We start from the raw sequence: 70,273 nt of genomic DNA, 5'->3' as shown, positions 1-70,273 counted from the left end.
GTGCAGCAAAAAGCAGTTCCTATGGAAAATATAGTAAATAAATCTGGACATCTCCAAGCTGCAAACAATCTTGTGTGTATGGTGATTGGGAGCAGCAGAGCTCACTTTGGTGTATGGTGGTAAGTATGGAGAACTTTCATGTTTATGTAAGAAAAGCTGGCTTTAGGTGATGTCTGTACCAGGAAAATGACTAAAAGTCAGGATACCTGTTTTGCACTCTCGATTCATTGGCTAGCTCCTGTGCTTAGCACTGTCTCTGCAAGATGAGCTGCAATCTTACTTGTGCTGAATATGAATCTGAAAGCACATGCCCCGATTTGGGCTTTTTGCAGCACACTAAAACCACGCAGAGCCAGGGCAGGAGTGCAGTCTGGCTTGAGGGGAGCTTTCTGTGCCATTTGCACTTTGGGATCCATTGCCTCGCCCGGGCACCTCGTCCCTCGCAGCATCCGTGGCTCAGGCTGCCCAGGGCAGGGCTGGCAGGGCAGGGGCAGCTTGTGCTGCCAGGGCTGCTGTGCCCGGGCTGGGGCTGGGGCTGTGGGCAGCAGCACGGTGCTGGCCAGCCCCCGGCCCAGCAGGAGCCCTCCCAGCCCTGTGCCCAGCTCCCCTCCGGAGCACAGCCCCGGGCACACCGGGGCGTGGAGACCAGCCAGGGCAGATTTGCCCTGTGGAAAGGGGATGAATGGTTTTTACCAGGCTCATGCAGTCTCTATGTGTTTTGACCTGTCAGGAGTTGTTTCAGAACAAGTGTACCTTTCCTATTTTTTTTTCTTTCTTTTTTTTTTTTTTTTTTTTCCCCTGCCTAAACAGTGAATTCCATATCAGGTACTAACAAACATGGCTCATCTCAAAAGAATTCATAATTAACTGAAAGAATTCATAATTAACTTCCACTGCAATTTGTTTGGGTCTTTCTTTGCATAACATGTGAGTTGTGGTGGGGGTTTGAAATGCTCTGAAGCATACAGTGTCTCTGTGTGAGTGCTGCTGAGCCTACCAAAAGCTAACCTGCTGTAACTGCACAGTGTGTGTGTTTGTATTTTAGAGTTCTCTGACAGACCTGTTTTTCTTTTTCTCTTTCTCTTCCTTGTCTTCTTTCTGCATTGGCAGAGCATCTTGGATTTGAATTAAAGGGTATGGAACAACCATTCATTTATTAATCAGAAGCCATTAAGAGCTTCCAACATTATATTTATGGCTTTAATGGGATGATTAAAAAATCAGCTGTTCTGTTCTCTTCCCTGGCACCAAGATAGATGTTTGGATTGAAAAAAAAAAAACAAAAAAACCGAACAAAACAACAACCAAAACCAAAACAAAGCAAATCACAAATTCTAAATGCAAACCTATAAAAATGCAGGTGTATTTTTAGCAGCACTTTTTTCTTTGTTCCAAGCAGCAGCGTGGCGTGTGTGGCATGACTGGGATGTTACAATTGCCATACATCTCCATTCAACATGCTTTTGTGTATTTAACTGAAAACCTGGGGTCTTGTGTCCATCCAAAAGGTTGCCAACAGGCACTGCTTGGGGACAGGCAGGCATTCCAGGGATGGGAAGAGAAGTTCTAGAAATATCAGGGCTGTTACAGAAATTGCCATGCCAGGCACACTAACCTCCACCAGATCCTGCAAAGGGTCAGGATGAGCTTTGCCATTCCTCCTCCCAGAATTTGGCAGCTTGTTTTGGTTCTTGAGCAGGATGAAACTGAGCCAGGAAAGATGGCATGAGACCAGTTAGTCTAGAAAAGTATCCCAGGGAAGTCAGTAGTTGCCCATGAGAGTGGAAGGTGTAATGCTGAGCACCCCAGTGGCAAGCTTGGGAAAACACTGCAGTAAGTTAAATGCTTTTAAAAATATCCCCTTTGGGCATTTACCTGCTCCTGCCCAGTTACTCATAATCATATTATTTTCTTTCCATTCTCCTCAGTCTGGTTTTAGATATATATCAAGTTATCCCTTGAATAAGCAGTTGGAAAATCACATCCTTGAGGCAGCTTTTCCCTGGAGCGTGCAAGCCAAGAGCAGGGAGGGCTGGTCAGCAGGGAGCAGAAGGGTTGGGCAGCCTGGGATGGTGGAAGGTGCCCCTGCCTATGGCAGGGGGGCTGGAACAAGATGAGCTTTAAGGTCCCTTCCAACCCAAACCATTCAAGGATTCTGTGATGATTCTATGATTGATTACTTAACCTAAAAGCATCGGCCTGGCAGTGTCAGCCAGAGCAGATCTTCACATGAAGATGCTTCAATTCCCTTTGCTAGAGGTATGAGGACACCAATCTTCCAGTTGTGGATCCTAAATTGCCTTCTGAGGTCCCTGAGGTGGAGGGACATTGACTAACTGAGGCTGGAGAAATGTATCTCCTCTAGTTTTTGCATGCCTGATCCCTCAGGACTGGTAGGCGTTCCCCTGGGGCAGAAAATTGGGAATTTTATAGTCAGGGTGCTTCAGAGAAAGCGGTGCTGCTAATGCTAATACACTTGGACAAACCTTAAAATTGAGGATTTTTGACATCCCTTTTTTGTTGACCTTTTGTCCTGTTCCTCATCCATTCTCAATGTCATCACAGAAGCACACGCATCCTGTCTGCAGCCGTCTCTCCCCCGTCATTCGTCTGTCACTGTCATGCCTTGTTGTGACACCATGGTTGCCCTGTGGCTCTGTTGGCATTGTGTGGCACCACGTGGTTTGTTCTTAGTGTTTGCTGCTGTACAAGTGATGATGCTGCTGATGAAAATGTGTTTGTAGAGCACAGAGACACAAATGGACCTGCTCTGGGATCTTACCTGCTCAAATACAAAGCTGCAGCTTGCACTCTCTCGCTTCCTTTCTATTATTGTTGAGATGGTTTTGCCCCAAGTGATTAGGGGAAATGCTCCTTCAATTTGTCCTCTCCCAGGGTTTCTGATTAAAAATGGAGGATTTTCTTTCAATTTTGCCTGTGTGCTATTTGAAAAGTGCCTTAAAATTGGAGGATTAGGTTCTGCAAATGAGCCATTCAAAAAATTAATAACATACAAAGCTTTGCTCAGCCTCATCTGAGGTGTTGCTTGGGCCACTCCCCCCTTCTGTTGAAGAGGGAAAAATGTCTCAGTACCAGTGTCTCTGGTCACACAACGTGAAAATACTGTTATTGAGCACCAGCTTTAATGCGATGTTGGGAGCCAAGCTAGATTACTATCAGCAGATCATTCAATTTTTAGTTTGCAGCAGTGATGCACAGCCTCACACTTCACTGCTTTGTGTAGCAGAGCTGTCAGCTCAAGACAGAGAGGCCAAATCTGCATTTCTGATTAACTGAAACATTCCCCTGCAATTCAGGTGAAGGTTCAGGACGCACCAGAGTCAGGGTCCCATACTGACATCACCACCAGAACAAAGGCTGGGATTTGAGCCTTGGCCAAAGAGTTTTGTCCTTTTATAGGTAAAAAAAAAACCCCAGCCAAATAAAAAAACAAAAACCCCCCAAACAAACAAACAAACAAAAAAGCAAACACCCCACCCCATAGTTTTAATGTCTTTGCTCTTTCTTCCTGCTCCATGATTCAAAGGGAATTATTTCTGCTTAGGGAAAAAAAGTCTTTGTAGCAAATAGCATTGCTATTGAAGGATTTTTGCTGAAATCTGACCTCCCTCCCAGCCTTTTTTTTTTTTTTTTTTTTTTGGTTAAAGTAGTTTCTGCTGAGAAGTAGCAAAATTCTTGCCCAGTGCTATCCATAACCAGGATGTGATCCCAGCTGGTTTTCCTAATTTGTATAAAATCTCTGAAACTCCTGTCTGAAGGAGAGAGCTGTACAACTGTAATCTAGCTCCCAAAGATGTGTGAGAGCAAGAAATCATGTCTGCCATGGTTGCTGATGCCTGGAATAAGGCGCCCATACCAACGAAACATGTCATTGAAGGAGGAGTTTCACCCCAGAGTGGGCTCTTCCCCCATTCCAGCTCCACCTGGTTCCTTGGAAGGGAAAAAAACCCACAAGAAGGCTTTGTTTATTATATTTTGCATCATCATTCCAGGGTTGTCTTTCTTGCCAGTCCTTGTTTACTAAACCTTTCTGCATTCCCATTTTGAGAGTTAGAAAGAGGTAGCCATTTTTCCTAGCACCATTTTTTTTTTCTCCAAAACTGCTTTTTTCAACCTAGAATGGCAAGCTGAAATTGTTTTAAATATCCAGTTGTCTGGAATGTTTCATTGCTTCCCACTCACTTTTTTTTTTTTTTTTTTTTAATTCAGTCTGCTCCCAGGGGTTTCTGGGACCAGACCTGTTTCTCTTCTGGTTTTGTATTTGAGTGTTTGGTGGCACAGGGAGTACCACATGGTCTGTTAAAGGTATTTTCAGTGGTGTGGGGAAGCACACTGAGCACATCAACCATGGCATGACTTTTATTGCCTAATCTAGATGGGGAAAAAAAAATCAATTAATATTAAAGAAGGCACAAACCCCAAAAGCTTTAACACAGTGTGGGGGCATGAGGACTTTGTTCATAGCTGCTGAGCTGAAACCCTCATGGCAGCTCTGTGCTGAATCCTTCTCTCAGTCATCCAGCTGGAGAACCCAGATTTCCTCTGCTGCTCTCAGCAGGGGTTGCTGGATGTCACATCTGCTCTGGTGTGGCCCAAGAGGAAAAGGTGTCCTTGCCACGGTGTTGCTGCCGAGGAGCAGTGCAAACAGGGTCCGAGCATTTCCTGGGATCTTTGGTGGATGGGAATGAATCACCTCCCTTCCAGCCTGCTCTGGGTTTTGGTGCAAGTGACTGGCTCTTCTGGTTTGACAGGCAGCCTGTGACACTTGGTGGTATTTGAGAGGCAGCAGCAAGCTGCTTACATTTTGTGTGTGCCTCTGAGCTTCCTGATGCAATGGTATGAATCGCCTCCTAGGGTTTCATTAAAAATCCATGATTGGTTCCTGTATTTTAATCACTCCACTCCCTTTTCTTTGCCTGACACGCTATCACTTTTCCATCCTCATGCTGCTTTTTGACTGTTCCAGGATGTCCCTTTCAGCACCTACATGCTTTGGGACCTGTTGCTTGTGGTGCTCTCACACCACCCGGCTCCAGGGCATGCAGCTGCTGGAGGCATCCTGAGCCGGGCAGAGCAGAGCCTGGGTCAGGGATCTCAGGGCGTGTGTGCTCCCGGGGAGTGGGGCGTGCTCCAGGGCTCCCGTGCTAGCTGATCAAGGCACCAGAAAGGGGAGATCTGCTGCAAGGGAGAGGAGAGTCGTGGGGCTTTGTGAGATTAGTCACTGTGGGAAAGGAAGGGAAGGTGAGGAGTGTGAGGGCAGGAGGGGTGAGCTACCGAGCGAGAGAGGGCAAAGGGGCAGGGAGACAAAAAGAGGCTTTTGAGGTGTGAGGAAGGTTGGGCAGCTGGGCTCAGGTTTGGGGCAGCCATTAGGCAGGCAGTGGACTGGTAGGAGGTCTGCCCGAGCCCTGTCCTCCGTGTCACCCCCATGAAGTGCTGGTTCCCGTGCAGCCAGAAGCAGCCCAGGTGCTGGAGCCCATCAGTAACTGGTTCCTTTCTCTCCATTTGCAGAAGCAGAGGAGCTCTACCAGAAGAGGGTTTTAACCATCACGGGAATCTGTGTTGCCTTGCTTGTGGTGGGCATCGTCTGTGTGGTAGCTTACTGTAAAACCAAGTGAGTATGGGGGGCTCACAGGCAAGAACTGGCTACAGGTTAGTGAGTGGCAGTGTTCATGTTCCACACTTCCATGCTTTTCACCCACATGCTAATTTTAGGTGATGATGTGCTGTGGTACTCCCAGGAAGGTCTCATGCAGGAGTCCAGGGAAGCTGTCTACCAGACTGTGTCTGAACAGGATGTTTTCCTGGCACCATTTGCTTGTCCCCTGGAACATCATTTTGCCCAGCCAGGTGATGCTGTGTTACAGGGAAAAGCTAGTCCCCCAAGCCAGCAGCTCAGCTTCTGCCAGCAGAAGCACACTGTGCTGTTGTGCAGGGGCTGTGGGCTTAGCCATGCACATTGCAGGGACTTCCAGAGCGATCCGAATGGAACAGGAGTCCTGGGAACCTTTTTTATGGTCTGCCTTCCCTGCCTGGACAGCACTTTTCTCCCCACTCAGCCTGCACCTCCGTTCACAGTGCCCCTGAAGCTCAGTGGGTCTTGTGGAGCAGATGTCTCACCTTGGGCATGGGCAGGCTTTGTCACTTTGTCCTTCAAGCAGGACGGGTCAAGTGCTTTGTCGCCAAGGGCAAGTCAGGACTCGCTTCCTTTTTTCCTTCTCCCCACTTTTCTTCTCCACTGCCAGCCAGCTCTGCTACATTGTGCTGGGCCTTGCCTTGGAAAGGGGACCCTGGACCCAGCTTCACAAATTATCCATGAGAAAAAAAGTTGACCTTTTGTTTGGAAAAGCAGTAGGAGGTGTTAAGTATTGAATGCCTTGTTTCATGTTGTTTGTAACTTTCTGCAAATACCATTGGAACATTCACGGGTTGAATACTTGCCTTCTCTTTCATCTCTGGGGGTACAGAGCCCCATGAGAGAAGTGTTCCTATAGATTTTTTTCTATTCTAAAGGAAACAAAGAAAACAAATGCATAACCACTTGCGGCAGAACATGTGTCCTGCTCATCAAAACCGGAGCCTTGCGAACGGGCCAAGCCATCCACGTTTGGATCCTGAGGAAATCCAAATGGCTGATGTAAGACCCTTTGCCTCCATCTCCCTGCATGCTCCTGAGGGGCTGTTTTCCACCAGGGGTTTGACGTAGATGTGTATCCTTACACACCTGTGAGCTTGTGTGTGAGGAGCAAAGCGCAAACAAACTTGAGAAAAAAGAAAGATTCTGCATAAAAACATGTCCAAAACCAACATCTGAAGGGGAATGTGATTTTGCTTTGAAGTACAGGATGAGATTCAGGAATTTGGGATAGGTTTGTTTTGATTAATCAAGCATGACCCTGATTTCCACTAGGAGAGATGTTCCCAATGTTTCCTGTTTATTACGCTATCCTGTCAAGTCCCACTTAGTGGGATGACAAATGGGATCAGCACGGCAGTGACCGGAGCCGCTGTGGTGAAACACATCATGGTGATGTGGTCAGCTGTCCACCAGCCCACCTGCCCATGCCAGGGGTTCTGTGCTGGTGGATGCCACTGTCACACCAGTGAGAACAATCTAAGTCTCTCTAGGGCAGGATCCAGAGGGCAGTTCAGTCACTCTTGTGACTTCAGTTGTATGGAATTCCCATCAAACCCCATGAGCTCAAGGGCCATCAATGCGCTGAAGTGCCTTGATTGACCAAGGCCTTGAAAGGGGTCAGAAAAAGGGAAGGGGGAGGCAAAGCTGAACAAGAAGTAGTTAGAAATTAATCCAATGAATCAGCTGCAAGCTCTGTTGGGTCAGCCTTACAGTATTAAAATTTAGCTAGATTGGATCCCAACCATGAAGGAAGAGGAAAGGAAATTCTAGGAACCACAGCCCCTGGCCCCATAGTACTGACTCTCTGAGAGCTCAGTGTCACTGTGAGAAGAAGGGCTGATTGTTAGATGAAGGAATATCTCAGCATAAATATTTGGATCACATCTGGAGTTTCTGTAGGACTCACATCTCTGACAGATTTCACGTTGTTCTCTTGTTGCTGGTACTCGGTCGGGTGTAACCAGCTGTGGGCAGAGATATATCTCTGCTCAGTAGCTACACATGGTACCACAGTCCTCTGGAGAATCCCTTGGCTCTCCAAACCCTTCTGCAATCTCTGTGCCACAGCCCTTTCGCAGTGTTCAAAGTGAAGTGGGAGAGAAAATCTTCCACCCTCCTTGTCCCTTCCTGTGGGGTGCAGAGCATATGGCTTCACTCAGTCCTCACCTGATTTCACCAGAAATAATCAGGCCAGCTAAATTTTTCTTTGGCAGCATTCACAGACTGGTGGCTGATCTGTGTGATTCTTCTTATTTTGCAGTATATTTCTAAGAATGTTTCTGCCACTGAGCACGTGATCCGAAGGGAAACAGAGACAACCTTTTCGGGAAGTCACTCCTGCTCCCCGTCCCATCACTGCTCCACAGCCACTCCAACATCCAGCCAGAGGTGACGTATACCATTTTCTCTGGGACTGTCCTGGCTATTTGCTGTAGGATGCCGTGAGATTCTAAGATTTTCCTTTCACTTCCCTTTCTGTTTTCACTTGATGTTTGGATCTGTAGTGGCATGCAAGCCATGTCTACACTGCAGGACTCTGCAAGCACAGCTGGTTAGTGAGAGGTATGGAAAAGTGTGTTCCTTGACTGCAGGGAGGTGCCAGCAGGATCCTGCAGCACTGACATAGCTGGAAAACAGGAGGAAATGAACCTATGCTTCCATGCTTTGCACAGACCCAAACGGGAGGATGTGTGTAGGAAAGGTTTTGCAGGTTGTATTTGCAGCCACACTGGACATCTGAAATATTTCATTAAGCACACACAGATTATGTGTTTAATATTTACAATGTATTTGCCTTGTGGAAGACAAAGTACACAAAATATCACCAAATGTTTTGATCACTTCCTCAGAGTCAAGGTCTGAATTGGAAGTCACAGGTTTTGACCAGAATCAAAATGCTCCTGTGAAATCTATCAGCCTCCACCTCAGGTGGTGGCTCCTCTTTCACTGGAAGTCATTCTGAAGATTTTTGGAAAACTTGATTTAGCAGGAAAGTACCAACAGTGCTTTGTGACAAAGGATGAGACAATTTTTTTGTTTTCATTTCAAAATAACCACTGGGGGAAGAACACCATGGCTTGGAACCCAAATCTTCTCAAGGTTTCTTAGAACATTTAAATTGCAGATGGACCTCCCTATTTTTATGATGTCCAAAAAAGTCTTTCTTTCAAATGCTCTAAAGAAACTCCTGTGCTGTTTTGAGTTTGGATGTTCCAGTTCCTCCTCTTAGCTCTTGTGCTTCTTCCAGTAGGTGACAGGGGTTTTCCTTGGAGATCACTTGCCTTTGATATGTGAACTGGCTCATGTCCTTCATCAGCTGATGGGGTTGTCTCCATTCATCTGGGAATGCAGGAATTCTTTCAGCTGAGCTCACAGATGGCTCCAGGCAGGTTTCCTTAGGGTCCAGGCATTCCTTAGGGTTGAGCAAGTACTCTCAGTTACAGCGGGCAAGATCAATTTCAGATGTTGAACTTGGATTTTCAGGTGAATTCCTCCCCAGATTCCTCTGGCTATACCTCCAGAGTGGGAGCCAGGAATGACTTGATTGGCTGGGAATGATTCTTTTTTTCCAGGGAAATCCACTCCTCATGAGCTAGTCAATGTATTCTCCAGGTTTTTTTGCATTCATACTTTTCAGCCCATCCCTGGCTAGGTGTGTGCAACCTGAGCCAGGTGCATAGAGGCTCCTGTGCCTGCAGAGCTGCAACTTGCTGGCCTTCCATGCTCACTTAAAAGGCCTGGGCCATCCCTGGGCACCTTCTGAAGACACAAAGGTGTGTCTGGAGGGCAGCATTAGCTCATGACAGCTGTAGGGAGGAACCTGCCTTGGGTAGCCTCTGGTCCTGGCTACCTGCCACCTCATTTTCCTGAGTCAAGTGCAGCAAGCAGGTGCTTCTTGAAGTCATGCCAGAGGCAAACTACTGGCATAATTAGGCTCCATTTTACTCCATCAGTGCCTCTAATGAGGATGCTGTTTGAAGTTATAAATGAGCATGTGCCTGGAGCCATCAATAATTAACAAGTTCTTGGGAAATCTTAATGAGGGCTGCTCTCCTCTGTAAACCCCCACCCAAAATCCTCCACCCACACAGCTCCATCTGGTGCAGTTTGGGCATTCAGAGGGGTTGCTCTCGTGGATCACGTATTTCCGCAATGATGGGGGTCAGCGTGGTGGTCGTGGCACTGGTGGGACCCCAGTGTGCAGGTGGCCCTGTGCATCCCACTGAGTCCTCGTGGGATGTTCTCTTTGCACAAAGACTGGGGCCGGTGGGGCTGCAGCTGCTCAGCACATCATGGTCTTTGTCTAGCACCTTGAAAGTGTTTTCCTGCCAAAATCTTTGGTAGACTTTGCTATGCTAATTTTGAGTGGCTTCTCCTGGCTCCTCTCTGGTAGCAATTCCAAAGGGGCTGTCATTTGGCAGTGCAGGTGGCACATTTGAAGGAACTTGGCTGACTTGCCTTGGCATAGCCAATGTGTTAATCCACACCCAGAACACTTTGCAAGCACAAAGAAGAATTGCCCTGGCCTCCCTCCAAAGGCTGTCCCATCCTGCTCCCAGGCATTTATTCTGTAGTGGGATAAATACCTGCTATTGCACTGATTTACTTCCTTTGTCCACCAATGGCATCTCCAAGAAGGAGCAAAGAATGGCAAATCAAAGGTAGGGCTGGGAATCTGTGCTTCCCTGGCCAGATGTGTCCTAATGAGAGAGACAGAGATGGGGGACAGCAGTGCAGAGGTGCAGAGCTGAGCGTGAGCAGGGCCTGTGTCTTTGGAGAAGAGCGGGGTGGGGGTTCCTTGCTCACTGTCCACATGGGCTTTTCTCCACAGACATGAAAGCCACACCTGGAGCTTGGAGCGAACAGAGAGCCTGACTTCAGATTCCCAGTCTGGGATAATGCTGTCCTCGGTGGGAACCAGTAAATGCAACAGCCCTGCGTGCGTGGAGGCACGGGCTCGCCGCGGGGCCACCTTCTGCATCGAGGACCAGCGGAGGCCCACGACGCAGTACCGCGACTCGGTGGATTCCCTGCGGGACTCGCCCCACAGCGAGAGGTCAGACCCCACTGCTTGGTGCCACCACAGCACACCAGAGGCAAGCCATGCCTCTGTGCCAAGCCCAAAAACTTTTGCCTTTGCCAGCCATAGAGCGGCAGTGCCATGGTAGAATTGGGAAACTCCAGCCCTGCTCCTACCAGAGGAAGCCCGATTCCCCAGGAGGCCGCTCTGGTTGGGCAGCAGCCAGCTCTGCACCCTGGTGGAAATGTAGGTTTGGAGCACAGGGATGATGGGTGTGGAATATGCCTGGCTGCAGTCAGAAACTGTAGAGAAAAACTGGCTGGGAGAACACCCTGGGCAGCTTGTTGGGCTGCCAAGCAGGCTCTGGCTCTCAGGTGCTTGTGGAAAAGGTGTCTGTCTTCAGTGCAGTCCTGGATGGCCAGGTGAGAGGGTGCTACACGTGGGCACAGCCTTGGGACAGGACTCGGTAGGACCCAGCCTTCAAGGAACACAACTACAGAGCTGAGACACCAGCAGCAGCAGCAGCAGTTGTCCTCTTCCCAGTCTGGTTCCTCATGGAGCAGAAGCACATCTCCACCTTTGTTCGAGCCCTTTGCAGGTAGCCATGAGTGACTCTTGGTGGCCACTTGGCTCCTCTTGGGCAATTACCCTCCAAGGCAGTGGAACTTATCCATGGGGCAGAGGAGAAAGGCAGCATCTCCTGCTCTCGTTTCTGTCCCTGGTCCATTCAGGCAGACTGACCCAGCTCGTATGGAGATCTCATACATCACAAAACACATGAGTAAAAAGGCCTGGTTGATTGAGAGAGCCTGGGCTGGTGGATTGGGCAGAGACAGCACTGGCAATATCAAAAAGAAATAAGATTTGCTCCCTAGAAAGAGGTGGTGCTGAAGAAAGGGCTAGAGAGAGGGGCTAGACCAGACCTGAGTGACCGCACTGATGTTTTCATTACAGTAGATGAAAGCGGTAGATGGCTTTTTGAGACAAGATTTTTGCTAAGTCAGAGAAAACAATGCCCAGGGTTTCCCCATCTGCGGCCTGAGCAGGGAGAGGGAATTCCAGGGACCTTCCTCAGAGACAAGCCTGGCACTCCAGAGGGAACAGAAAGCAGCTGTCAGGCAGATGAGAGGCAGTGAAGCCATGACTCAGCCTGCTGGGAGATGCTGCAGGGTTTGCAGCGATGCAGAGTGGGAATTGTGCACCAAGTCCCTCGGGAGAAGCATTTTGGGGGATGCTCAGCACATGCCGCCCATGGAAGCCAGCAGCTCACCCTCCCTTGACACAGCAGTGCAAGGTCTCTCCAGATGATTCCCCAGGAGAACCTCCACGGGCAGGTTCACTGGAGGCCTCGTGGGTCCCTGGGCCAGGTGTTCAGCAAAGCGCGGGCTCAGCTGGTGGTTTTTGGGTTGTTCTGTGTCCAAACAGAGTGTTGCTTTTTCAGGTACGTGTCGGCCCTGACCACACCAGCACGCCTGTCGCCCGTTGACTTCCATTACTCAATGACCACACAGGTGCCCACCTTTGAGATCACGTCCCCCAACTCGGCGCACGCCGTGTCCCTGCCGCCGGCGGCCCCCATCAGCTTCCGCGTGGAGGAGCAGCAGCCCCTCCTGCGGCGGTACCAGCTCCCCTTCCAGGACACGCAGAGGTACGACAGCTACTACCAAAGGAAGACCTACCTAAACGACAGCATGGGGAGCCTGCCCTCCAGCCCCTTCCGCATCACAGAGGACGACGAGTACGAGACGACGCAGGAGTACGTCACAGCGCTAGAGCAGCCAAAGAAAACAGCCAGCAGCAACAGGCGGTGGAAAAAATCCAAACTGAATGGGCACATCCCTCACAGAGCCAGAGCCGTCCGGGACTCCTTCTCCTTGAGCAGCGCCTCTTACAGCGAGTCTGACGAGGAGCTGGTGGCCGAGAGCACCCCGTTCCTAAGCACTCAGAACAATGAGGCGGCGCACACAGAGTCGCCGCCGCTGCACCGGCCGGGCGACAGCCGGACTCACTACTCGTGCCGCGGGCACAGCGCGCACGGCGACGGCGGCCGCGGCAGCCTGGCGCACGTGGCGCCCAAAGCGGACCCCGACCCCCTCTAGGCGCCTCCCGCGCTCCTGCATGGGCGACCCGCATGGAGGAGGCCGAGAGGAGGGAGGCCGAGGGCGAGACAAAACCACACAAACCGCAAAACGAGACAAAACAGAACAAAAAAATAAATATTTTTATTTTATATAAAAGAGGGAAAAACAAAAAATATAACAAATAAAAATGTTTTATTTTCATTTTAGCAAAGTTGTCTTATAATAGCTAACGACAATGACTTTTTTATAGGGAATCTCTATTTATATGTAATGTCTTGATTTACAGCTTCCGAGAAAAAAAAAGTAAAAAAGAAAAAAAAAAAAGAAGAAGAAAAGAAAAGAAAACAAACAATAAAGTTAAAAAAAAGGGGGCCAATTTTTGACTACTTAAAAATAGAAAACAAAACTATCGTGGTGCCTTTTGCTGTATGCTAGTGCTGGGATTCATGCCGAGGATTCTGTTTCAGTAGCATTTTTAAGGTCATAGATTTTTGTTTGGGAGACAACCTGTCACAAGGGCGCTCTTCTGTTGGAAGAAAACAGCCTTGCCACTTTCCCCCGTACCTTGCTATTAATGATCTTATTCTTTAAAGTATTGTTTAAACACACATTAAGGACATGAGTGGGAGCATTTCCATTATCATGTCTAACGAGGATCTGTCTTGCCCTGTAAACTACTTGTATTTTCGCTTAAATCAGGAGAAAAAGAAACCCAACAGCACTGTGCTGAAATGCAGAAATAACGTTTCTTTTGCCACACAGGTAGGAAGAGAAAACGAAATTGCGCAGCAGCAGCAGCCCTTACAATATAGCTCTCAACCTTTGGCCATCTCACCGGTGGGTCTGGAGTGGGGTTGGCACAGGTTTGTAGTGAAGCCAGACAGACACCCTGTGACCACGGTGGATCACACCTGTCACGTACCCTTGAATCCGGGTCGCTGAGCTAGCCCCGTTCGGCCGCGGTGCCCGTGGCCGCGTGGCTGCCCCAGCGCCGTGCTGGCCGCGGCGTCCCCTCGGCTGAGCGGTGCAGCCGTGGCGCTGGCCGTGGCCAGGGCTGTGGTGTCCTGTGTGACACCCTGGCCAGGGTGCCGGGGGACACCCACAGGGTGGTCCCGTGGCGCAGAAGGCCGCGTGTCACCCTGGACACGGAGCCAGGCCGTGTGCCCCAGGGGTCAGCAGCACCCCGAGCGCTCTGGGCTCCGCTGCTTGGCCGGGCAGGACCCTGGTGGGACGGCCCAGCGAGCGGATTCTCCCGTATGGCCATGCCACGTGTTGTAAAGACAGTTGTTGCCGTCACATCATGCCATCGATGACGGACGTCGCGTCCCCAAACCCGGAGCAGCTCTGGCCATCGGCTCTGTGGCGCAAAGAGACAGTCCTGCGTGTCCAGGCGGCAGAGCATCCCCCGTGGAAGTGCCCCCCTCTCCTCAGTTCTCTGCAGCAAACCTGTTTACATTGTAGCCTGACTTTTTTCTTTTTATATTTTTACTTCTGCATGTCCTTTGCATTTCAGATACTGTAGATTGGATGCATGGTGAAGCTGTGACTGAGAAGATAATACAACAATTGACAGTGTATTATTTCATTTAACTTTTAGCAATAAAGTAACTAAACCCTCTATTCCTCACCCATGATGGGGTCAGATAGAAAACTCTGCTAATTTGTCATAAGATGATTGTCAAAGTTTGCTCTGGATTGTCTGAATGTCAGAACTCTTGACTGTTTAACACTTGAACATTTTTTATATTATAAATAAAATAAGAAATAACAAGCTGTGGGCTGCATTAATCTCAGGCCCTTTAGGGGGCAAATGAGGAGCTGTGACAGGCACCATACACAGAGTCACAGACTGGTTGAGGCTGGAAGAGACTTCTTCCACATTTCCTGCTCCACCAGCTCACCCAGAGTCAGCTGCCCAGGCCTGTGTCCAGTCAGGGTTTGAGTATCTTCAGGGATGGCAGTACCACAACTTCTTTGGGTAACCTCTGCCAGTGTTTGGTCCCTCCCAATGCAAAAATTTGTCTTCTTGTATTCAAACTGGCATTTTTAGCTCAAAGTTTGCATACAGATTCATACTGTGTAGGCCTTCTATCAAACCCTGAAAACTCTCTACAAATCCATTTCCCACACAAACTGGATTTGCTAATTTTTAATTTGGGCCCTTTCCCTCATTTACTATTTTAGGCCCATTGCCTCGTGTCCTGAACACGCTGAGAAGAGTGCAATTCCCTCTTTTTCACTCCCATCCATTGGGTATTTATACACATGGATAAGGCCCCCTGAGCTTTCTCCTCTCCAGGCTGGAGTTCCAGCTCCCTCATCCTTTCTTCATATGAGATGCTCTGGTTCAGTAAAGACCTTTATGCCTCTCAAGACCCATAGGTGGGTGTTTTTCTACCTGGCATGGACAATTGACCTTCCCTGCAGGGAAGTGGAGGCTCACTGAGGGCAGCGAATGCTACCCACACATCTCCGGGGGTGCCATTCCTCCTCCAACTGCAGACCAGGAGATCCCCCTTCACTTGAACCATGGAAGTTTCCAGATGTGCCAAGAGAGGTCAGGATGCTTGGCATGTCCTGTGACCTGGCACCTATGTAGTGACTTCAGCAGAGTGGAGATGTGTTGGGTCCATCCCTGGCAGTGCCCTGCTGCCATGCAGCACTGGCCCACCCGCTAAACAGGGCCCTTGTTCAGCTCCTCCACAGGAAATCTGTGTCTCTGGCCATCCCACACAGGGACTCACTGACAACGTGGTGTGGTCACAGGAGCACAGTCCCTGAGGTGGCACCCATGGCTCCACCCAGATCAGAACTCACTCCCCTGTTCCTGCTCAGTGACATGAACAGGTATGCAAAAGCCCCAGCTGAACATCCTTAACAGGAGAGGGATCTGTTACAGTGAGTCGACCCTATTGAAATGGATATGTTGGAACTAACTGATCTGGATGAAACTAGATGATTTTTAGTGCCCCTTCCAATCCAAATCATTCTATAATTCTATGAATGCCCAGAGCTGTGAGAGAGCTCCCCAGTCCTCACAGTGCTGCCCATGCTGGAGGCCAGGCTAAGCACACCCACAGCCTGGGCTTCTCCTGCTCCAACTCCCTCGGGATGCCCATTGCCCTGGAGCTGACCCAGCTGTGTCACAGGCCACCCCAAACATTCACAGTCCCGTGGGGCCTCCAGATAGACCAGAGGGCTCAGCACTCCACCCTGAATGAAGGCATCTCAACACTGGGCTCCCAGCAGGTTAAGGCTGAAGGACCCTGCCCTCCTGCCCATGTCACCCAACAGCAATGTGCAAAGGAGGTGTTAGACCTGGGATAAAGGTGGTGGGCCAAGTCCTGATTTGGGCAACATTTGCCTTCGGACACATCATGCCCCAGTTCTGTGCAGCCCCCAGCCTTGCTGCATGAAGATAGCAGTGCAGCTCTCCACTCTCCTATTCCTCTTGTGATGTGCCCCAGCTCCCCATTGCCTTTGATCCATCTCAGCTCCTCCAGTGGCTCCCAGAGCAAGGTGAGATGGACAGGAATGGGCAGAGAACACCCGACCCCTTAGAAGGGACATGTGAATGATCACCAAGGCTGATCCCTGGGGAAACCAGACATATGGCAGAGAGAGATCGGGTGCCTTTGTCTTCCCAAAGCAGCCCCATCTCCCTGCCTGGCCCTCCTCAGGTTCTGTGAGCTTCCCTCGTGGAGAAGCCCTCCCAAGGCTGGCACAGCAGCATCTGCATTACAAGGTACAGCTCTTGGGTCTCCCTGGCATGTAGAACAACCATGTGGCCACACCTCAGGGTGTGCTCAATGCAGCTGATCCCCACCAGGAATCTCTCTGGGTCCCTTGAGGGAGAGACAACCTGTGGGTTTGCCCTGCACAGGGGGATATTTCCCTGCTCCATAAGGTGCAGGGATCTGTGATATTCTGCGTCTGCTGAGACACTACTAGCTCTGAGCCATGGCAGCCTCAGGATTCTTTGTGGTGATTTTTTTGTTAAACGTGCCCCTTGATTCCCATAATTGTGTTCTATATTTAGAGGCTGTTACGCTGCTTCAATTTTCTCTCCAATTGCCTCTGAAGGAAGCCTGCATCTCTCTCTTTTTCCCTGACTGGTTTATTTTTAGACTCCTCATTTCCAGCCGTGCGTGCTCCTAGGGTTTTGCCGTAAATATTTTACAGCAATTTTCACAGGTGGGGGAGCCACCAGAGCCTCCTGACAGCTCTACTCTGCATGCATGGTGCCTTTAGTGCCCCTCCCAGAGGGGAAGGAGCTGCTTTCCTGACAGAGATGGGTGGCACAAGCAGGAGAGGAGTGTTGGATCCTGGCTTTGGGGTCACAAAGTCTCCCCTACAAAGAAGTCCCTCTAAAATGAATGTGGTCATGTCCAGGACAAGTGGCCTGGCAGGGAGGTCAGGCTGAAGCCCCACTGCCAAGTGAGGTTGTGTGAGACCCAAAGCAGTCTTGGTGCCTGCTGGAGGGGCTGGCACAGGCTGGGGATGTGCAGAAAGTGCATCTGAGTAACTCCAGGAGGAGAAAAGGATGTGGCTGCCTAATTCCTCTGAGGTGCTGCTTTTCTCTCTTAGTGGTGGGCGCCTGAGCCCTTGACCTCGAGGGAAGGAGAAAAAGGATGATAAAACCCATTTTCTTCCAAGTCACAAGCTGAGGCTTTAGATTGGTCAAACAAGGCATTTTTGGCTCTGCCCTCATGTGGGTAAGGTGCTCCTAACACATTTTCATGTGCCTGTGCACCTGGATCAGGACTTGTGCACAAGGCAAACTGCAGGGACTCAGCAAGAACAAGTTTAATACTCTGAGCTGTCTTGCCAAGTATTGTCTGAAATCAGCTGCCACCCCTTCCTACATCCACTGGGTGTTCAGCCTCACGGCTCTGAGTCTCTTTCCTGCTGCCCAGAGGAGACTTTGTAAGATCTTGCTTTTCTCTGCAAGTTACTCCCAGCTGAGGATGGCAGATTGGCACCTTCAGCCAGGGGGCTGAGCTGCTCTTAGTGGCAGCTCAAACACACTGGAGATGTCACTGCCCACTGGAAGGGATGCTCAGAAAGGGAAGACTGAAATACACAATATTACCTGGGATTTTGGAGACAAAGAGTTGGGCCCAGCTTTCCCCTGGACTTCCACTGTGAGAGTCTCAGCACCAGACACTTCATGTGAGTAGGAACATCTTGGAGGTCTTTGGTGCAGGCATGTCTGTACAATACCTGGCACAAAAGCAAGGATGCCTTGGAGGAACAGCCACAGACTCCTCTGGAAACTGTTGTGAGAACATCTCCAGTCACAATGCAGGTCTTGGCACCTTTCTGCTCCCATGAATCTCTAGGCTGTATGTGGACAGACACATCTGGGATGCACCAGGTGGAGGGAAGAGTTACATGAATGTGTTCCCAAAGCAGCCCATCTATCCACACCTGCTCCAGAGCCATCCAAGAGGATGGGTGGGCTGGTACCCACCTGTGGAAAGGAATTGATGCTTTCTGGGGCTGTCTGTCCATAGGATCCTGGCTTTGCTGCATCAGGTGCTGGTGCATATCTGAATCAGCCTGGCCTGCTGGTGCTGTGAAATCTGGGATCAATCCAGCACATGGTGGAACAATGCTTCAGACTAATTCTCTTTACCAACAGATTCAGTTTTATTGTTATTCCTTTTTTACATGATTCTTAGTGCATCATTTCAAATAAACTATCAAACTGTACAAAGAAACAGAGATAAAAGAAGAGGCGATAAAGTTGAGAATAGGTTTTTAGTGTCATGAACCGTCATGGAAAACAGTAGTCCATAGGCTCTCAAACATTGAAGGTCCAAATAAATCTAATTTTGTTTGTTTAAAAAATGCTGCAAAATATAAACAATAAATGACTGTAATTAGCAGCTACAAGATCCTTCAAAACCGGAACTTGATTACTGTGAACACACCTAGGGGAAAGAAAAGCAATCTGAGATAAAGGATCAAACAAAACAGTGAAATAAATAAAGTGTGGGAGGACAGTCGTGGCATTGAAATGCAGAGGAATCACTTCAGCACAACAGTAAATCATTGGACCACAGACAGCAGAAAGGAACAGAAACACAATTCCCACTTAAAAGAGTACAGCATGTGCATCGCAGGATGGAGGAATACAGCAGGGACGGGCAGTGGGATCACTCCTGCACACAAAGGTTCCACTGGAGCTTGCGCACGGCTCCACTTGTGCCTCGAACCCAGAGTGGTGGATCCCCTGGATGCCAAACTAGCAGCCACTTGGGCAGTTTGTCTGAATAAGCAGGAGTGGGAGAGCGATGTTTCACAGCAAAGCCAGGTGGGATTTCCATTCGAGTAAAAAAAGGAGAAAAAGAAACAAAAAAGATACACAGCTATTCCATTTTTTTAGAACATCCTGATGGGCTGGTCAGACCCTCCACGTCCCTAGTGTCTTCCCCAGGCAGCTTGCCTTCACTTGCACACTGAGGTTAAAAACCCAGGTTAAAGTTTCCTTATATATATATATTTATTTATATATATTCATATGTATATATATATATATAAAAAGGGTAAGGTGACAGAGGACCCTTCAGGCTTCTCCTGCCATGGGCAGGTGACATTCCCACGTCGCCGTGCTGAAGGCGCCTCTCGCCCGCTCGGTGACCAGCTCACGACACCGTCCTGTCACGCCGTGCTCCTCGTGGGGCAGGGACGTGCCCCTGCCACCCTGTGCCCTTCTCTGGGAGAGCTGGTGGTGCCACAGACGTCGTCTCGGCTCAGTTTCCTGCATGCCAGGGACTGTGACCATGAACTGCTGGGGACTCCAGGGAGGGAAGGAGAGAGACAGGGCTGGTGGAGGAAAGAGCGACCCAGCCCTTGAAGAACCAGCATATCCCTTTGTTGTGCAGGCTGCAGCAGGAGGGAAAGAAAAGCCACTGGTGCAGTTGGGAATGAAGAAGAGATGATGCTGAAATGCCAGAGCATTGTCAGAGAGTGTCAACTAAAGCTTCTTTGATTTCTTTCACTAGAGCAATCCCCATGTCATACATGTCTACAGTTTTGCTCATATAATTTCCTAAGTAAAATTGTGCTCATCAATCTAAGTCCAGGAGCGCAGAGCATCGACGGTTCGTCCCCCCGTGCACATGTTCCTTGTTAAGTGTTCTGCTCTAAAATGTCCTTTTCTGCCTTACAGCTGAGGGACATGTGCCCTTGGCTCAAGGAAGGGCTGGAATGCGTCTTCCGCAAAGCGATGTCGTCGGCTTCCACCTTGAAGAAACTGGTCTCGATCCTCTCCAGGTCATCTGTCCCCACTTTTATCTTCATGCACAGCAGGTTGATGTACGTCTCATAGCGGCTCTTCTGCAGGGAAAGAGGGAACAGAGAGCCTGGGAACAGGGACAGGCCATGGTGTGTGTGGCACGCAGAAACAATTCCATCAGCTACTGCAGGAAAACCCATCCTATACCATCAGAATCCCACTAATCACACCCCACAAATTTAACCCCAGCACAAGCCTGGTCTGTGCAAAGACTAATTGTTTGAAGGTCTGAGGAGAAATGTGGGTGTGGGTCTGTGTAAAACTCTCCAGTTGCTTTTACAGGTCTCGGCTGCCACTGTGATTGTATAAGGAGGATACTGGGGGCAAGATGAGATCAACAGACCTGCTGCTTCCCGATTTAGGCGCTCAGTGATACGGCACAAAATGATGACACAGACACTGCTGCTCTCGAGGGGAACAAAAAGGAAGAAGAAGAAGCACTTTATTTTCTGACTCTAACATTTATAGTTTTCCAAAGGTGACAGTGGATTGGAGGGTGACAGTGCCACCTCTCCAATGCCACTGGACAGACCAAGGGTCCATCAATTCTCTCCACCTCCATGAAAGAATGCAAAACATAGGTTATTTACAGAACTGTGTGTGAGAAAGTTTGTTGAAAGAATGCAAACATCAGAAGGCTTAACAAAGTCTTATAAAATCGGGGCGACATAGGAGCTCACCTTGATTGGTTAAAATACTGCTGCTTGTCATTTTTCCATCCAGTGGTTCAGTTACTCTGCTGAGTTGTGCCCCCAATGCTCCTCACAGAGTACAGCATAAAGGGAGGCATCCTCTCTGCCTGGATCCTTGCTCCAATGCTAGATGGGATCTTTTTGAGGGCTTGTGTAATACCCATCCTTTCTCTTAAGATCTCAGAGGCACCCTGTGCTGGCTTCTTTGTCAGCACAAAGAAACAAGCATTTCTGGAGCACATCTCGTAAGACAGATGAGAGGAATTATGCCCTGGAAGTGCCAGCGTCTCCTTGAAGACTGAAAAGGCAGCCCAGAGAAAAGCTCAGATAGAGACTTCTCTGCAGGCATCCAAAACCAGATGCAGGAAAAAGGGACGCAGCAACAACTATTTGGAAAGTTAGTACAAAGACAAGGGGACCAGCAGCTGGGAGCTGTGGCTTTGGAGAATCAGGTGTTACACAAAAGGATGGTGCAGCCCTGGCATGAGGGAGGTGGGATATTTCCATCCTTAGTGATTTTTGGGGCTTGGCCACTAAACAGCACACTCAGTCTGGGCTAAGACTAGGAATAATCCAAATTCCTGCTGCAAGCAAGACTAGAGGCCTCCAGCAGTCCCTTCCCACTGACAACTATGTGGCAGGAACCACACCTTCTGCTCAACTCTCACAGGAACAAAATACCCTATTTCTCCCACAATTAAATGCCTCTTAGACTTTACAGGGAGTTAAAACTCATGTACATGCATCCTCGAAGGGTCTGTAACCAGCTGTAGCACTGGGTTTGGCTTTATTTACAAAAATGGTTGCAGCAAAACAGGATTAATTCTCCCAGGGATTCCTTTTGCTTTTTATTGATGTTGCTGAAAAAGACTGAGTCACACTGAGAACTGAACCACTCTCGTACTTGGGACCTGAGGAAATGTCAAAATATGGCACAGCAAAGGAAGACTTTCTCTTGTCAGTTTTCCCCTCCTCTGGTTAGAAATCACAGAGGGAAAGAAATGGCTCTTATTTCTTTTTTCAGCTGCAGTGCAAAACAGTGAGGCTTCCTGCTGCCCCAAGACCCCCATCCAGTTGGGAGCCCTTGTCCTTCTCTCTCCTTTCGTGCTCTCCCAGACTCACAGCACCCACTCTGGAGTTCTGCCCTCCTCAATCAGCCAAGGTACCATTTATCACAGAAAAGATGAAAGTTCCTTTACCTCAAATATTAGGTAATGTTCTTTGAGTCTGTATTCCTCAGCCTCTTTTGACTTGAGGCTCTTCTCTACAGGATGTAATTTATGCTCTGCTAATTCGTCTGCAATCTGCTTCATTTTATTTTCATGAGACCTCAGCTGTTCCTCCTGCCGAGAGAAGCGTGTCAGGTATTAAAACGTGGGAGTGCAGCACCCAAGTGCTCCTCCTGCCTGTGGCTGGGGGAACTCTCTCTGCAAGGGCGCGAGCGCAGCCACTGTGCTGAGCCAAAGGTGTGTTGTGCACTTGCAAATTCATCTGATAAGGAGCAGCTCAAACACAGGTATTGGAGTAAGAGCAAAACTCAGGTATCTCAAGTGCCAAGGGTGGATTTCTTTGGCACCGAGGCATCTTTGGCATCATAAGCACAGAATGCCCCTGTAACAAGCATCCTGTAAGAGCCAGGCAGAAGCAGTGCTGTCCCACGAGCTGCTCATCCTGCTCTTTTCAGAGATAGAAGCACCCTCCCCAGCTGGGCTCTGAAAAAGGTGACCATCTGGCCACATTTGTCTCAGCAGACAGCAGCTGTGTCTCTGCCCTGACATTTCAGGCTGTCCTCCCCTTTGCTGGGGGGCAGTGTGTCCCTAGTTTTTGGTAGTGCTAAGGCATGTTTGGCCTTCCCTGGAAAGGGAAACAAAAGCTACTCTTTGGATGGCAGCTGCTCTTGGTTAGCTGAGCCTGGTGCACTGTGCTCCCTTGTTTCCAAAGCTTTCCCTACTGACTGTAACTCAGACATCCCTTTTGTCTGTGGGTTTTGAGCTCCAGAAACAAGAGGATGCCATGATATAAACCAAACCTGTTGGGCTCTGCAGCATCAACTCTGGAGCTATTCTGCTGTTTCCACTCCAGCAACAGGAAGGTGCTGGGATGTGATGGGCAAAGAGCAATAAACAATCAGAACCAACAGGCAGGTGTGTGCATAGGGCTGCTTATAGCCATTGCCAAAGGAGCACTGGCCACATGCCAGGATTTTCCACATCTGTCCAAGCTGCCCACTCCACTCCCCTGTTCCTGCACGGAGCACCTGAGTGTGTCCATCAGGCAGGAACAGGGGGAGCTGCAGATGGGCTCACCCTGAGCTGAAGGGCTTGCTGAGCACTGGGCACCCCTCCACCACTCCTTCTCTCACACATTACCTGGCACAGCTTTGTCATGGATGAAGGCAGGAGCGGGCGGCAGAACTTCTTCATGGAGCAGATTGCAGCTGGGAAGGCTGGAGCAGAGAAAATGGCAGCAACAAGGTTGATCCTCAGGATCCAGGAGAGCATTTCTTCCTTACTTCTGTTATGGAGGAGGGGAGAAGAGAAGGGAGTCTGTAAGTGCTCTTGAACCAGGACCAGACAACAGCTGACAACAGCCCTGGAGCCACCCACGCTCAGGAAGGCCATCGGTGGCCTTGCTTTGATGCCACTTCTGTGCCAGGTTATGAACAGAGGGAAGCACTGTCTAACTGTGTCCTCTAGAGTGCCCTGATGATTTCAGGGCTGCTGTCTGCCTCTTGAAGCCTGGGCAGTCCTGCCCTTCTCATCAGCTCTGGTTGTATTCCTGAGGAGCTGTGGAGAGGCCAGAGCCAAGGAGGTCCTACTCTTAGGAGAGTGAGAGCCACACAGCAGAGGTTCCACAGAGCAGGATGTCATTTATGGCATTTGTGAGACACTGCCCAGGGTCTCCAGTGTTTCCTTCATCAAATATGTCCAGACACTGCTCCCCCAAACCTTCAAGTGGGTGTTTGCTGCACTAATTCAGATGTCAAGCTTTAGCTTGCCATTAGTACCCCAGCCCCACAGACAATGTCACCTCTCTCAGCAGAAGACATGAAAAACGTGAGACAGAAGATGACTTCATCACACTTGACACTTACCAACACCATAACACTCCTCAGCAATGGACTCAGGTAAAACATCTACCCTGGCTGGGGAAACTGCTTTAAGGAGGTTTAGACAGTTTCCCCATCAAAAGCTGACAAGGGGAATCATCACCAGCACCACACAGATGTTCTCCCCTCCAGAATACACCAACAGAAGTTAGCAAGAGGAGCCCTTTCACTCAGCCCTGCACATCCCAGCCTGTTGCCCTGTTCTTTTGAGTTCTTCTAAGCCTACTGATGTTTACATTCTTGTAAAGAACTTTCTCACATGCTTTTCTGTAAATACTTAGTTTTGCATTCTTTTCTGGAGAAGAAATTTGATGGACTGTTGGTTTGTCCAGTGTCATTGGAGAGGTGGCACTGTCACCCCCCAATCCACTGTCACTTTTGGAAATCTATAAATGTTGAAATCAGAATTAAACTTCCCTCTTTTTCACCTTGGAGTATTCAGTGTCCACATCTTTCTATTTTGTGTCCTAGAGTGACACCAGCCCATCCTGCTGAGATTGCCTTGGTGACAGCTGGGAAGGACCTCAAGGACTGGCACAAAGCTACCAAAAAACTGTGACCTATGAGCAAATGCTTTGCACAGCCCTGCAGAAATGACCCTCAGCCCCTTCCTCCCGCAGGCGTGCCCCCTAACGCGTGTGCTGGTCTGGCCAGGTCAGGCAGTCTGGCAGGGGCTGGAGGTCAGGCTGCCCACCCAGGCACTGCAGGGAGGGCTGGGACTCACGGGGCCTGGAAGAGGAAGACTCTCCAGTCAGCTGTCTTCAGCTTGAGCACGTTGGACTTCTTGCTGTAGTCAGAGGCTTTTGTGGCTAAGGCGTGGTGCACGCGGATGGCGTTTTTCAGATCCACTTCAGAGAGGTCTTTGTCAGGTTTATATTCATCCTGTGAAGAGGAACGTTAATTGGATAATGACAACACTAACATTTGTGGGATGCTTTAATGAACCTACCTTTCTCCCTGTGCTATAATCACAGAGTGCCGAGACCAGGAAAAGCACTGCTTTGTACAGTAAATGCTAGGAGCTGATAATGATAATAATTAACATCTGGCAACTGCTTCCATCATTAAGTTCACTGGGAAGATGTAAAGAAGGAGATGAAAGTTTTAAACATAATTATCAATAGTTATTTCTAACACAGCACACGCCTGAGGCTTTGTGGGGAGGCACAAAGCAGGGCCAGGTTTCTGCAGAGCTTCCCCCCAGTGCAGAGCTCAAACCAGGATGCAATTCCCAATCAGCAGAGGATATCAACAAGCACCTGTCCTGGTGCTGCATCTTCAAAGACTCATAGAAAGGTTTGGGCTGGAGAGGGTTTCAAAGTTCATCCCATTCCAACCCACTGCCATGGGCAGGGACACCTTCCCCTATCCCAGGCTGCTCCAAGCCCCATCCAGCCTGGCCTTGGACACTGCCAGGGATCCAGGGGCAGCCACAGTTTCTCTGGGCAGCCTGTGCCAGGGCCTCAATACTGTCATAGGGAAGAATTTTTTCCTTATATCTACCTAAATTTCCTCTCTTTCAGTTCAAAACCCTCTGCTCCTTGTCCTATCACTACAGCTGTGTGTGGAGGAAGGTAGCCCTGGAGCAGCAGCATCCCTGCAGCCAGTGCCTCTCTGTACAGGTGAGGGGGCCTGTGGGCAGTTGCCAGTCTGAGTGTGGCCCCTCTGAAGCAGGTTTGGTCTCCCTTTAGTACACGTGCTCCTTTGGCATGATCTCCCCTGTAATTCATTAGACTGGCACTTGCAAATTGCAGCAGCATTCCCTGTATTCCTGCTTTACTTTCTCCACTTCACACAAACAGGGAATGTAGCAGTAACTGTATGTGTTTCTATTTTATAAAAAGGTAGAAAACACCAAACATGGGACTCTGAAATTATGATCTTGGCACAGCACCTTTTAGGGAAAAAAGTTCAGTCAATCCTATGTTTACCCTACTACTTTCCCAGTCACTTAATGCAGTATCCTGCCTCTCACTCTGCATCCTTGCCAGCCCAACTAGTTGGATGGTGGGATGGCAGGGATGGACAGATATCCAGATGCTTGGATAGGTGAAAAAAGAGCCTGGTGAAAGAACCTGGCCCTGGCTAAAGCAAACCACCACCCCAGCCACGTTAGAGGCCATGCCAGGACAGGGTGTCCCTGGAAGGCCCTGCCTTGCCCTGATGATTACAGTGCTACAGGATTAATTTGCTCTATATTCTGCTTTCCTTGATTGCCCTGGGCTGTCAGCACCAGGGCAGGTGTGTGTGGTGATGATGGTCTGTATGTCCCAAGCTTTCCTTTGCTTCCAAGCCAGAACTGTTCTGCAGATTTGCAAAAAGATGTTTGTTTTCTATTTCTCATGTCCCAGTGGTAAAAATGCAGCTGTTCAGGGAAAAGCTGTGCTGCAGCCTCCGGGATGGTAACCCTGGGCAGTGGGGCTGTTCTCTGCTGTAGGGGCAGAAAGGTTTCCTCTCTGCTGCTCTTGAGAGCACTGAGGACCAGCACTCCCCAGCCCATGGATGTGGCTGACTCAGCTCTTGCTCCTGATGCTTCTGAAGCCTTTCTTCCCTCATTTTTCAAAGCAATCATCCTGCCCAGGAGAGTGGTTGCCATACTGTGCTCGTCATCATATGAAACTTGGCCTGGTGCAAACAAATGCCATGGGCCCACCCACAAATGTGTGGCACAGCATCCTGGGGATGGTGAATCCCAAAGAAAAGCCCTGGCTTTCCAGCAGAGGAGGGCAGGGTGCTGCAGGCATCCTGTGTTTGGGGAGACACTCAGGTGGGCAGTACAGATGACTTTGCCATCGTGATGATTTCAGTAGCCAGAGGGATGGGCCATCAGCCTTTTTTGCAAAGAAAAACAAATTCTTTGCCTTGTGAAGACCTAATGTGTTACCCCACTGCAAGAGAAATATCTGCTTGAAGAAGACATTGCTGCTCGGGCTTTACATATGATAGAGAGACTTCAATTGGGGATATTTTTCTGAGGCTGAAGCTCTCTGGATTTGAATAAATCTGACTGTGCTGTCCATGATCTCTTATTTCAAAATAAGCTTTCTGAAAATACAGCGCAAAATAGCCCAGCTTAATGGCGTGTGACAAGAGGAAACTGCCACAGCTGCTGAGAGCTTTGACTAATGCAGATCCTCATCTTGAATGGAATCATCAAGTATTGCCTCCGTGGATTTCAGGCTCTCAGGCATCAATGCTGGTGCAAGGAAAAATCCAATCTTCTTTTTCTAATGCTGGGCCCAGTAAATCAAGGTGAGGCTGAAGCAGGAAGCAGGGGAAGCAGGTTCTCTCTTCCTTCTCCTTGCTGTTCACAGGAGTGAGCAGTGCTGGAGGCTCCCTGCTTGGGACGGCTCTTCCAGGAGGCTCATCCCAATGCCAGGTGGTCACAATGGCACATCTGGCTGATAATGCTGGGAGATCCCAGTGCCTTTGGGTCACTGTCCCCTGCTGCCTACCCCTGTGAGCAGACCCACAACTAATCTCAAAGCTTGTTTTGCCAAGAAAAGGCAAAAGCTCTTGTGCCTGCCTTTGTAGGGCACCTGGATGGGGTGGCAGAGCCCAGTGTATGAGTTCTGCTGCCCTCTCCTCTGGCCTCAGAACCAGCCCTGAGCAGTGCTGGGAATATGGACATGGACCGACAGATGTTCCTCATGCTCTGGCTTGTGAGTGGCTTTTCCTCTTCTTTCCTTTCTTCACATCTACCATCCTAAAAAAACCATTTAATTAGGAAAACGAACCCCTGTGTCCTTTTCAGTCTAGGCAAGGTCTTGGCCTTCCCCAGAGCACCTGGCAAGTGTCTGCCTGCATGGGACAGCACCTGTGGCTCAGGGCTGTGCTGAGCCCCTTCCTGGCTGGGGACAGGACCTGTGGGAAGACCTGCACCCTTTCAAGCACTTCTGTATAAAAGCACCTCATGCTTTATGGGTCTCCATCATTTTTCATAACCCCCTCTATGTGTGGTGATTACGGGTTATTATCCCCATTTCACAGAGGTGAAGTAAGTTGCCAAAGGCCATGGAATGAGTCAGTGCCCAGAGCAGATTAGTGCACAGGAGAGGTGTGCCCTGCTCCCAAGCCTGCACTTCTTCCTCCAGACTCTGCTGCATCCCTTTAGGGGATCAAGCAATTGCTTCAGCAGACTGTGCTGGAACATGCTGATCCAGCAATTAACACCAGCGAGTCAATGACATGTGACATCTCCTCATCAGGCTTATGGCTGCTGCCTGAATTGCTTCTGTCAGACTGACTTCCACCTGTCCACCCACCCTTCTGCCTGTGTTATGTCCACCTCTCTCTGTATCTGGCTATTCCTCCTTTTTATACACCCACCTACCCAGCCCCTCCTTCCTCCCACCTTCCCTCTACCTCTCAGTTACTCAGCTTGCCCCTCAAAACCAAATGGAGTTCCCTGTTCAACTTACATGAATTTACTATTAAAGCCTAGATCCTTAATTTGGTCTGAGCAGAAAAGTGGAACAAGCTGAACCTGTGCTCCATGGCATCAGGCGCTTCTGAAAGCAGTTACTTTCTCTGTCTTCCCATCAGAAAATCTTTCCCCAGTGGTTTACGCTCATCCAAGGTTCTACTTTATGTTTTTCTGCAGTTGTCTTCTGCTGAGAGCTTGGGAGGCTGGCACACCACTTCCTTCCTGTATTGTGCAATTCCTTTGTTCTGCAAACCACCCTGCAGGCAAGAAATGACACCAAGGATCCAGAGGGCAGGTGGATGTTTATACACTCTCTGTTGTGGTGCTGGGAATGTTTGCAAGTGACAGGGCAAGGACTCTGTCTTCGTGTTCTCATCCTTCTGTCCTGTCTCTGCAAGCCTGACAGATGCTGTCTATAGGCAAGCCCAAGGAATTCCCTGGAGAGGATTATAATACAGTCTGGCAGCAGCTCACGAGTAAGAAACCCCTCTTTCCCCAAATCCTTTGCCCAAACATTCCTTCGGTTTATTTTTGTTGTTGTTCCAAATGCTACTTCCTTGGGGCATCCTTGGCAATTCTGGTCCCTCCTGCTAATTACACATCAGTCATGGCTCTTATTTATCAGACACTTTCATAACACAGCCAAATCTTGGGTGTTTTGTTCCTGCAGTCCTTGTCCATAAAGAAAGCCCTCAGTCTCTGAACCACTTGATCCTGAAGGTCATTGAGATAAGAGCATTGATCTCCTCACTGCCACGTCAGCCTCATCCTTGCTCTCTTTTTAAATCCTAAACACCTCAGGAAAACATAATGAACTTTGTTAATGAGTAGTCACTGCTGCAAGCCTTGCGCAACAAAGAACCCCCAGCCCCTGTGCCCCAGCAATGACAGTCAGTGTTGGCTTCACGGCTCCTTCTACTGCCAGGGAGGAAAATTCCATCCTGAAAAGGTATTTCATTCTCAATATATACCCTCTCAGCAGACTCATCTCAAGAGAAGTCCTTGGTAGAAAATTCATTTAGATCCAAATGGTTCTGCGATAGTTGAAATGTCTTTTTTTTCCCCCCACAGAAAAAGTGTCATACAGTGAAATGCTGATGGTAACTGTACAAGTTAAATCCTCTTGTGTAAGCCATGGGTCAGCAGGAGGACTCTGGTGGACTCCATGTGAAGATGTGTAATGAGACAAGGACTGAGGGGTGAGAAGAGTGCTGCTGGCTTGAAGAACACCACACTTAGAGGGGGAGGAGATCTGGGCTCCCCTGTATGCTGCAGCTTCCCTAAGCTGCAGGAGAGAGTGGCACAGCTGTAAAAACACCACTGGGCTAAGAGCAACCCACACTGGGAGTGAGGATCCACTGCTGCCAGATTTCTACTGGCTTTTGACGTGTGCCATAGGACCTGGCGAAACACAAGAGGCATTGGGGTGTGCTATGAGCTCTGAGTCACAACTCCCTGCTGCCCCGAGGACCTTTCTGCCTCTCTTATATAATCCACTGTTTGTTTACTCTCATTGCTGTGGAGATAATGCTGCAATAGGCAGGAGCATCTACCCACGGGGAGTGCTGCTCCAGCAAGGTGAGTTCAATGGGTTACTGCACAGCATGTGCTGCTCAGGTAGTTCAGACTAGTTCAGTGGGTTATGTTGATGATGAACAGACATTTGGCATCCTAGGCTGCTCACACTGACATTGAAGTGAGCCCCTGTCCAGTCTCCTCAGAAAAGACTTTCTAGCAAATCCTCCAAGCATCCAAGTGCCAGAGAGCTGAATGTTAGAGTAGTCAGGGAAACTATTCCATGGTGACTTTGTGTCCCCCAAGGACCTGGGAATTACACTTGTGTTGACTGAAGGAGGCTACACAAGGAACAGAGATGGAGAGAGGCACAGAGTGTCACTTGACAGCCCATGGAAGGACCCAGGTCATCAAGGTTCTGAAGAATATAAATTTTCAGCATAGAACCATGGAATCACAGAATCTTCTGAGCTGGAAGGGACCCAAAAAGACCACCAACTCTAACTCCTGGCCCTGCACAGGACACCCCAACAATCCCAGCCTGTGTCTGACAGCCTTATCCAAATGCTGGGCCTGATGTCCCCAGGGCACAGATGTGCCTCCTGGCTGCCAGGGCACTGCTGATTCATATTCAACTGGCCATCAACCAGGACTCCCAGGTCCCCTTTCACAGCTGCTCTCCAGCCTCTCATTCCCCAGTCTGTCTGTGCATCCAGGATTACCCTGTCCCAGGTGCAGAATCCAGCACTGCCTTTGTTAAACTTCATACATTCAATGATTGCCCAGGCCTCACATTTGTCAGGGTCTCTATGCAGGGCCTTTCCTTTGAGGGAGTCAATAGCCCCTCTCAGTTTAGTATTGCCTGCAAACTTACTCAGTATTCCCTTGAGTCCTGTGTCCAAGTCATTTATGAAGATGTTGAAGAGCACAGGGCTGAGGATGGAGCCCTGTGGAACCCCACCAGTGACAGGTCACCAATCTGATGTCACCTCAGTCACTGTCACCCTTTGTGCCCAGCCTGTGAGCCAAGTGCTCACCCACCACAGGATGTGTTTATCCAGCTGTGTGCTGGACATTCTGTCCAGAAGGATCCTGTGAGAGACAGTATCAAAAGCTTTAGTGAAACCTAGAGATATTACATCAGCTGGCTTCCTATGCCAGACTCAATAAAGCTGTGCTTAATCAGATCTATGCCAGCAAATAGAACTATAGGCAGGATAGGACTGCTCAGATGCTCCATCTCTTCACCTTCCTGTTTCATTTCTCCCCAACATCCTATTCCACCTATCCATATCATCTGTTCATTCATCCTCCCCTCCAGCTCCTACTTGCTGGGATCTTTCTGCAGAAATCTGTGTTTCCTCTTTCATGCTTCTTCCTCCAGGGTTCACTTTGAGGCTGTGAAGAGTGCCCTGAGCACGAACACCACCACCAAAGATGTGAGCACCCTCCAGTTCTGGTCTCTGGAGGAGCTCTGTCGATGCCCATGCATGAGTTAAAACATGGATTCACCTCTGCCTGGGTGTGTGGCTGCATGATTGCTTTGGAGACAGCAAAAAGGAGAGTCCCCCGTGGTTACCTTTTGTAAATAAAGGACGGTCCCCTTAAGCACAGCATAAAATTTCTTCCAACCTCTTCTTCCTCTGGGAGCTAAAAAAGAAAGAACATTTCATTGTACATGTCTACCAGTGCTGCTTGACCTTCCAGGCACACCCAGTCCTTCTCCTGACTCACCAGAGGCTCTCACTGATGCCCAGAGCTCCCACACCTCCAGGCTATTGCTCACCCTGTGAGCAGGGACAGGTGTCTGAGGGACAGTGGCTGGGCTCTGCAGCCTCCCAGCAGGAACACAAGCAGATCAGAGCCAGACATGAGCTGGTACAGGGCTACCAGTGGACACCTGGAAATCTCTGCTCCTCCAAACCCAGGTTCATGTTTCTTGGACCTAATACTTGGAGAGCAGAGACATTCCTTGAGCTCTTCAGCTTGGAATTGAGCAGCTGGATAAGGCAGCTTCTGCTCCCCTGAGGAGGGAGCATTACCATCTCAATGGGTTTGGGGACAGGGAGCTTGGCAGAAGCTGGAGAGGGGTGGGAGGTGAGGGCCATCCACATCACCGCCAGACAGCTGATCCTCCCAGCACGGGCTATTAAGAAGGTGCTGGAAGCAAGGAAGGCCTTTGGTGGTAATCTCTACTCAAGACTTTTTAATCAGCTGCAGTGACTGGGCCAATCATATCAATTAGCAAAAGGAATTACCCAAGGTTTAATTAATCTCTGCTCATTAACAGCTCCCAAATACCTTTACCTTTCCTGTAATGCCATGTGCTGGTAGCAGAGCTATGGGTGTTCTGTTGCCCAGCCAGCACATGGCAGGACATGGACAGGAGCAAAGCTTGGCAGGCCAGATTGTCCCCAGAGTCAGGGCTGGAGTGGACAGCTGCTGAGGAACCAGCCTTCCCCCATTGCTCAGAGACTGGGATTTGGGGGATGGAAGACCAGGTCTGTCTGGGTTAGATTCCTTGGCAGTGAGAAGGGAACACTGAGGCTTCCTGAAAACACTCCTACCTACAAATGCCTCAAAACTCCCTCCTTTTCCTCTGTCCTAGCACTTATGGGGATCTTTCCTGTGATGCCTGGGATGTGGTGAGGAAATGCCTTCACCAGGAGAGTCAGGGCAAGGCTCTGGGACTGCCTGGGGCACCTCTCCTGTCCCTGTCCCTGTCCCTGGTCACGTACTTCTCTTCCCATCCATGTCTGCGTGGGTTTTCCGGGTGAGGACGCCGTGCTTGTAGGTGACGGCGTTCAGCGCCTGGGGGATGTCCAGGAAGGGGTTGCTGCTGTCAACAATCCTCGTCACCTTCTTCGCACTGGCTCCGAATTTGTCATCTACCAGCTCCGAGAGGGATTTCCTCAACTCGTCCTCGTCACTTGGAAACAGAATCAGAGAAGAGACTCAGCGGAGGAGATGCGGGTTTGGTCACAATGCAAAGCAGCCCTACTTGCTTTGGGTTTAGAGTTTTTATTTACAGGACTGGTCAGAGAAGTAACAAGGAAGGAGATGTCAGGACCATAACACAGAGAGTGCCAATAGTGGGGTCTGAGCTGGTAGGAGTATGGGTGGCAGGTAACTGTCCCAGTGGTCCCACTGTGAGGTCCCTCAGAACAGGTAAGGGACTCTGTGCTTGTCTGAACACCAAGAACCTGCAGACATCCCATGCTGACACTGCACATATTTCACAGGAAAAGCCTTGAATGCTGTGTCCTAAAGCCAGAGCTTAAGGAGGACTTTTGCTGAAGACCAAGGTATTACCAGCATTCCTCAGCTGCTCAGAGGCAATGCCAGGGGCTCCTAGACAATGAAGTACCTTTAGGAATGTCCTCTGCATCTTTAAGGAACAGAATATCTGCAGACATTTGGGAGATGAACCTACTCTGGCACAAGGAAAGCAGAACTTGTATGGGAAATGGTAGTTCCCAGTGTTCCTGGGACATGAAGAAGAAAGAGCAAACAGGGCTTTTCCGCCCTGCCTGACACATGTCAGTGTCTAAATGGGATGAGTGGTCACCTCAGGTTGCAGATCAGTTGGGACCTCAGCTGAGGACTGACCCTCAGTGAATCCACTGGCTGGGATGTGAGCAGTAAAACACAGTTCCTCCATCTTGCTTGCAGCAAGCAGATGGCCAAAGCATCTGACACCTCTTAGAAGAGAAGGATGATTTCTCAGCCCTCAGCTCCCTCAGGAGTCCTGGGGCTCAGGCAGAGCCCAGATACTGTTCCTGGGTGGGGAGATACTGGGGCTCAGGCGTTTGGACTGCACCCCTCTGTGCTCCTTGATGTTGGTCACATACCTCCCTGTCTGGTGGGATCTGTGGGCAAGGGCATCTCCTTCCCTGGGATGGACAAGGACACAAGGCAGAGGCCAGCAGAGACAAGAGGATCCTGGCTGTGCAAGGTTATGACTCAATGCAGGTCTCTGACAGAAAACCAGGTTCCCTGTGCCAGGGAGTCCCTGACCCAGGTCCACCATGTCAGGGGGCATCTGTTCCCCTGCAGAGGAGCTGAGGGCTCTGAGCGTGCAGCCCAGCAGGACACCCTACAGGAAGGCAGGCCCCAGGCCAGCTGGGATGAGTGAAGGGATATGGGGATACAGCGGGGTGTGGGGGTGAAGAAAGGCAGGAGGGAGCTGGATGCCACTGACTGGAGATGCCCTGCGGCAGCGGGACCCCAGCAGAGTGACATTCCAGGCAAGGTGACACCCCTGGGACTCTGGCAGAGTGACATCCCCAGGACCCCAGCAGGGTGACATCCCTGGCAGGGTGACATCCCCGGGATGTGCCCGAGCAGGGTGATATCCCCAGCAGGGTGACATCCCCAGGATGTGGCCGGGCAGGGGCCGTGCTGGCAGGCGTTGTGTAAGCACAGATGCGCTCCTGCTGAGCTGCCCAAGCACAAAGCAGCCCGCAGCTCCCTCTCGCGACAGAGCCCACGCGTGACCGGCACCGCCGCGTCACGCAGGGAGTCACCGGGAGGATCCAACCCGCTCCTGATGCTTTGTTTGGTCGGGGCAATACGAGGAAGAGAGCAGGTGATGGCACAGAAGGTCCTGCTCTCTCCGGAGACAAGAGGTCCAAGATTGAGCAGAGAGGAGAGGAATGTCCCCTGTGCCAGTTTAAGAGCTCCGGCCTGCCACGGGCTTGCCCTGGAGAGACACTGGATCGGGGATCTCGCTGATGATCCTGGCCTGTGCTCTGAGTGAGGAGCAGGGCAAGAAGGACTGAGGAAGCTGCTGTGTCACCCTGTGATGCAGCCCACCCTGCTAGCTGCTTCCAGGCTCGTTTCAGGGTAACAAATGATGATCTCATCGAACTTTGGATGGCATAATAAAGAGGGGCACGAGGCCGCCGCTGAGGGCCGGGAGCAGCCGGGTGCTGCGCTGGGCTCCGGGCGGTGAGCAGGAGCTGCAGGAGCAGCCGGCGGGTCCTGGCAGGAGCAGAGGGCAGCAGCAGCCTGGGCTGTGAAACAGCGGCACGGTGAGGAGGCCAGGAGAAGTGATCGCCTGCTCTGCACTCCCTGCGTCCTATCGTGATACAGCAAACAGTGCCGGGCCCCGGCACAGCACACGGCATCAGCGAGGGGAGAGGCTGCAGCTGAGGCCAAGAAACCTAGGGGCTTACATTTGCAATGTAAGACAGCTGAGAGAATTGGACTTGTTCAATCTGCAGAAGAGATGGATTTGGGGGACCTCGTGGCAGCCTTGTGTGAGGGGTTATGGAGAGGACAAAGCTGGGCTCTTCACTGTGGTGCATGGCACAAGGACAAGAGACAGTGGGCAGAAGTCAAAACATCACAGATGAGAAAATGCCACTCTCATAATAATAAAGTATTGGTTTGTGGATCCAGAGCGGCTGTGGGTTCCCCATCCTTGGAGGGTTTCAGGATCAAACTGAACAAAGCCCTGAGCACCCTGGTCTGAACCCAGTGATGACCATAATTTGAGGAGGAAGCTGAACTAGAGATATCCCAAGCACTCTTCCTTTTTAATTGATTCTCTGATACTATTTCCAGAAAAAAAAAAAAATCCATGTGGGAGAGATGGAAAGTCTCAATGACCAAAATAACCCCAGATCTTTGCTTGTGCAAAGACATGTGAAGCACCTGGAGAGGAACCAGCATTTTACAAGTGTAATAGTAAACAAAGAGGGCATTCCCTTCCTTTAGGTCATGGATCCACAGACTGTCACCAACCTTCCCAACTGCCTTTGTGCCTAAGCCATAAATAAACTCCATTTGTCTGTCTGCAGAGAGACTTTAGGACTTAAGGGCTTGGCAGGAAATGTTCTGGGATTGTAAACATGACTTAGGACCTGCCAGCTCCTTGGAAAGACACACAATCCCTTTAATGCTCAGCATATACTTACATGGCCCACTCCAGCTTCTCATTCTTGATGGAGTTATACAGTGTCTGAAAAAAGAACATGGAATTAGCTGTGTCTGCTTGTGGAGACAGCTCCTCCTCCACACCCTGTGTTCTTGGAGATCCTTTCCCTGCTGAAGTGTCCTGGACAAGCATTTCCCAGTGAGCAGGATGGCTGCTGTCCTGCTGGACCCCTTCTTTCTGTGTGCCACGCTGGGAATTGGACTGGACACAGCTGCAGCAGAGGGCTCTGGCAGCCAGCCCTGCTTAGGAGCCTCAATATGAAATTTTTGACTCATTCTGGGTGCTGTACCTAGTTGAGTGAATTCTGGCCTACACACAGTGGTAGAAGACTCTGGGATATGCCATGATGCCTTCAATGTCATAACTAGGCAAAATGACAGGGGAGGCTTGAACTGAGTAGCAGAGGAGGGATGAAGGACCTTGGAATCAGCTTTTCCAGTTCCTTCTGTGCACAATTGCAGTGGCTTCCCTGGGGCACTGGAAAAGAAGCAGGAATGGGCTAGCAGAGCAGAATGTGGAGGTGGTCCTGACCATACAGAGGGATAGGACAGGGTAAGGTCTGCTGGGAGATGGGGATGTCACCCACACATGATGTGACAGCCCTGATGTGGCACCTCTCATTCCAGCCTCCTTCCAGACAGTGAAATTCAGGGCAGGCTGCTGGACCTGCAGCAGGTGCAGAGAGCAGTGGTGCTGCTAAACCATGTGGCAGGAAAAATACTCCCTTTGGGACATTTAACCAGATCCCATGGCACTGCACTGGTTGTGTTGGAATACTGCATTTCATCACTTGGTAGGCGAGGCTAAGAAAAGTTTTGGTGCTGGATGATCATGTTTTGGGGTGGGGAGTACCTTGCTTTGGGCATTATCTGAAATGCTGGGGGAAAAGGGGCCCCAGGTAGGATCTGAGGGCAGGCCACAAATGCCACAAATCTGGACAAAACACCACCAGGGAACAGATTTATTTTGGCTCACTGTAAGTTAGCAGAGACATTCATGGGGGTTACAATTCTTCCCCTGAAACAAGTGGAAAATGCTGATTGAAGGGCTCAGGGTGTCCCAGCAGGACCAGGTGGCACTGCAATAATAATGACAGTGTCCCACTGTCTATTTATATCACATTACCTTCAGCAAATCCTTGGCAAAGTCCTTCCCATCGTTCAGCCCGTCCAGGTTTGCTATGAACTGTTGGCAAGACATCTTTTTGCCAATGTTCTGTAAGGCAAAGAAGCAGCTCATTAAACTTGTGGAGAGTTTTGACTTTAATCAGTGTCTTCCAAAGAACAATTTTGTATGTAGTGCTGAAGCCTGGGCTTGTCCCAAGAGCTCAAAGGGCTTCTGATCTGATTTGCTGTTGGGCTCTCTGCTGTATTTGCTCATGCCAGCATCCAAATATTTCAAATGGCCTCTTTGTTAATGGTGGAAATAAGATACCTGAAAATAGCCTCTCCAGCTCTTGCTGGAGTGGTCCTGGGTACAGGCTCTGTGTCTCAAAACTCAAGACAAGCACTCCACCTGGTGAAATGACAATGTTTGGATGGGGCTCCAAGCTCCAAGCCCGCTGTGAGAGAAATTGTGTGAGCTTGCAGTGCCAGCACCTGGAACAGCCAGCATTGGGCAGGGGAGTGCTGGGCCTTGATGGAAGCTGTTATTTTTGATTGCCAGTACAAAAATAAATGGTCCAGCTACTGGTACTGTGGAGAGGGCAACACAAGTACACTGGGAGAATCTCACAGCCTGGAGCACACTCAGCACCAGCTAATGCCAACAATGTTTGGTACTGATGATTCCAGGCCTCCTGGCATCCCTGGTATCATGGCTTCATCATCTGTGGCATCTGTCTTCCCAAAGCCTTCATCCTTCACTTCCTCAGCCTGCAAGGGTCGAGGCAGGCAGCCTCTTCCCTAGCCCCCCCTGCAATCCTACCTCTCCAAAGGGATGGAGCAGAGGTGCGGAGGAGTCAGTGGCAATTATAGGGTTCAGAAAAATGAGTTTGATGTCACAAAGGAAAGATGGGGGTCTCCAGTGCCATGTTATATCCTTCACAGCCTCGGTGTGTGAGGTAGGCCCCGGTGGCATCGCTTGGAGGGGGCAGTGGAGCCAGGTGGCACAGCATGAGCTACCACTGATGGTCCTGAGGGTCCCAACAGCTTCCTGACATTGTTGTACTTCACATCAAGGTGAGCATCCAGGAGGATGAGGGAGGATGGCCCAGAACAGCAGAGTCAGAGCCCTGCTCAGGGCTCAGTGAGGAAGAGGAAGGGCCTCAGTATGTCTGGCAGGGGATGAAGGTGCAGCAGGTGATACAAGAGATGCCCTGCAGGGTGTGATGTGTCCTCTGTGCAAGGAAATAACCTCCTGAAAGAGATGACACCAGAAACCTCTGCCCACAAATGTGCACTGCAGATCACCTGGTGGCTTCTCTCCAGATGAAAGCATGAGAAAGAAATGAGGCCTTGGGATTAGCTCAGCGTGCCCCCCTCACCCCCGGCCTTCTGTGTGCAAACTGGGCTGCACAGCGAGCCAGGCACTGCCTTTGAGCAGCTCTGTCTGATACTCCTAATTATGCCTCCTGCTGGTGCCAGCTCCAGATGAGCCGGCTCCCTTGAGAGATCAAGAAAAAGAGGAGTAAAGCACTGTTACAAATCTGCAGTGCCTGGGGACGTGGTGTGGCACAACACAGCTCAGCCCTCGTGGCTTCCTCCCGGTCAGCTCCATTAGCCAGAGCTGCCAGCCAGGGTTCAGTGGGTGCAGGGATGCAGAAGGGCTCAGGAAAGGAGCAGACATGCAGGGATTTCAGCAGAGAGGAGAGATTTGTGTGCTTGCTGGCCAGCAGTGAATTTTGGACAGAAAAGATAAAGGAAAAATCCAGCAGCACAAGAGAGTGTGGGTGGAGAAGGGGAGGAGGGCAAGGAGACTCCAGAAGGCAGGGAGCTGGGAGGTGAGGCAGGTGTTGTCTGGGACTGAGGCACGGAATTGCTTTGCAGGGAGAAGGTGCCTGTTCCCAGCCCTGCCCTGAGGCAGGGGAGCAGAGCACACAGCACTGGCCTCCGAGCCCAAAGAGTGATTCAGCACTGCATGCAGAGGCCAAGGCATCTTTGGAAGTGAGTGAATACAGTGAGATAACACAAATTATGTCTCATAAGCTCTTTTTGGGGTATCTCATGTGTGTGTCTGGGGCTCATGTTAATCCCAAGGGACGCTTTCCTTTTTGCTGTGTGATCTGTCCCTTTCTCTGGTGCAAGAGACCTCTGAGCTCACCTGGGGCAGCAGCCACACTGTGGAAAAGCAGAAAATTGCTGAGTAACTGATCTGGTCCGGGATGTGTTCTAGGCTGCAGGAACAAAATCACGCCCCTGCAAGGAACCAACCTGCAAATTCTTGGTACCAGTGAGCCCTGGGCCACACAAACCTGCTGTGGGCAGCCTGGTGTCACTCTGCTCACACCTCAGAGCTCCCCAGCCCTCCCAGTGCTGCAAACACAGCACTGCTGCTGACACTGAGCCCTGAGCTCAGCTTAAGGACACAACCACAGGGTTTGTAAGATTAATAGCAATGGACAAATGGAGTTAGGACCTGCCCAGGATCCCATCTCAGGCTTTGTTTGGTGCTCTGCTTTTTGAACAAATCCCATTATTACTCCAGAAGGTGGCCTTCCCTAACGGGGCAAAATGCACCCATGAGTGCTGGTGATGCAAAGGTGTTGATCTGTCACTGCCCTCCCATGGGCAGGAGGGCCAACAGTGACAGTGGGAAAGGTCTCCCACTTTCCCCTCAGCTTTGTCTTCCTGGGGCAGATGGAGCAGGACAGTGCTTTCCTTGCCATAAGAACTCCTGGAGTTCAAACAGCACCAGCAGGGCAAGGCAGAAAGTTGCAACAACTTGGCTTATCCTGCATGTATAGTCTTGATGATTTAGGATTTAGCTTTTCTATTTTTCAGATCCTGCACTGCTTTAGTGTATAGCTCTAAAACTCCATGGCCTGTCAGCTGCTGACATTCATTGAGATAAAACAATTCCTCTCTAGGCCTGGAACTCAAGGACACCTGATTGTCTCAGGCCCAGAGAGGTGTAAACAACAGTGAACTGGGGGGATTGGAGTAAATGACTTCATTACCTGAAGCTGTAATTGGAGGATTAACCCATGATATTAACCCATGAACTAAACTTCAAATTGCCTGAAAATCTCGTCACCATTGTCCATCCTGGGTGTAGCCCCTTGGGGGCTTTTGACTGCCCAAGGTGTATCTGTTGAAATCCTTCCATAAATACCTGCTTTTACTCTCCTAATCTTGCCTAGCCTCTGTTCTAGGTGGCCTCTCCAAGGCATCAGCCCTGGGATGCTTGTTGTACTTGGAATGTTGTTGGTGACCGCTGGCTTTTAACACCAACCCCAGGTGCTTCCATGAATAGGGAATGTCTCATTTTAAAGTTTTCTGGGTGGTTTGGAAACGGGGTCTGAGTGCACCTGAGCAGAAAATCAACAGTGCTAAGGCCAAAATCTCCTGCTCTAAAGCTCTGTGTCAGGGCTTTGCTGGAATGGTGAACTAGACCATGCCAGGACACTGCTGTGACACTGCCCCTTCACAGACACACATCCACCCCCTCTCCTCACCAAGGGCATCTCCCACTCCAACAATGTACAGTAAAACACTTCAACACACACACACAACATTAAAAAGGAAAATTACATCGGATGTGGCATGGAATATCATGGCAGCATCTCTAACAAGGAGGGGTGGGAGATCAAGTCACACATTCCCAGGTACACCACAGTTCATGGAGGTTTCTTTACACCAGGAACATTTCATGTGATGATATCAGCTGCTAATGGCTCGCTAAGAAGGGAAGAACACTGCACAATCACTAAGGATTCCAGACAAACAAAATTCCTTACTGTTTTTAACACAATCAAAACAAGTCAAATGCCAGTGCTTTAAAGCAAAACACTAGAAGGACTGCACTTACCACCTGGTAAAGGGTTAAAGAGCAGAAAGAGAGGTTCCAGGAGCAGAAGGAAATTTAAAAAAAAAAATTTAAAAAAAAAAAAAGGAGGAAAAGGAGAAGAATAAATTAATGTTACACATGCAGAAAAATAAAGAGAAGATTTTTCAAAGAAAAGCTCAGGCATCTGTACACCTGGTCAAAAGAAAGCTATTTTTTCTGTGCCTAGATATCATGAGAACATTTCTTCTTACCCAGGCCTCTGAGCCAGCTTGTCAATGAAGAATAAAAATGGTAAGGTTTTTGAGGTTTGGGTTGGTTTTTTTGTCCCTTCAATTATGTCTATCTTCCCAGGGCATATTGTGGATTTTTTTTTAAACTTAAAAAAACTAGACAAAGTAAGATTATTTTGGATTGAAGTCACATAGTTTGCCTTTTGCCACAATGCTGCTTTTGATGCTGCAGGAAGTGATTTGATGGAAATAATTCCTTGGCTCCAACCATTTTGGCTGGAGGATGAATCCTGTATGAGACTGATCCCACCACTATCCCACTGTGTGCAGAGACAGGTTACTGGGAGCCTCTAGAAGGTGCTGAAAGATCTTCTCACAGCTTTTACCATTTTCCAGCCACTTTTCTGGGCACTGTATTCTGTTCTTTCTGCTCTTTTTTTTTTCGATGAAACTCTCCAGTGGCTGCCTGTTACACCCTGGGGAAAAGGAACAGCTGGAGCTCACTTCATGTTTTGGGAAGGAAAGGTCGAATGTAGACCTGTGTAAACCCACTGGCTCCCTTGCAGCTGTTTTTGGGGAGAGGTGTCTGCACCACAAGAAGGAGCAGCCCCCAGGGACCCAGGGAAAAGCTCACTGAGAGCTCCTGGGCCAGGGCTGAGCTGGGCAGCAGGAGAGGAGGCAGCACTGCCTGGCCCTGGCCCTCTGCTGTGAGTGTGCAGTGACACTCAGGTGTGGACTGTCCCCAGGTACAGTCCAGATACCCAAAATTCCACCTAGACCAGGTCAGAGAACTCTCTGCCATCCCATCTCAATTGTCCAGCAACACTCTCAGCACCAGGGAACAGAGATCTACCCTGGGAATTCCTTCCTGGGAAGGAATAAAGGATGGATGCTCCTCCAGGGGCTACTTACATGGCCATGGAGGTCTGTGTTCAGCAGCATCAGGGCACAGGTGAGTGTATGAATCCCATCTGAAACACACAACAGTCACACAGCTGTGGCTGCTTGCTCCCCTTCTCAGGCAGTTCTGGTGTTTGCTGTCTTGGCAGCCCAGCCATTGCTAAAGCAAGGCCAGTTGCTGTGTGTGGGAACCTTAAAGAATATCTGCTCCCTTCAGCTGTGTAGGATTTAACAAAAAAAAAAAAAAAAAAAAAAAAAAACCCAAACAACACAAAACAAAAAAAAAAAAAAAAAAAAAAAAAAAAAAAAAAAGCACAAAACCCCCCCCCAAAAAATCCCAAAAAAACCCACAACAACAAAGCAAAAACAAAAAGCCCCAAAGATATCCTCTTTTCCCTCAGACTTCACCTTTTCCTAAAACAACCATCATAAAATTGACTTCAAAGCAGTTTTCCTTTAACAGACCAAACTTCCCACTTCTAAACCCAAAGCAGCTGCTTGTGAAAGTAATATTCCAATCCCTGCCCCCTCCCTGGTGCTCTCTAGCCCTTTTGTGAGATCCTTCAAGGACCAGTCCATATGCCAGAATGAGTTTGCCTCTCAGTGCTGTGAGCTGGCACGTGGAGACTGGTCTGGCTCTCTTTGGGGGGGTCTGTCAGCACCCCGCATCCCCAGCCCCTCCCAGGGCAGGGACAACGACCAGGGCAGGATCCCTGGGCACGGGAGGAGCTGCAGCCGTGTCTGCCTGGCTGTGGGTGGTGGTTGCACCCCAGCTCCGTGCCCAGGTGCCCTGTGGCACGGCCAGGAGGCAGAGGAGAGGAAGCAGTACCTTCAGAGGTGCTCTCCTCGGGGTTGCACTGGCAGTAGCGCCGGGAGAAATGGATCAGCACCCGCTCCCGCTCCTGCGTCTCTCCCATCAGCGGGAACGCCTTCAAGAACGTCCTGCACAGAGAAAGGAATGCTTAGAGATGTCTTGCTGGGCACTGTCCTGCCTAAGAAGCCAGATGGAAAGGGGTCATTTGTCCTCTCCCAGCCCCACAGCCTGCAGAGGGGGTGCAAAGGGATCCATGGAGCCGTGCAGGGGAATTGCTGCCAGCTGGGATCTGATCCACCGTGGGCGTGGTGACACCAGGATGAGTTGCCCATCCCAAAGAAAAATAATTACTCCTTCTTGCTCTGATTCTGTATGGGATGGGATTCCTGGGAGAGCTGCTCTCCACCCTAGGGAAGCAGGCTATGGGCCCTCCTGTTGAAGCCCACTTTTGGAGGCAGCACCTTGTGCCAAATGTGATACCAAAGATTGAGTGACAGCCTGGATCTCCCCCCAGCCCCTGCTCCTCTCACATGGATGGCTCACACAGTGCTGGGAAGCCTGGAGGAAACCCCAAAATCCCACCACTCTCTCCATCCCAGAGCTCACCTGAGTGCTTTGTCAAGGGTCAGGCCAGTGAAGTCAAAGAAGCTGAGATACTCCTCTGCTACCAACTTGCTAAATTCGTTACTGTAATTAAAGAGGGAGTGGTCAGCCCCTTTGTCAGGGAAGAAAACACTGTTCACAAGAGGAACAGCAGAATGCTGCCTCTGGGCCAGCCCAATCCCAGCAGGACACTGCAGACACCATCTCAGACACAGGGAGAATTGCTCCTGGCCTGGAGTGCTGCTGGAAGACCTCCCTGATGTGCCCACAGCCATCCCCAGACACCGGAGAAGGAGAGACACCTGCCCTGCTGCAGCCCTGTGCTGTGCTGCTGGCCAGGCAGAGCCTCCTGCCAACCCAGCCAGGAGCCATAGGGATATCCTGTGCTCCTCCAACACTTGGTTCTCTCCCAGTGCTGGATGTGTCCCCCCCTCCCACAGAGGCTCCCATCCCACCCCCTCAGCACAGCCCCTTGCTCCTGTGGCAGGTGGGTGCTGCTGGAGACTGGAGCAGGAGAGCTCCGTGAGCTCCAGCAGGGCTGCTGGCTCTGCCAAGGGAACTGGACAGTGTCACAAGACATCAGAAGGCAGCCAGACCCCTGCAAACAACCAATTCCTGCATCTCAGGACCCAGTGACATACATGTGACTCTTCTCCTTGAGGCCCAGAGCCAGTTAACATGCCCCAGGCCATGGGATAACAACAGGGGCCAGGGCAAGACCCTGTCCCACCCTAAGATGGACTTTGGTGTTTGCTCTGGTTTCCTCGCTCAGGAATTATCCTCCTCTGTCTCTGTGCCAGTGCCAGCCCTTCGTGCAGGAATGGGTGACACTTCCACCATGACGACAGAGACATTCCTACAAGGAGAGCAAGGCATTTCCCATGGGGACATTCCTGCCATGCTCTGGCTGGTGGCCCTGCAAGGCATTTCCTGTGGGGACATGCCTGGCATCCTCTGGGTGCTGCCCTTTCAGCCTCCACAGACCTCCTCTCACCTTACAGCCCAGTTTGATGCTTCCTACCTCTGCCTGCTTTGGGTCCAGGCACCAAGGGTTCTGACTGACCTGCTGGGTCACAAGCTACCCCAGGGGGACCCAGGAGCCCTGGCCTTTTCTCCCAGTCCATTCCCATGTGTCTGGACACGGAAAGATTTGTGATGTTTTACCTGCCCTGCTCCTTTTGGCATCACCTGGGGCACTTCAGTGCCATAAGAACCTGTGTGGGTAAAGCTCACGTCTGGGATGAAACAGCCCTTGTGCCCTCATTGTGCTGCCCGTGGCTGGGACTCTGGCAGACCCCTGGCAGACATCCCTGGGCCCCGCAGTGCTGGAGCTGTCCTGGGCTGCTGCCACAGGGATTTGGTGAGCGCAATTCTGGGAAACCCTTCAAGGAAGTGCCTGGCACTGCCACTTTCACAGCCTGGGACAGTTCAACCTCCACCCAGCACAAGATGTGCCTGTGGGCACTGATGGAGCTGAGAGGGCCAGAGACCAATGCTGGAACAAGAGTCTTCCATGGAGAGTTCAGATGCCCAAACATCTGCCAATGGTAATTTCAAGGTTTTAGGTTAATTTCACTGAGGCTGATGGAGTCAAAATGTGGGGAGATATCCAATCTGCATTTCCTTGTTTGTCAAGCCTTTTCTGCCTGTTTGACAATGAAGAATAGTTTTGGCTTTGGTTTACTTTCTCTTTTTTTTTAATAGAAAATTGCCAATTATCACAAAGAAAAAAGAAGTGACAAAATGAGATTTCACTTTTTGTACAACCCTCCTACATAGAGCTGGTCTGAAAGCATCCCTTAAGCTTAGTCTGTTCCCAGCACTATAGGTTGGTCTTACATTGTGTTAAGTGAGCAAGACTGACTTAATACCTATATTAATACCTATAAATACCTATCTTCACCCTATTCTTTTTCTGCTCTGCCAATCCACCTGCGTGATCCAAGAGTCTGCAGCTCTATTTAGGTCTCATGTCAGGAAATGGTTCAGATGTCAAAACCCAGCTGATCAAAACAAAACTTTTGTTTCAAAGGCAGTGTGAATTCCCAGATGTGGGCGACCAAACAGCCTCTCGAGGCGTGAGGGTTGCAGGTGTGAGTGAGGACTACAGGAAATAGCAAAGGGACAGACTCAGAAACCCAGTGCTTGAAAGTTCCCCCCCCTCAGTGAGCTGTCATGGCAAATTTGAAAGAAAGGAGAAGGATGTCACACACCTGAGGCAAGAGCAACCAGCAATGCACCTGCTACAAGAACCTCAGCAAGGGAGAATGAGGATGTTGCCAGGTGATGCAAAAAGCCTCTCTAGGAGACAATTCCTGGGCTCCTTCTGTCCCAGCACTAAGCTGGGAATTACACACAAGCCTTGGTATTAAAATGTGGGTATTTGCTGAGGGACAGGTGTGTTCTGCTGGTCTGGGCAGGGGGGAGACATTCAAGGAAAAAAAAAAAATCCCAGCAACACAGGTTATATCTGATCCAGGCAAAGGATGATGGGGATTGGTGCCTTCACACCCACTGGCATCCTAAAATAATCTGCTACTGCTACACTCGTTACTGTTACTCTGTCTCTTAGAAATCTCTGTACCTCTCCCACTTTTGAATATTTTTTGATTTCCCTTCTGCCTTACCCAGGCAAATCTACCAGCTGAAGAGCCTGGACCTCTCTGTGTGTCCCTGGCTCTCCAGCCAACCTTTCCTACACTCGTACAGACTGGGTTGGGAGGCTCTGCAGCAAGGTCATTTTGGGGTGCAAACATGAAAAACCTGGGGAGTGGCAGAGCGCCCAGTGCAGAGGCAGGTCTGGCACCCAAACCCTTCAGCCTGGGCACTGCTTTTGTCTTGCTGGGCTCTTCCCAAAGCCAGGAAGCTCTTGGTTCTGGTGGGCAGCAGCTTGTGACATTTACTGCCCAATACTACAGGCAGCCTGTAGCATTTGTATTTTCACAGAATCACAGAATAATGAGGTTGGAAGAGACCTCTAAATCATCGAGTCCAACCTATTCCCTAACACCTTAACTAGACTGTTGCTCCAAGTGCCATGTCCAGCCTTTTTTAAACACATCCAGAGATGATGATTCTACCACCTCCCTGGGAAGAGCATTCCAGTACTTTTTTATTCTTTTGGTGAAAAATCTTTTCCTAATATCCAACCTATACCTTCCCTGACGTAGCTTGAGACTGTGTCTTCTTGTTCTGTCAGTGCTGCCTGGTGGAAGAGACTGACCCCCACCAGTCTACAGCCTCCCTTCAGGAAGGTGTAGAGAGCAATAAGGTCACCTCTGAGCCTCCTCTCCTCCAGGCTAAACAATCCCACTGAGCTCCCAGCTTCAACTGGGAAGATCTCCAGCAGCCCTACTCCATCCAGCACCCAGACTTAGCCCTTCCTGCTTTTGCTGCCCTCCCAGCATGAGCAGTGCTCCCCAGCCCCGTGTCTCTGTCACCCCTGACAGGGCTGATCCCACGTACTTCTTCCCGAGCTGTCGGGCCACGTCACAGCGCTTGAAGCCCTCGAGGTTGTAGAGGCGCTTGGCCAACCTCTTGGCAGCCTCGCTGTCCGCCCTGCAGCCGTTGGCCAGCGTGTCCGTGCTGCCCTGGTCCAGCTGCTCCGTGCTGCCCATGTCCGAGTCCGAGTCTGACAGAGTGTCCTTCAGGCTGGCGTCGCTGTGCAGAGACAAGAAACGTTCAAGGAGCCGCAGTGGGACTCCGTGAAAGCCACAGAAAACACCACGTTTTGATTTCTTCCTGCTCTCACAAAAAAAAAAAAAACCACATATGAAAAACTAGCAATATGGCTGTGAACTGGACATTGGACAAACCCTCCTTCATTTCAGCTCAAATGAAATAGTGCAGTGTAATTCCAAATTGGTAGAAAAGGTCGGAGAGAGGGCCCTCTCTCAGAGGGCCCTCTCTCATTCCCCCTGAGAAATGAGGATGTAGCAAAGTAAACAGCCTCAACACCTTCCTCTCTCCCCACTGGGGATCCCAAGCTCTTTCCAAGCCATGGACATCATGGAAATCTTAGGGATAGATGCTATACTTTTCAGTTCAGGTTATTTGCTGAGGATGGGAAACTGCACTTGTACAAATCATGTCAGTGGGACTGGCACCAGACCAGCTTTCACTGGTGAGCTGCTCCCTGTAGTCGCCTGCTGGTGTCGTGGCCAGCTGTGCCCACACTTTTCAGTTCAGGTTATTTGCTGAGGATGGGAAACTGCACTTGTACAAATCATGTCAATGGGACTGGCACCAGACCAGTTTTCACTGGTGAGCTGCTCCCCTGTAGTCGCCTGCTGGCGTCGTGGCCAGCTGTGCCCACAAGACAATGCTCTGAGCAGCCCTGCTGGCACCATGTAGGTGGGCACACAGCCCTTTATCTGCCTGCCCAAGGCCACTTACAGCACCAGTTCAAGCATTTTCAAGCAGTGTGACTCACTGCTGGCCTGATAGCTGGACATACGACTTCGCTCCAGCTCTCCCCTGACCTGGTTACTCATCACCTGGCTTCCTCATGCAGGGAAGTGCCCTACAGATGAACTGCTGCCTCCCAGGGGTGATGGTTTGGGTCTGAGCAGGTCCAGAGGATGAAGTCTCCACTGATCTCCCCACTGCCTGCAGAAGAACCTTTGGGGAGGCTTCTGAAGGGGTACCTTGTCCTAAGTGAAACCTTGAGGCTTCCCTGCACTTCAGAGGCATTTGGGAGGGCACTTGACTGTCCCCAGCCTGCCAAGGGCTGTGCAGGTGAAAGTTCTCCTGCTGGTGTTTGGCCTTTCTGCCACAACAGCACATGAGAGGAAGCACAAGGGGTGAAACGAAGTTCCAACTCAATCATGTCCACCAAGCCATGCTCCTGGACTGGGATCTCATAAGAAAAGGAGCCACTGTCCAAGAAACTCCCTGCCTTACCTGATGGAGTTAATGATCTTGGTGGGATCTTCCTCTGAGCCTTCCACGTGGAACCCATTTGGGATGCTCTTCAAGGACAGCCGGCTGAGCACATTCTCTGACCTGCTGCTGGTAATTGAGTGTCTGAGAGGGCTCCCAAAATCCCCCTCTGCTGGCTTGGCTGCCCCCTGCTCCTGCTTATCAGCAGCCATGTGCTGAAGGGCCTCTCTCTGCTGGGCTGCCAGTTTCTGCTCCAGGAGCTCGGGGCTCTCCTTGGCCCTTTGCTGGATCAGTGGGGTGAGCGGTGCCTCAAAACTGACACAGCTGTCTGTCTCGTCTGTGAGGGAGAGCACGTCCAAAGAGTCCAGGCTGCTGTAGTAGGTCCCCTTCATAAGGTCAGACTCAACAATCTTCTCAAAGGTCGAGCTGAAGCCATCCCTGATGTCTTTGAATTGGAAATGCTCCCGGTCATCATCGCTGCAGCTTAGCTTGGCATCTCCAGAAGCAAACCTGGACCAAAAGGAGAAATGTAGAAAATACTGTCAAGGCAAACCTTGCTCTGTTCCATTTGGAGCTGGAAGGCAAGAGAAGAGGCAGAAATGGCTGCTGTGATAATGGCCCTTGGGATCTTTCTGTGGTATAACCTGCCTAATACCCAATCATGTTACAAGATTCCAGAGCTGAAAAAAATAGTTTTGTGATGAACAATCTCAGAGGCCCAGCCAGCCCTTAATTTGGTCATGTTCCAGTAAAAAGCCAGACCTCTGAACTGGAGACTTTTGCATATGACACCTGCTACTGGATCCAATGCCAGGATAACCTCCTGGTTATCACTTAGCAGGTCCCACATTGCCATAATCCCAGGGAACCCAGCCCTGCTCTTTCAATACACTGTACAGAGTAATTTCTATTAACTGCTCACACCACAGGTCTCGTATATTCCAGCCCTATACTTGTCCCCTGATGGCCCTACACCACCCCCATGTCCCTCTTCTGGACACTTCCTAACAGCTTTAGAACTTTCTTGTGGTGCCCAGACCTGCCCCAGGGCTCGAGCTGAGGCCACCCCATCCCAGAGCAGAGTGGGACAATGCCCTTCCTGGCCCAGCTGGCCATGCTGGGCCTGATGCCCCCCAGGACATGGTTGTCCCTCCCACCTTGCAGGGCACTGCTGACTCAGGTTCAACTTGCCATCACAAGTTTGCTGTGCTGGTGGAGTGTGGATCCTGCCAGAGAAGGACATGATGGAAAACAGGACTTTCTTGCCTCTGCACTGCAGTCTTTCTGCAAAGTTTTTCTGAAACTTTATTTGAGGGAATGTGAATTTTTTGACAGTTATATGTTGCCATGGGAGGAAATGTGTAGGCAAAAGCTGCAGTCCCAAAACTGCAGGTGCTGAGTGTGTCTATAAGCAAAAGGTGGGGACTTCTCTGATAAAAATTTTGTTCTTTTTCCATGAGCTTATGGGGCTGAAAGTAGAGAGCATCATTCCCTGGTGGATCTTGCAGTTGAACTGCAGAGCTATCACCTCCCTGAGATCAGCAGGACCAATGTTGGGGGCTTCTGAGAAGGTGAAAGACCTCTAGGCAACACAGCCACAATGAAAGGAAAATGGGGCTTTGACAAACAATAGATGTGATGGGATAAAGCAGAAAGGGGGAAAAGGGATTCAGTTAATGCAAATTGCAACACACACTCAATCTTTTCTCTGTTTGCCTGATTTATTTTTTTTTACCAACCATTTCCTGCATAGATACAGGAACTAACCTACCTTCAGGAGGACAATAACGGGTTCTTCTCTAGCTCTACCATGGATTGATGACCTTGGATGACTTCCCCCTTTAATCCTCCATTCCAGTAGGAAGAGCAAGACTCAACACCTTTTTTAAAGTACTTTAAAATTCAGGGAGTAAATGCATCATACAAGCAGCAACGTGCAGATGATGACAAATGATTTCTCATCAGGAACAAATAGTTAACTGCTCATTAGTAAAACACCGGACCAGGTTCTCCTAAACCTAGAATGGGTCATGACAGCAACTCCACAAAGGGGAGTAAAGAGAAAAATGGGGAAACTCAGAGGTGATGCAGGATGACAGCAACGTCCTGGTGCCTGGGTCCATCTGTCAGTTCTTCCTGACCCACACTGACCCAGGAGAGTGGACAGTTCCTGCGGTCAGGGCAGAGCAGCTCCATGCTGTGCTTGGCCCAGCCACATGTTCCTGCCATTTACCCTAAAGATAGGTGGTCAAAGCACTGATGGGCTCCAGTGCAGTCAGCTAACCCAATCTGCAGGCTCTAAGTGGTTTCCCAGACTTCAGCTGTGTCCCAGAAGTTTTCCAGCTGCCCTTCTGCTTTGAATACAGCGTGTAACTTGTCCCTTGCATTTGCACTCAATCTCCCAAAAGACTCATCTGCTATCCAAGTGAATATGTTTAGAGCACGAGATCATAGACTCTTCATGCAGACCCCAGTCAGGTTGCATCATCTCCAAATCCTCAGCCTGCCATTTCTACCAATTCATGCCTTAGTACCTTAAAATAATTGCACTTCCAGTGATTGCAGCAGCATTCTCTGACCACCCTTACTTTCCTCTTGAACTTGCAGCCTTTGCCAGGGAGCCACCTACCAGGCAAATATGATTCCCCTGAAACCTGAGAGACTTGCAGCTATCCAAGACCTGATTGCATAGCTCACAGGGCTCCTGGGATCTGCCTGGGGACAGGCTCCCTGAGCTCTCAGACAGCAGCAGCCTGCCCTGGACACTTCCTCTGCAACACCTTCAGCTGTGCTTTTTGAAGCAGTGCTGCTGCTTCTTGTTGGGGCTCTTGAGTGAAACAAACCACCAGCCTTTTATAGAGAAGCCTGTTGAACAGGAGGGAAACAAAGCAGGAGGGATGCCTGCTGTCAGCCCACGCCCTGCGTGGCTCCCCAGCTCTGCTGCCCACGCTCCAGACAGCGCTGGGAACGCGCAGCTCAGCACGGAGCCTGCACGGGGCTAGAGCTAGGAGGTGATCCCCAGGCCACCTTGGCCACCCTGTCCCTTCACAGCTCCTTTGGGACAACCCCTGCTGCTCTTCTTGAGCCTCTCCTGCTTGCACCATCTCCCCTGCCCCAGGGTAAGTGCACAGGCAGGGCTGTAAAATTCACAGCAGGCATCAACCCCGGGTGGCTACAACACAGGGCCCTGGCCGATTTCTGGTGGCAAAGGGAAGCATCCATACCCCTCCTGCAGGAATGGCATAGGAAGAACCTCTCCTCATCCCAGTGGCCTGTCATTCCCCCTAAGCCCCCAGCCTGCAGAATCCTATGGAGGTCTAGAAACCTTCAGAGACATAAAATCAGCTGTGCACAGCACACCAGTGTTAGTGTCCCCCAGCCTGGAGAGTTCTCCTGTGAGCCAGGCTGCCAGAAGAGTGAACTCACGGACTTTGCACACGTTCAGGTTTGTCACAGGCACTTGAGAATTGGATGACACTTGTACCTTTTGTCTCACACTGCTGTTCCTGTCACCCAAGCGCTGGTAACACCTGCCACAGGTGCAGTGGAGAGCAGAGCTCAGTGCCATGCCCACTTTCAGACACACAGCTGCCACCTGCTAGCCCAGAGACTGTCAGAGCTAGCCATGCTGCCAGCGACTTCCAGGGCACACCAGCCTCCCAGACAAGCCTGGCTCTGCAGCATTCCCAGGCTGCTGTACTTGCCCTAAGTTACCTCAGGTAACTCTGCCATAAGCGCTGCAACTTGCAAGTGGGACACCCCCAAAGTGAGCACAACCAGCTCCTCTCGAGATCCCAAAAAACTTCCCCTTCACTTTAGTGGCTCTGTGAGCAGACACTGGTACTAATCACAGCTTTCTGCATTTGTAACAGGAAAAAAACTGTGACAAGTCCAGAGAGAAAAAAAGACTAAAAAGTTACACACAGGGAAAAAATGTGCGAGAAGCCTGAAGAGAAACAGGAGTGGAAAGCCACAGTCAGCCATGAGAGCAGCTGCAGCTCCTTAAACTGATGAGTTACACACGGAGCAGAGTAACTCGAACCAAGGAGCCTTGAAAACAACACACACAAACCAGGACTGAGCCGACCTTACGGCCGCTCCGCACTCACCCGAACTGCTCCTCTGCCTCGTCAGCGCTCAGAGCTTCTGAGGATCCCAGGACGCTGTGCCACCGCTCCTTGCTGAGGGCCCCGCTCGCTGTCTCCGGGCTGGGGGAGCCCCTGTCCCCCAGCTCGGGGCTGCTCCGGCCGGGCGTGTCCCCGTCCTGCGGCTGCAGCGGCGGCCGCTCCCGCCCCGCGGCCACGCCGTTGGCCAGCGCTGCCCCGTCCGCACGGCCGCTCTCGCCGCCAGCGCCCGTCCCTTGTCCCTGCTCACTGAGCCTCTCGCCTGGCTCTGTCACCGCTTCCAGATGTTCGTCCCGCTGCTCCCCGCGCTCCCCCTCCGCTCGGGAGGGCTGAGCATCGTGCCGGGGGCTGGCTCTCCCGCTGGCAGGCTCCGCAGGCTGGCTCGGCTGCTCGTCCCCGTCGCTGCAGGCCGGCGGGGACGGCTGCGAGCCCGGGGAATGCGGCTCGCGCTCATCCGCGGCGGGCCATGGCAAGGGGCTGCTCTCGCTCATGTTCCGCTCCTTGTCCCAGCGCTTACGGGATCCCTCCCCGCGCTCAGCTCAGCCTCGCTACTACCTACGAGGGAAAAGAAACCACAGCGTGGGCATGGGGAAGGGATGGAAAGGCAGGTTGAAGCCCCCACCCCACCTGACATCCTCAGTGTAAAAGCAGGGAAGGACTGTTCTGGTGTTTGGTGCTTTTGAAGGCCCAGTGCTCCTTACTCGGAGCAGTGAGATAGGAGAGGAAAAGCTTCTGTTGTGGTGCTGAGCCACTGGGGCCCAGGCACCCACCTCTCCTGATGCTGCCATAACCCCAGAGGGCCTCTGAACAGGGGACCTGTCCCACCCAGGCTGTTAGTGCCCAGGGCAGGGGACAGCAACGTGGCATGGCTGCACTTCCCAGACTTTCTGCTGGGATGGTATTCCTTTGCATTCCCTGCCCTCCAGAAAGAGGAGAAATAGGTGAAACAGACAATAAGCATGATTTATTCTTTTTTAACCATTCTAAGCAGCTGTGCTATGCCAACCTGTGTGATTCTCCCTGCTGAGTTAGCATTTCTGCAGAGTATCTTGCCTGCCAGAGCACCACTTCTCTTTTCCCAGCACACAAGTACTGCTGAAGGGTGTCACAAGCTGCCAGCTAAAACTCTGGCAAAAGTGTCCTGATTGAATATTCCCTGGGATGCTCTTTCTGTAGGGCAAAGGAAGGACACTGTTTTGCACTGATATAAGTAATTTTTTGACAAAAAGGCACTTTGTTGGCAAATAGACCCATTGATGCAAGGTCTTACAAGCACCATCCTCAGCCCCACAGTGCTGTGCAAGCTTTACTCCATCATAACCCTCCCACAGCTGCAGTCAAATGCCACCAGAAATGATCTCTTCTTGGAAGCAGGAGTATTCTGCATGGCACACTGGCTGAGCCATTGTAACAGCTGATTTTGGTTTTAAGCAATATGTGTCTTCACAGATATTTTTAAAATATTTTCTGTCTTCATAAGTCTGTTCAGCCTGGAGGAGAGAAAACTCCAGGGAGACCTTAGAGCCCATTCCAGAACCTAAAGGGACTCCAAGAGAGCTGGAAAGGGACTTTGATAAGGGCATGAAGTGACAGGACAAGGACAAATGGCTTCACACTGACAGAGGGCATGGCTGCATTAGAGATTAGGAAGAAATTCTTCCCGGGGAGGGTGGTGAGGCCCTGGCACAGGGTGCCCAGAGAAGCTGAGGCTGCCCCTGGATCCCTGGAAGTGTCCAAGGCCAGGCTGGACGGGGGCTTGGAGCACCATGGGACAGTGAAGGTGTCCCTGCCCAGGGTGGGGGTGGGAGGAAATCTCCCAGGTCCCTTCCCACCCAAACCATTTGGTGATGTGCCTGTGATTCACCTGCACAGGAAGCCTGGCTAATCAGTGCCAGCAGGCAGACAGACTCTGGGGATTTCCCCCTAACTCGGTTCCTAACTCACATGTGAAGCAGATCATTCACATTCCTTGCCTCAGTTTCCCTCTCAGTAAGCCATCAGCTTTAAGCAGCCAGGAGGGTGCCCAGGTTCAGCAGCAGACTCTGAGTGCTCTCACTTGCTGAGCTGAAGCTTTCATTAGCAGTAAAATCCCTAATTGCTGGGCCAGGTCAGTTCTTGTTAACAAGGGATGCAGAAGTGTAGCTGCCTCTGCTTTTCCAGAGCACCTCTCACCCTGTGGAGATGTCAGCAGCCCCTCCCTGCTGCTGCTTCCTCTGCACCTGAGTAAGGGAGAGGAGGGATTTGGACCCAAACGCCCCTCTGTGGCCTGGGTAAGGGCATATCCACATAGGTACATGCCAAGCTGCTGCTGAGCAGGCCAGATCCCAAGGGGAACCCCAGTTCCTGCCTGACTTTGCTGCCATCCCACAGCCCAGGCAATCCTGGACCTCAGATCTAGCCTGCCCTCTGTGTCCTGCTCCCCACGTGTGATGGACTGGGGAGTTCAGAGCCCCACATGGCGTGGCTTTGGGGTGAAGCACTCCTTGAGGGCTGCATGTGCCACAGTCCTGAGATGGGACAAGTCCCTCCTGGGGGCAGTTATACCTCTTGCAGTTTTACCTCTTCTCCACGTGCATCCGTGTGCATCCCTCGCTGTCACAGCGCACGCAGCATTGCCGCACCTATCGCAGCCGGGCGCTCCCGATCCCTGCACGGCCCCTGCCTGCAACAAGGGATCAGAGACAGTGAGACCCAGGCCAAGAGGACAATCCTGCTGGTTTCCTGCCACCCTGCTGCTGCTCCTCATGAGGCTGTTTCCCAGACCCATCCCATGGCTCCTTGGCAGGGCACTGCAAGTGCTTGTTCCTCAGCATGCTCTGGCTCTCTGGGGTTTTCAGACATGGCAGTGCAAGAGTATTCCTTACACAGGGCTTCTGACATCTTTCATTACAAAGCCCCCCCAGCCAGCTAAAGTGGAGCAAGGGGACTCTGTGGTTGCAGGTTTCAGGAGAAACCTGTCAATGTGAGCCCACAGCATGTCCAGTTTCACCCATCAGATCCACAGAGTGAGATACCTGAATTTTGGACTGATCCCCCCAACAAACAAGAGTCATGGTAAAGGTCTTGGAGCTAAATGCAAGCAAATCTGAGCTACCAAAGTGATTGATGTAGGAACATTTCTCTTGCAGAGTGTTTTTCACAAAGCAGGGATGGACAGTGATGTGTCCCCTGAGGTGACTCCAGGCTGGGGGAGCATGTCAGGTCACCACAGATGGTGTGTCCCCTACAGACAGCTGCCTGAGCTCACAGGCCAGACTTGCATAGAGTTGATGGAGACAAAAAGACAGGACAGCACTGCCTGTGTGCTGCTAGAGGTGATGGGTGGGTCAGGGTCCAGATGTGCCACCTGCTTTCCAGTGGCTGGAAAGAGCCCATGGAGTAGCTTGGCAGCAGATGTCTGTGTTGAGTCCCTGCAGAGGGATCTGCTTATACCCGCTCTTGGGCTTGCCCTTGCAGGTCTTCAGCTTCATTCTCCACTAGCCTGACAAGAGAAAGGCTGGTCTAGACTTCCTGGGTCACCAGCACATCAGCCTCCTGTAGCCCAGAATCCCACCTGCAGGAGCTGAGCCCTCCCAGGAGAGGGCAAAACAAGCTCCTGAGACAGTCCTCAGCTTCACACATGTGGGCCAAGTCTCCCCTAGCCTGTTCATCTGCCATCCCAAATTAAGAGGGAAAAGCTGTAAATCTCTTTCCCACCAAATCCAGGAGAGAAAATCAGTCCCAGACACTTGGTGCTCCCATGCACTGACAGCAGGGCCCAGCCAATGCAGCATCTTGCAGGAATTTACTTGCAAAACTACCAACAGTCTCCTGAGCATAACCACACTGTGATCTCAACAAATACTGAAAACCTAACATGGGCCAAATTTTGACCTTCTCAAAGTGAAGGTATAATACAGACATGCAAGACATACAACACTGAGCCACTGCTCAAATATTTGGAGGAATCTTTCCAGTAAAACTTTGCTGGTCTTTTTCTTAATATAAGATGAATAATGTAGGGGGGTTGAGTGATTTTTTTTTAAAACAGCCAGAAGGCTTTGAGCTGAAATTCTCCACCTCCCTGCCATCCATCCAAAAACTCCAGTAGGAACCACCCAAGCTGAATTCCAGTCCAATAGTTCAAGCTTGGCACAGCTGTATGCAACCAGAAAACAGGAAACTAAAAGCAGTTAGGAGATGAGCCTGAGTAAGAAATGTTGGCAAACCTTAATAAGTGTGGTGTCCCAGCCATCCCTCCTAACTTGAAGTAACTTACATTATTTATACTAAAAGAAAACAACCACCACCATTTTTTATTATATATAAACTACTACAGTTGTTAATCATTATACTACTGTTTCACCCTCTGTGAAGTCTCACTGGAATGTTTGTGGTCTGGAAGGAGTGCTGAGGCATCAATAGTTAAAGCCTTAGTCATGTTCCTCCTTGGCCTGTGTTCCTGCTGGAGAAGAGGCACCAGGGAAACCCTGGCAGGATGTGTGCACAGACTATTGCTGAGCTGGGAAGACCATCAGCTTCCAGTGTGACAGCCAGGAGGAGAAACCCAGGCCTCTTGCAGCCTCCTGACTCTTGAGGTTTGTGGGTCTCCCATTGCACACACCTGCTTGGGGTCTGCTGTGTGTACCCGAAGCCTGCAGACAAGCTGAGGGTGTAGCAACCCATGACAAACTCCCAACAAGTCACCAACTACATGATTTTTGTGTGCAGTGGCAGTCACTTGAAGCACACACAAGTTATGAGTGGCTGAGGCTTCCCAGAATCTCCAGAGGAACTGCCAGATTGGATTGTGACAGTCTGTGGCTCTGATCACAGCTCTTCATGGTGATGCCTTGGACTGGAGTCATGCAGCCAACTCCTGCCACACTCCCAGCTCATCCCATGTCAGCTGCAGAGGGTCTCTCCCACCCTACAGCTCATCTGTGACCTGCTGCCTTCCCACCTGTGTGGGGAAGGTAGATGAGCAAAGGGAGGAGCAGACAGGGTGGAAGACAGAGCAAAGGGAGGAGCAGACAAGCTTTTCCACAGCTTGGAAAACCTGGAAGAAAAAATGATGGTGGAACAGCTGGTTGCAACTGTCCATATCTGCCTCCAGCAGACAGCTGAAAGGTCATCAGCTCTGGACAAAGCCCAAAGCCAGATTCTCAACACTGTTCTGTTTGCTCTGGAAAGCACCAAAGCGCAGCTCAGCCTCTGAAGCTGCCACAGCTTCAACCAGGCTGTGGGGAGAGGACACACTGCAGCACTGGGGCAAGGGACAGGGAGGTGCTCAGAGGTCCCTCTAGAGCTCCTCTGACTGTCCCAAAGCTGTACAGCCTGGCTGCCTCGAACTGCAGGCTGACATTCCCCGAGGCCCTCCTCATTTCATCCTGTGTCTGCTTTGCAAAGTGCTCTCTGAAGCAGGTAGGGGCTGAAATATGGCGTGTGGGTTCCCATCTCTGGATTTTCACAAGTCTTGCCCTTTCTGCAGGCTCAGGCACTCTCTCAAGTGACTGCTCTTCCCTTGGTCCTGGGAACAGGGTGGGCACTCCTTGCACGTCCAATGATCCCAGCCTCCCACAAACATAACCAGGGTTAGCATTCAAAACAGGGTCTGGCAGGAAAAGGGGGTGACCTGGCACATATCCCAGCCAGGACTGGTCACAGCAACAGATAAGGTGGCCCTGCTGAGCTGTAGACAGTTGTTAAGCAGGAGCTCCATGATTTGGAGCAGAGCAGCTCTGTAAGGCCCACATGAGTAGAAGAACATGGATTCTTGCTAGAAGGAGCACATTATTGCTGTAGGAGAGGCTGAGGGAAGCCAAGGCATCTATGGTCCATGGCTAACCATAGCCTTTCCATCTCCTTCCCAGAGCTGGGCCTTGGTGGGAGAGATGGGACAGAGCCTGAAGGGACTGAGGATCCCATCCCTGCAAGCCTGAGGGGACTGAGGATCCCATCCCTGCAGCCCTGAGGGGACTGAGGATCCCATCTCTGCAGCCCTGGTTTGCAGGCCAGACTCAGCAAGCCAACAGCTATTACATTCATTTATCAGAATTCCACAGCACCAGCTCATCACTGTGAGTTTCCAGTGCCACAGGGTAGCAATTCAGGACAGCCACTCACTCTCTGCTCCAGCCCCACTCTGCCCCAGGTCCTACACAGCCCCTGGGCCAGGAGGAGACAAGGCAGGGCTGGCTGGCAGGGAAGGAGAGCAGAAGTACCCCATCATGTGCTTTGGGATGATGCTGGATTTGCAGCAGGGCCAGCGAAGCCAGGCTGGCATCCACTGCAGGGAAGCACCGGTCCCAAAGAGGCTGGGCAGAGAAGCAGTAAAGTTTGCCCTGATTTTGTGAGGGGTTGGAAACCACACAGCAGCTCTTTCAGGGACTGGCTCTGGAAGAGTCCCAGCTTTTGTTGAAGCTGAATGGCTGGTGGGAAATGATTTATTTTTAATTTTCTTTCCTGCATTAGGAACTGGAAAGGTTCCCACTTCAGTTTTGTGTAACCACTTGGCTGCTGGGACACGGGAAGGCTTGGAGAAGAATCCTGCTGCTTAGTCAAGCATGAGCTTTTCCTCAAGTTTATGCTGACCTGGGCTGCTTCCTACAGCAGCCTTCCTTCTCCTTGCTGCTCTGCAGCCCATTCCCTCCGGCTTGGTGAAGACAGAATCATGGAATAGTTTGGACTGGAAGGGATGTTGAACTTCCTGGGCTAAAATGCCTGTAGTACCATCCTTTCCTGTGATGGACCATGTGCTCCAAAATTCCTGTCCCCTGTGAGCAGGAATAGAACGTGCCTAGGCTGTAGATCCCATCCATTTGATGTCCAGGCTGTGGATCCCATCCACAGCATGGCTGCAGGACAGGGCTGGATGTGCTTTTATCACCTGACTTACCAGTGAATTTATAAAAGGCAGGTGTCACACATTACCCTGCACATAGGCATGGTCAGAGCTCTTTGAGGAGACAATCCTGTAGAGACATGGAGAGATCACAGCCATGGTTCTTCTTTTTGAAGCATATTTCTTCCTTCTTATGTCTCTGCTTTGACCTCTGCCCTTTCAACATGGCTGAAAAGAAAAACCTTCTACCATTCTCATTGTGAAAATACTCATTTATTTTCCCCATGGGCTTGTTTTTTATATGATTTTGAAGACCTCATCATCATTCTCAGCCTCTCCTCTCCAGATTGTAGACCCTGCCTTCTTAGCCTGTTCTCAGAAGACAGCTTCTCCACCCCTTTGAGTATTTTGCCTACCTTTTTCTGGATTTTCTCTAATTCTTTTACTTCTATCACTTTGTTACAGTCTAAACACAGGGAAAGCAGCACTGCCTAGTGAACTCAAGATGTGGGCACACCAAAGATTTATGCAGCACCAAACTGCTCTGTACATCACCCCCTGCTCTGTACAGAAGTCCTTCCCTGGTGACACGAAGTTCTAAGGCACCTGCAGTGTTTCTGCAGGCTGTGAGGGGCAGAGCTGGGCTGAGCCCTCAGCCACACACTGATGCCAGAGTTACACTTCACAGAGCCCCTGGAGCACTGATGGTCATTGCTCATGGGCAATATGCTGTCCCAGTGGTTTCCATCCATCTCTGCCAGTGCAAACTCCAGGTCCTACATCCTTCACTTCCAATGTGGAAAAGAGGCCGTGGATAAAACATATCCCACAGACTAAAATAAACCAGCTACATGCTAAAAAAAGAGCCTTTGGTTAATCAGAAATCACTGTGTATGGAACATACTTTTTCTTGAAACCAAATCCTTCAGCTCCTTATTTTGAATTTTTATTAGAGTCCCCAGAGCAATTAGGACACATTGAGATCCAAATGACTCCTGCTAAACTTCATCCTGGGGAAACAACAGCAGCTTTTTGCTTATGGGAAACTATAACAATGAATCTTAAAATCCTTAACAGCTTTCCTGTTTGCACTCTTTTGCAGTTATTAAAACCAGGAAAAATAAAATAATAGATTTAGTATTTTTTTCATGTTCCTTTCCTCGTACTGACACCTTGGCTGGGCAGCACTTGGTGCACTGAGCCTTCCTCCAGCCACGGGTGTGCACCATGCAAACCTGACTGCTCCCTTCACAGGGGAAACAATCGTGATCTCAGGCCTGTGAAAAGAGGGGAGAGCCTGGACTGTGCCCAGCTCTGGGCTTCTCAGGCCAGGAGGGACCTGGGGCTCCTGGAGCACGTCCAGGGAAGGCTGCAGAGCTGGGGAAGGGCCTGGAGCATCTCGGTGCCCAGGAAAGGCTGAGGGAGCTGGGGCTGCTCAGCCTGGAGAGGAGCCCCAGCTGAGAGGGGCCTCGGCCCTGGCTGTCCCTGTGTGTTCCTGGGCGTCCTTGTCTGTCTGTCCCTCTGTGTCTCTGTGTGTCCCAGTCTGTCCCTGTCTGTCCCAGTCTGTCCCTGTGTGTCCCAGTCTGTTCCAGTGTGTCCCAGTCTATCCCTGTCTGTCCCTGTGTGTCCCAGTCTGTCCCAGTCTGTCCCAGTGAGTCCCTGTGTGCAGGGTCAGGGCAGGCCCGGCTCTGCTCCAGGCCCAGCCATGGCCCCAGAGCCACGGGCAGGGCTGAGCCCAGGAGGTGCCCCTGCCCAGGAGGCAGAACTGCTGCCCTGGCAGTGCCAGCCCTGAGCAGATGGTGCAGAGGCTGTGGGGTGTCCCTGCCTGGGGACACTGCAGAGCTGTGAGCACAGCCTGCTGTGCCCTGAGCTCTGGGATGGCCCTGCTGGAGCAGGGAGGTGGCACCAGGTGAGCCCCTGTGGGCCCTCAGCCTGACCCAGCCTGTGGTTCTGTGGTTCTGTGGCTGCACCCTCACTTCACATCTTGGTGATGTGGTAGGAGTCACTTAAGCATCCACAAAAAGAGGGCCAAAGCACTGGGACAATGAGCTGATGGGTCACCCAGGAGAAGTGTGAACTTGAGGCAGAAGGTCCAGGATGTGGATGAACATGGACCTGAATGTCCTTGTGTTTCAGACAGCATGTCAGGTCTGGAATCTTCCTGGAATAGGCTCCTTTGAAATCCCACCCAGGGCCTCTCAGCTTGACTGTGGGAGGACAAAGATCCTGCTGCAGTCACTGGGGTCTGTCTGATCCTCGGATCCTCCCTCCTGCAGAAGCAAACCCTGACCCCCTTGGAGACCTTGCAGGGCTCCCTGTGGATTGCTCCTGCAGAAACCCACTGCAATTCAGGAATCCTCCCGTGGCTCAGAGAGAACCAGGAGCCTCCAGAGAGGCAACAGCAAAGGAGGGCAAATTTTACTGCATCCTGGGGGACGGAGGAGAAGGGCAGCTCCCAAGGGATGCTGTTCCTGCCTCTCCAACACAATGCTCCCCACTCAGTGGGTCTGGCCAAGGAGGTTGTTTGCTGCAGGAGGCCACGGCACAGATCTCAAGCCTGCAGCTGTAAAACAGCTGGATCACAGGAACACCAAAGGATTCCAGCCAACTCTTTCCTGGCATGGGAGAAAAAGTGGAGAAAAGGGACAGAGGTCTTTTGTGCCCTGGCACCTTTCAGGCAGCTCCCAGAGCTCAGAGAAGAGCTTGAGAGAAGGGTAACAGGTGAGACCCAGTGGCTCCAGCCTTGCCTTAGTGCAGAACAAACAGCTGTAATCAGTCCATGCTGGGCTGTACTCAAGACAGGAGTTTTCAGGAGTTTTAGGCTCAGCTCAGAGTTGGCTCCATCCTCACCTGTGCCTGTCTGCTCTGGTGCTCACCTCCTCTGGAAGGGGAATTTATAGTCTGATTGTCTATAAGGTTGGGTTTTTTAATATAAAACCAGGCTGTTTATGGGCCTTTCCACTCAGTTCTGTGCAGCATTGTAATTGAGTTCATTAAAACTCAGCTTTCCCCACAGTCAGGGCTACCTTCCATAAAAATCCACAAGAGTTGCAACTGCTTCTCATAACCCATAAATGGAAACAGCTTCTTCCCCTCTCTTTCCCTCCCTTTGCTTGATCCTCCTTCCCCACATTCTCCCAGTACCCAAAATAATAAAACAGGGCTGGCAGCTGACTCAGACCCCAGAAAAGGAAATTCCTGCCATGCTGTCTGTCTACACTAAACCCATGCAACGCCTCGCTGCAAGATTTCAGGAGGCAGCAGGCGAGCCCATCCTGCTTGTCCCCTGGGACAGACATCCAGAGGGATGGAGACCAGAACTGCAGAATGAAAAGGAGTTTTGGAAGGGAGGCAAACTCCCTTCACACTCCAACACATCCATAACCCTCGGAGATGAAGGCCAGTAACACATTAGATTTTGATGGGGATTTTGACCACAGAAGCTGGTAGACAATGTGTGCAGACAGATGGCTCCAGCCCAAGGGATGTGGGGACCAGCAGCTCTGAGAGTCCAGAATGTGCAGAGATGGCTTTGGGCTCCTTGGGAGCCCAGTGTCACCCACAGAGCAGGGAGCAAGTCTTCCTGAGCATCTCCCAAAGCTGTCAGGAAAGGGGAACGACAGCAAACAGATGTGTGTGGGTGCTGACATCAGAGAAAGCTGGTTTGGAGCCAGCTGATGGTGTCCAAAGCTGACGTGCAGCAACCTGCAAGACCAGATAACTCCTCACTCATCAGTGAGAGTGTAAAATCTCCCATTCTTTCCACACAGCTCTCCTTCAACCACAGGGAATCACCAGGAACAACCTGCTGGCATTAGTGTGAGTGACAGAGCCACTCTGGAAGCTGGAGGATGAAGGAGGGGATCCTCCTTTGAGAAAGAGAACAGCAAGCATTGTGGATGTCATTATATACATCTACAGACATCTCAAAAGGTCTGCATTTCCACCCTGGACCATCTCCAGGTAAAAAGGAATAACTTCAGTCTCTGTAAAGAAGGTGACCAGGCTTCCTTGGCAGAGAGGAATGGTCTTTGTTTTGCCCAGCAGAGACTCAGCCCTGCTCTCCAAAGGGCTCTCCCTGCCCCTCAGTTAAGCATGATTTCTGCTTGCCAACACAGCTCTGTGAACATCATGATGGTCTCCACATCCTCCAGAGAAACATCTGCTTCAAGACCCTTGGATGCTCCTGAGGGTCACCACGTCAGCCTTGCAAGTCCAGCTGGCCTCCAAACCAGGAGCATTGGTACAAGGCACCCACGGACAGCTAGCAGAGACTTGACTGCTGAAGATGTTTGAGTCCAGAAAAAGCTGTTGGAGAGTCCAGATAGGATTAATTGCTCTGACTGATTTCAGCAAGCAAAGCATAACACAGGATCAACCAGTGTCCACTTTGGACCTGAGGCGAGTCATCCATCTGTGAGGGGAACAGCTGGGTAACTGTCACACCATGGGCACTTTCTGTTTTCATCTCAGTGGAGGAAAGGAAAGGAAGGGCAGCTTCCCTCACCCAAATCAGACTGAGATGCACTTATTTGGCTTGAAAACACAGACTCAGCCAAGATTTGCTGACAGCCAACAGGGCTGAAACTTCTCTGTCTGAAATTAGAGGGTGTTAGGGCACGAAACGTGGCAATTCCACTAAAGTCAGCAGCTCCACTTGGGCATAAAGCTGCCTGCACAGAGGACCTGCAAGGAACAGCCTGAGAACAGGAGATCTAATATGAAGGGACTTTAATACGTCACCAGGACCAAATCAAGACATTTGAGAGGCAAAGTGGAGAGAGAAAGCCACTACAGGGGAGCAAACAGGACAATGGTGTAGGAAAATCACTGCTCTCAGACTCAGATGTGAATATCAGCCCTTTTCCTGGTGAATACTTTGCCCATAAGCTCACCTCAGCAGTCAGGTTTAACCTAAAATTTCCACTTTTTAAAAAAAAAAAAACTGCAGGAAACATTCCTATAAAAGAAGCATGGGCCAAGTAAATCTTTCCAAGGCAAACAGCTGATCACTGACCTTCCAAAAACTGCCTGTTGGCTGTAGAAAACCAAGGTAGGACCAACAGTTCATCATTGTTCCATGAGTCTCACACTCATTCTGTTTTCTGGAAAGGGTGTCTGTTTTGCAGGTAGCATGACCACTCTCTCCTTTCTCCAGCATCTTTCACTGAAGGAAAAATGGTGTGGGGCACGCCTACATTTTTGGTGGGTCCATCACATCTGTGTAGTGATGTGCTGTCTGCTCAGTCTCCCAGGCTGCAGTCAGCAGGGTGTAGAAATGGCAGAAAATATAACTGCATTTTTATTCTCAGAACTTACAGGCCAGGATGGAACCACTAAAGGAAAATCAGGATTTCTCTGCTCTGTTAGGATGTGTTGAGTTATCATTATCTTTAACATGGCACAGGAGATGCTGCTCAGAACTTGGGTATACCAGAACTTGCTTGAATACATGGAAAAGCACTTTGAGTGAGAGTCAGCTCACCCAAATGTAGACATCTCCAGCTGAGCTCAGCCCCCAGGGTTCAGAGTCAGCAGAAAGGCTGTGTCTGACCTGCATCACAAGTTTCTGTTAAAGAAGAATTCACTCTGCTGCTCTCTGCCCCCAGCCTGGGACAGCAGCCCTAGCTCTGATGCTTCTGCTGCCAGCACCCACATGAAAAACATGAGGCTGCTGCCCAGCCCTGCTGAACACACTTGGGCTGCAAACGCTTCCACAGGAACATCTTACTGTGGCATGGCCAGATCTGGCCTCCCTAAGCATGAATGCTCTGAGCAGCCTGAAAGGTTGAAGCTGACTTGCTTTGAAAACAGAGCAAGTTGCCCAGAAAGTGCAAGTGAAACCCTGGTGGAGCCATTTTGCAGCTCCTGTGCAGAGGCTGGATCTGCCCTTAATGGATGTGCTGGATAACCATGGGGAGAGCAGCAGGATTTCCCTGAGGAAGGACTAACAGGCACACTCCTAGACTGATGTAAAGGTGCTTTACAGGGACAAGGATGCTGCTTCTCCTCAGGGGAATTACAAAAGAGCAAAAAGCTCATCAGGATGATGTAATTGCACCAGGACAGTGTTTTAACCACACCTGCTCTGGGACCAAAAGGCTCTCCCAACCTCTGAGACACCCTGAATTAGGTTTTGTGGCAAGGGTAGAGCAGAGCTGCTACACCAGCCTGCAGTAGGGTCATTGTGCCTCTTAGACCTTTTTAGGTGTTCTCAGGGCTTTTCTCCTGCTCTCTAGACATCATTACATTTGGGCATCAGAGAGTGACTTTGGGAACTGATGAATTACGTGCTGAACTGAGGCTTTACTGAAGCACAGAGAGGCTAGAGGGGCCTGCCAGAAATAAGTGTGCTGTAAAGATGAAAGAGTTCAGGAGATGAGTGCTGCTCAGCCTGGGGCAGCCAGTGACCCAATGACACAGTGGCACCTGAGGAGTGGCAGCCAGGTTTGCTGCAGGGCACAAGTGTGCAAACTGCAGTGGTGTGCCTGACACTGGCAATCTCTGATTGTTACCGTGTGCAGAATCAAAGGGACAGTGTCCCCACAAGGTGCACTCCTTGCAGTTTGATGTTATTGCAAAGCAGTGGATTTCCTGCTCTCTGCTTTCAGGAAATATCCAGCTCATAAAGCACAGATTTCTGCTACAGAACTATTCCCTACATCTGCCAGGCGCTGCTGGAATTTTGTGGCCACTTTTCTGTTCCCCTGCTCTGATGGCAGTAATAGTAACACATCTGCATTTTAGGTGTTGCTATCAAGCTGTGATCTTGCTGTGATCCTGCACATCCAAACCTCCTGCCTTTCACCTGGGCTTGTTACCCTGCTCCTGGTCCCCAGGCAGCTCTGGATCAACACTCCCACCAGGCATTTTGGAATCACCTCCACTTGGACTTACCCCAGCTCTCACAGCAGGGGCGCACAGGAAATCCTGAACCTCTGCACACTGAACTCTCCCCATTCTCGATGGCAAAGTGAAAAGACTCTGGAGGAAGCCTGTAAGGGCGGAAGGAGGTAGATCCAAAAGTCTGGGATAAAAATCTCTTGCTTTTTCCAGACAGTTTTATAGTTTGGGCTGAGGGATAATGCCCTTCCTGGTGTCCCATGGCTCCTGCAGAGGCAGGTCCCAGCTGTGCATTCACCAAACACCTTTCACCATGCTCAGGTGCTGTGCTTAAAGGGTCACCTGCAAGAGAGGCAGGGGGGGACAGGATGGGCTCCAGTGGCACACACCTTTCCCAGCAGCCCCTAGGAAGGAGCCACCAAAGGAAACTGCCTCAGCTGCTGCAGCAAATTAATTCTCTCTACTTCTGTGAGGATAAACAGCCCCATGATTATCTGCTGCCTCAGTTTCCACACCCATGCACGGAGAAAGCTGCCTCCTGGGTTCTGGGGCAGTGGGAGGGTTTTCATGTTGAGAGAATACCAAGAGACCTGGATAAACTGCCTTGAAAGGACACACAATGTCCTTTCCTGGAAAGGCAGCTGCAGGCAAGCAGCTCCTGTTTCCAAGCTCAGGACTCTGGTGAGGAGTGGCTTGAATAGCTGCCCTTGCCTGGTGCTGCTAACTTAGGAGGCAAAACCTAAATATTCATTAAGGCAGCACTTGGCAGAAACCCCATCCTCAATTACAAAAATCAATTCATTTTTTTATGAGTCTGAAGCCTTTGGGGCCTTATAATCTAATTAAATAAAGCTTTCTCACTTTCCTCTTGCCTGCTCCCCTAGCTTCTGTTGTACCAGTAAAGACAAATATATATTTTTAATTTAGCAGATTTCCCCTGCATCGTGTATCTCCTTCTGGCCAGAAACCCCTTCTGTTTCCCCCGTGCCTGTGTCCTGCTTGGGCAGGCTGCATCTACAGCCTGCTTGCTTTTGTTCCTAGCAAGTGTCAAAGCTCCAGGGTCCCAGTTCTCTTCCATTCACTCCCACAGGCTGGGTAGCAGTGCCTGTTTGAGGAGCAAATATGCAGAATCTGGGAAGGAGCAGAGCCCCACACAAAGTGAGCTCAGCATTGGGAGCAGTGCCTCGTGTCACACTGAGGGCAGGACATCCAAGGCTGCCAGGTCTGTCTGCCATGGCATACCCTGAGTTGGAAGGGACTCACAAGCAACATCTAGTCCAGCTCCTAGCCCTGCACAGGACAGCCCAGCAATCCCACCCCATGCCTGAGAGTGTTGTCCAAACGCTCCTTGAACTGCCAGGATGTGCAGTCAGGAGATGCTGCTTTAGGACATGCAGTGGGGAGAGGCTGTGGGTGACCTGGAGAAGGTGCCACAGGCTCCCCAAATGGTCTGGTTGGAAAGGGCCTTAAAGACCACCTCATTCCCTTCCATGGGCAGGGTCACCTTCCACTAGACCAGGACCATTCTCTCTTCCTGTGTCCAGCACCAGCCAACAGCAAGTGGCCGTGCACAGAGTGGGCAGAGATCTCTGTGAGTGTGCTCAGGCCCTGCTGTGGAGGAGGATGCAGCCAGCAGGTCCTGCTCTCTATATGGCAGCACCTGATGTTTCCCTGAGCTGGCCTCAGACCACCCAGCTCTGGATCAGGTGCTGGAGGAAGGCTGGAAGGTACCACAGGGAACACCCTCTCCACCTCTATGAGGCTTTTGCCTAGAACTGTGTGAAACTTTTTGGAAAAATTGTTCACTTGCTGAAAATTGCATTTATAGGTCAGCTAGGCCTTACCTAGGGTTGTGATGCTCTTGTGCTGAAACTACTGAAGGGCTGGATTAAAAAAAAAAGAAGTTGCAAGAACGGAGCTTTTTGCCTTGACTTTGGAGCATGTAAGCAAATCCAGAAAACAAAAAAAATGCAACCCTTCAATTTAGTTTGGTATCACAGCATTTCCCTACTATCTTACAAATTTTTAAAGATTTAAAAGAAAAAGATATTTGTGTCAAATTTGTTTTTCCATATCAAGAAAATAATACAGAGACAACTGCACATGGGGGAGGAGAAGCCAGAGAGGAGGCTGAGCTCACATCATTTTCCCTAGGCTTTTCAGTAAGGTTGGTGAACCGTGAGCATATCAGGCACTGGGGTCTGATGGCAGTTTTCCTGCTTGATGTTGATCAGGAGAACTCAGAGGCACATGCTCTAACCCCCAGAAAGGGGACATCACTGGGATTTCTCTCCTAGGTTCTGTCTTTTGAGGGGGAATTCAGTTCTCCACCCCAGGGCCACAGCAAGGCCACGGAGACAGGGGGAGCTCAGCTGCATCGCCTGGAGGGACAAGGATGGGCAGTGACCGCACAAGACACCACATCCAGCTGCGAGCCCCCAGCCCAGCAAACACTTCATCCCAAAGGTCACAGAGCAGCCCTGTCCCCAGCATGTCCCTGCCACCATCACAGCACATGGAAAGCTCCCAAAGACACTGGGGGCCTCTGCAGTGTGGAGGAGTCAGAGCTGGAGAGCAGGAGACACAAAACCAGTGCACAAAGATTTTGCCAAACTGGGGCTTTCGGAGATTATCCTTGGAACTAGACCACGTTCCATGCTGTAGAGGAAGGCAGAAAATCCTGGAATGAATCCTGGGCTCATCCTGCTTGGAAGGAAGCACTGCCCCATCCCTGCCTCTGCTGAGGTGTGTCACAGCAGCCACCAATGTCAGGGCACCCCACCAGCACCACCTTTGCTGGGAGCCATCCAGCATGTCTCAGAGAAGAAGAGGACATAGCAGAAGATGAGGCAAGGCTGGTGGCATCACAGAGGTGACACCCTGAGCAGCTCCCATGACACCCCTCAGAGTGCTGCTGGGAAGATCCCTTCAGGTGTGGTCTCCTCTTTTGGGACCCAGTGTGAGCACAACTCTTGGTCAGGACATGGGAACATGGGGATGTGGGGACAGTTCCTTCAAACAACCTGACACCAGATAGCCTCAGCCACCTGCCACCCCTGCCTCTTCCACAGGCCCTTCAAAACCACAAAGCTGAGAAACCATGAGGGGAGTACACAAGGTGATGAGGAGGAGGCAGAGGAAGGAGTGGAGGAAATGTAAGCAGTGGTGGTGAAGAGGTAGGTGACAAACTGTGTGCCCAGTGCCAGGCTGAGGCCCAGAACCCAGAAAAAGCATGGAGAGCACAAGAAGGGGCTTGGGCTCAGCTGCAGAATGTCTGCTGAGGCTGCCTGCAGCTCCGTACTCCCTCTGGCCCTGCCTGGTGCAAGTGAGGGAGCACTGGGCCTGATGAAGTGATGGGCAGTGTTTGTTCTAGAGGAATCCCCAGTGTCCCCACCTAGGAGCTGAGCAGAGCTAGCTGCTGCCCAGGCTCAGGGCTATGGATTGCAGGGAAGGACCTCCCCAAGCCTCTCAGGCACTCCTGGAGCTCCTGCAGGAACACAAAGGACAGCAGTGAGGATGAAGGGAGAGGTGTTTGCTGTCCAGCTTGGACAGGTGCCTCTCCCCTGTGAGCCCAGCCTGCCAGTCACCTGCCCAGGGTGACAGGAAACTGGGAGAAGCCAGAACTGACCCTGTCCCTCTCACACCATAACCCCACAGGGAAGTACCATGAGCTTCCTGTGCAGAATCTACCCCTGAACCACTCCTATGTCTCCATCCAGCCACTGAGAGCCTGGATGCACTGAGCCTCCCATGGATCCTGTCCCAGCACATCCGTGGGAAAGGTATTTTCCAGCGAAAAAGGGCAAGGAGGATGATTTCACCTCCAGAAAATCTGGCAAAGAGGTGTGTCCACGGCAGAGACTGTCAGGTAGCAGAGCAAGCAGCACCCACAAGGGATGTGGCCACTTTCACCAGGAGATCACCCACTCCAGGGACTGCTCACACTCAACCTCCAAGGAAGCTTTTCCCTCAGCAGGAATCGCCGTGCCCATAGCCAGCACTTTGCTGGCAGTAGCCACAGCTCCCTCCCAGCCCAGAGAACATCCTTCTGGCAACTGCACCAGCCTGTGCAAGTCAGCAGGGCCACACACAGGTGCCTGTGTGGGAATTGAACAGGGAATTCCATCTCCTTCTGGCAACAAGAACCAGCTCCAGCTTTGTGCAGAACCATGGACACCCCATGGGGCAGCTTCAGATTTCAAAGGAGGCTTTTCACTTGAGTTGCTTTGACATGGTGGCCTGACATACCCAGCACTATGTGCCTCAGGACAGGCACAGAACACACAAACCCATGGCAGGGAAGCTTGTGGCACTGCTGGATGGAGGGAACTATATTGCTGGGAAAACCCACGGAGGAAGAGGACA

At 50.7% G+C, this 70,273-nt stretch overlaps 2 protein-coding genes across 2 annotated transcripts in view; one reads left to right on the top strand and one right to left on the bottom strand.

The window, feature by feature from the left end:
• Window positions 1–12,818, top strand: part of NRG2 (neuregulin 2) — a 153,402-nt gene extending 140,584 nt beyond the window's left edge. The window contains exons 6-11 of the mRNA XM_041397768.1: window positions 1,111–1,134; window positions 5,530–5,632; window positions 6,532–6,655; window positions 7,917–8,044; window positions 10,488–10,712; window positions 12,118–12,818. Coding sequence (XP_041253702.1) covers window positions 1,111–1,134; window positions 5,530–5,632; window positions 6,532–6,655; window positions 7,917–8,044; window positions 10,488–10,712; window positions 12,118–12,775 — 1,262 coding nt within the window. The 3' untranslated portion in view covers window positions 12,776–12,818. The remainder of the gene's footprint in view (window positions 1–1,110; window positions 1,135–5,529; window positions 5,633–6,531; window positions 6,656–7,916; window positions 8,045–10,487; window positions 10,713–12,117) is intronic.
• Window positions 12,819–18,394: 5,576 nt separating this feature from the next.
• Window positions 18,395–52,733, bottom strand: PSD2 (pleckstrin and Sec7 domain containing 2). The gene is made up of 14 exons (XM_041398033.1): window positions 52,228–52,733; window positions 48,140–48,628; window positions 46,703–46,897; window positions 43,241–43,321; window positions 42,650–42,762; window positions 41,833–41,891; window positions 36,869–36,958; window positions 35,724–35,767; window positions 32,541–32,731; window positions 31,382–31,452; window positions 24,586–24,743; window positions 23,122–23,266; window positions 21,952–22,095; window positions 18,395–20,101 (listed from the first exon to the last, which is right to left on the bottom strand). The coding sequence occupies exons 1-14, from the start codon at window positions 52,731–52,733 to the stop codon at window positions 19,895–19,897; spliced, it is 2,493 nt and encodes an 830-aa protein (XP_041253967.1). The 3' UTR covers window positions 18,395–19,894.
• Window positions 52,734–70,273: the final 17,540 nt, after the last annotated feature.

The sequence above is a fragment of the Onychostruthus taczanowskii genome, unplaced genomic scaffold (genome assembly GCF_017590055.1).
Source record: "Onychostruthus taczanowskii isolate IOZ18803 unplaced genomic scaffold, ASM1759005v1 scaffold14, whole genome shotgun sequence".
Lineage (NCBI taxonomy): Eukaryota > Metazoa > Chordata > Aves > Passeriformes > Passeridae > Onychostruthus > Onychostruthus taczanowskii.
The sequence above is the reverse complement of the archived record's forward strand: the minus strand, read 5'-3'. Positions and strand labels throughout refer to the sequence as shown.

Bases quoted from the DNA above. Each gene is read 5' to 3' on its own strand.
- PSD2 (XM_041398033.1), bottom strand. From the start codon at position 52,733: ATGAGCGAGAGCAGCCCCTTGCCATGGCCCGCCGCGGATGAGCGCGAG. The intron at 43,322-46,702 runs GTACGTGGGATC...CTTTAATTACAG, and splicing joins GCCCGACAGCTCGGGAAGAA to TAACGAATTTAGCAAGTTGG. The intron at 36,959-41,832 runs GTAAGTAGCCCC...TTTGCCTTACAG, and splicing joins ACACAGACCTCCATGGCCAT to AACATTGGCAAAAAGATGTC.